General features: G+C 37.5%; 1 long non-coding RNA gene across 2 annotated transcripts; it reads left to right on the forward strand.

Moving 5' to 3' along the window:
• The first annotated feature begins 9639 nt into the window (after nt 1-9639).
• LOC116597851 lies at nt 9640-57418 on the forward strand. 2 transcript variants are annotated; one of them, XR_004288807.1, is made up of 4 exons: nt 9640-9946; nt 12892-13053; nt 55820-55950; nt 57378-57418. It is a non-coding gene; the product is annotated as an uncharacterized LOC116597851 (long non-coding RNA). The 2 variants fall into 2 exon arrangements; XR_004288808.1 differs by lacking the exon at nt 12892-13053 and having other exon boundaries at nt 9702-9946.
• The last annotated feature ends 14671 nt before the right edge of the window (nt 57419-72089 follow it).

A 72089-nucleotide genomic window follows, 5' to 3' on the forward strand; every position in this document is an offset into this window, starting at 1 on the left:
GCTGGGAGACAAGCTAGCCAGACAGCGCTCTCACCCTGGGAACTACTAATACTTTCATGTCTGAGAATTTACTAATGGGACATTTTAGGAGGGAAATGTGTGTGGATGAGAAGCTGTGAAGAAAGAGCTGGCCGCGGAGGGCCATTGTTTCTTTCATTCTTCAAGCAAGCTGATCTGTTTTGGGGTGTGTGTGTGTGTGTGTGTGTGTGTACATTTACACTATGAACTGCTGAAGGATAAAGAACATGTCTCTTCTTTTCTGTCCTGGATCTTGATACCATGTTAAGTACCCAATGGCTTTGTAATATGTGTTTGTGAGGGGATTGGTGTTCTAGTGAAAATATGTGAAGTTTGAGATGATGATGATGTTGATGATTTATTAAATAGACTTTAGGATCTGATCTAGCCCTATAGATTTTAATATTATGTTGACCTTTCTTACAAAGTTTAGGGGAACATTTTATTGCTAATCTTTTCTGCAGCTATCATGTGTCTTGTACTTAAGCAATAGAGTCTTAGATCATTCAGGAAGGAAAAGATCATTATGAAGGGATAAATTTGGGAACTTGATATCAAATATTCAGGTCTGCATGCTATATAAGAATTGTGAAACATTCTAATTAGGTGAAAACCATTATTTATATGGTTTCTTCTCATAACTAGACTGATAACCAGATTTGGTTATGCCACCTAGATGTATGTCTCACTAACATGGAATAATTAGACAATGTACACCAACAAAACTTTTCCCTTTACTCTTTAACTGAAAGCTAATTGTTCAGCTTAAGTCATGAGACATTGAGGGAGTCATTTAACACACCTGAATTTTGGTTTTTATTGTATAGAATAAGGGAGTTATGTTTTATGATCTCTAAGGCCATTTTTAGCTCTGAAAGGATTTGGCTCTGTGATTTTGTGTGTTTCTGAGTATGTCGTAAGTGAATGATACTACACTATTTACACCAGGGAAAGAATCTTCTTCAGCTATCTGAAATGGCTCTTTTTAGTCAGTTATTCTAGATTATATAACCTATTCATTTTCTTTATAGCTTTTACCACAGCCTATAATTATCTTGTTTATTTGTTTATTCTCCTGTTTGGGGTTTGCCTCTCCATGAGGCTGGAAACTCTCTTGTTCACATATTGATGCCCATTGCTTAGAAAAACTGAGTGCCTGCCACATGAGGAGTTCAAGAAATATTTGCTGAATGAATGAATGAGTACGTGAATTCAGCCCTGTCCCCATAGTACAGCCTCTTTACCCTTTAAAACAACTTTGCTTGGAGTTCAGTGGAATAAAGATGTGGTTGAAACTACCATTTATGTAAAATAATTACTTGAGGATATTATTGAATGTTTTGCTATATACACACACACACACACACACACACACACACATACATACCATCTACATTTTATTTATTTATGGCTTATCACTTTAGCTATTCAAAAGTGGGATTTTCATCGGTAAGTTGTTCGTGTGTTTTGTGTTTTTAGCAACTAAATTTAATTAGTCATTTTGTTCCTAAAATTTATTATTAATTAGCTGTCATACCTGAATACATGATAATGTCTAGGTACATTTTTGGATGATGTAAATAAATTTGCCTGTTGGGGGCATGCATTTTCATGTGCAAGAGGAATTTTTAGCACCACGAAATGTGAATGGTAGATTTTAGAATTCATCGTGGAAAGTAGTACATCTTGTAATCTACTAACAAGCTATTAGAACATCACCTGTTCTTCCATACTTCACTTATGTAATCTCTCATAACATGAAAACGTTGGAAAACCTTACCATTTATCCTCATGAACTGGCTGAATTACTCCTTGCTTCAACATATGTTCAAGTTAAGGTCAATGTGGGTGCTGTTTTCTGAGCTGTGAATTTGTGGCAAAGGTAGACCTTTCTTTGTGAGACATTATGGGCCTTACCTCCTAGGGCAGTGAATCCTTTCAAATGAGAAAAAAAAATGTCAATTATGTTAGGATACAGGATTCTAACAGCAATGACAATAGAGTTTATTACTACCCTTATAGGACTCTATAATCACTCTCTTTTAAACAGTTAAATGGAGCATTATCTTTCATTGTTTATACACAACATGAAATAGTTTTTCTCACAATGTTCATTTAATCTATGAACTAACATTTTTTCCTTATGGAAGATCTGTCAGATTTTGATAAAAATGTATTTATGACAGTTTATTGGAGACAAACATTTGCAGCCTCTGATTATGATTCGCCCCCTCAGTAGATCTGGGAACCATTCCCCACAAGTAGAGCTAAACCCATGTGGGTTTCATAAGCACACTTGAGATTAGAAATTCTTCAGGAGGTAAGAACAAACCCAGCTGATATTCTAAGGAACACAGATTTTGGTGGTATGGTCAGGAAAAAAGAGGGAAAATTATTTGCACTTTTTTTGCCTATAAGACCTTTGCTGTGCCTCAGCCACTGTGGGCAAACATGCTCATCAGTACATCCTTGCTGTGTAGCAGGAGTCAAACAAGAGACTTTCATCACAAACTTCAGCCAGTATCACACATGAGTGTATATGTATTCCCATGGACTTGGATTTTGACAATTCTGAAACGGCAACCCATTGCATATTAATTAAGTACAACTGGTTCTGAATTGTCTTTAGAAAGGTGCAAATTATGGCTTCAAAGTGACCCGATAGAGTGCAAATGAACGTTAGTACAACATTTCTAAAATAGAATCGTTTTAAATATACATATATAGATGTGAATTCTGAGTCCGTCTACTTCATTTTTTGGTCGGGAGTTTACTGCCTTAAAATGGGAAATAAATGTGTGAATGCTATCAAGGGTGTGAAATCCTCCATTTGTACAGACTGGAAACTTGGTAATAATTATGAATCTAGAAATAGCAGAAATTATACAAAAGTTTAGCAACATTTTAATTTTAAATGCAAGTATTTCAGGGGAAGAGTTTAAATCTGCTTGGAGAGCTTTTCTTGCAGTATTTGATACTAAAAAGTTAGGGATTTCCAACCAGCTTTTATAAATGCTAATTTTCTTGTAATTTTTAAACAGAAAATTGCCTTGACTAATCTCTTTTCTTTCAAAAGCTGCTTATTCTAAGTGTGTCTGAATCTGATAAACTCAGGAGCCCCGACTTAACCTAACCTAAATGAAACTTAACCTTTTCTCCCTTCTTACATGAGTGGACAATGGGTCTCAGCTGCACAGAGCATTAGAGAAGCTTGCCCAGTCTCTAGGCCAGCTGGAAGGCCAGGCTTCCCTGCTTTTCAGCCAAATAGATGCTGGCGCGGAGTTACCCTAGGGCAGAGGTTTAACACAGTTTGAATGAAGCTTGGATTTCGAAGTATCCATCCCTTTAGGTTGATGTCATTGGGAGTCCAAGACTCCTCTTTCATTAACTGGCCTCTCACATCGATGGCAATAGTGACACAAAACAGCCAACCACTAAAACAGTTGGTTGTCTTTTATTATTTGTAATTTTGTCTATTTGCATGAGAGCCTGGCAGCATATGGCCTGATGAATTAAAAAAAACAAAACCCTGTAAAGTCTCATCTACGGGCCAGAGCCTCCAGCTCATGGCACTAGCAGGGGCCAGTGGTGCTCCACCTGCCACTTGTCTGGAGGGTGGGGGCATAAACTGATGACCTACTAGGTTTCCGCCGCCAAATAGCACTCGGCTGATGCCATGATTTAATTCCTAACAGTACTGTCACAAATGGCTAGAAGTGGCAACACCCACTGTTTCAGTGGTAAATCCGATTGGCAAGCTACCTGCTCTTTGCCCTACCTAGTATTCTATGCTAATTATGTCCTATCAGGTTAACAGCAATAGAGGAGCAGAAATGCTTCTAATCCAATGCACACAAGTCAGTTTTGAGGAGGAGAACGTAGGGATGTAGGGATGCACGGTCACATTTTCATACCCTGCTAAAGGGATGAGCAGCAAACCAGGGGGAAAAAAAATCTTGGCAATGCATCTGTTTACTCTTTTTTACACACTTGGTCATTTCAAAGTCAAAAATTTATATAGATCTTATGTGTTGGTTTTTCTGAATTAGCCATTTTCTTCAGCTGTCAAGTTGTGTCAAAGGAATATATTTTATGGTTTCTTCTGAGAACTGAACATTTCTTTGCCTGAAACAAGGAAATTAAAATTATTTGGATTCCTACTTCAGAGTTAAACCAAATTGCAAACCTTATTGCTTCCTTAATATTGTATGTATGTGATCCTATAATGTCAGACAAGCCATATACACATAGAAACAATGTACAGACTTTCACTAATTTGTTATGAAGGTCAAAAAAAGTCTTCTTGAAAGCCAAAGTCCATTTGCTAACCCATTTTGATGTAGTTTAGAAATCCTTTATTTCTCCTGCATTTTAAGATTACTAAACACATGCGTACTAAAGATGTGTGAGTCAAAATTGCCAGCGATCAAAGAAAGGAAGAGGTAATTTGGGGGTAAAAGCTTCTATGATCTTATGAAGTGAGAAATTTTCTTGATAAGCCACAGCAGACACATTCAGCACTGTGAGGTTGAGTATAGAGAGAACAGTTGACAGCATAGGACACAAATCCCTGCTAAATGTTAAGCATTTCTTTCCCACTAAATCCTAAGAGTAACTGCGAAGTATTTTATGTTTATGATTTTATGTATTAGAAGCAGTAGAGCAAGGGCACTGACCAATCAGAATAGCAGCACTGGAGTAGACTCCCAGAAGTCTCTCTGCCTGGTGAGGTTTGACCCTTTGGTTCCCAAATTTGGGGGAGGTCCCCAGGATCCTGATGTAGGGGGGCAGGTATGGGGATTGGCAGGATTTGAGCAGTAGCCATTTACCAATATAGGAAAGTGCTTCAATTATTTATTAACTGTATCAACTCTGGTGGCTGAACATCCCATAGGTAGGTATTATTTTACAGATAAAGACACTGTGGCTTAGAGAGGTTAATTAATTTATTCCAAATCACACAGATGATAGGGGACAGAGCCAGAATTAAAATCCCTACCTGTCTCCAAAGACTGAATGTGTGCTTCTGTGTCATGCTGCTACTATAATGCTTCCTGGAAATTTTGCACTAAAGAGTTGAGTTAAATTTTTGCTGATATTCCATCTGAGTAATGTGGATAAAGATATCAGATATGCCCTAGCAAGTGATGAAGCTTGCCTGAGAGTGGAGAAATCTATTTTAAACTCAGTGGCCTCTAACATTAGATTGGTGTATGTTCCTATGTGCAATTGATGCTTGATAGTTTGTTAAATTAGAAGAAAACCTGTGTTGTTGTACCTTCATATAGAGAGGTGTGTAGGAAATACACCAGCCATTTTTTAGATAAGATACAATTCTAGGTAAGGGCAAGCTATTAAACTAAACTAAAAACATTACTTGTTTCCAATTGAGGTGATTTAGTTTAAACTGAGCTAAGTGAACAAGTTTTATTTCAATTCAAAATGAGTGTAAGTAACTAAAGCTTCAATTAAAAGGAATACTTTAAGGTTTAAAATTTTCATGTGTGGAAGTGAAATTTTTCCAGAGAGATAGCATCTATTAGGTACTATGTGGTAGTTGATTTCTTCCCAATGAAACAAAAACATTCTGCAAAGAAATCGGAAAGCGATGAGGGACGCCTGGGTGGCTCAGGGGGTTAAAGCTTCTGCTTTCGGGTAGGTCATAATCCCAGGGTCCTGGGATGGAGCCCTGCGTCGGGCTCTCTGCTTGGAGACTGCTTCCTCCTCTCTCTCTGCCTGCCTCTCTGCCTACTCATGATTTCTGTCTGTCGAATACATAAATAAAATCTTAAAAAAATAAAAAAAAAAGAAATTGGAAAGAGCTGAGATATTAAGCTTGGTCCCTTCTTTATGGGCCCAATTAAGGAAAGACTAGAGATACACCCAAATGTTTAGCCATATTCTATTTAGAAAAATAAGTTCAAGAACATTGATTTTACTGGATAAAATGTAGCTGGGAACATTCTCTAATATATGAACAGACTGTTCCAAATGTTCATTTGTAATTTGGTATCCAAATTTCCATATATAAAATTCAAATGGTAGTAGTTTTGTCCTCAGTCTAAGTAGTAAAATTTATTTTACCTATAATTTACCTATTTTTTATTTTACCTACAATGTTTTAGGCTCTACTTTCTATATATTGTTAATTAGAGAGGAAAAACATCCCGAGTACCAAGGTAATTTCCTGGAGCATACTTGCACCTGGACCTCCAATCTTGACATAAAGCAAGCAAACAAACCAAAACCCGAAATAGTTTAGACCACATCCTCCCATATTTTCTAAGGAGTAAGACAGAGGTTCATCAAGGAAAGGGCTGAAGGATGAGGTTATTTGCTTAGATTTGCAGTGGAGCATGGCAGTGGGAGATGGGGCTGTCTGAGTGGTAGAGTGTATTAAGCCCACACTCTTAGTTTCAGCTCAGGTTGTGACCTCAGGCTCTTGAGATTGAGTGCTGGTTGGGCTCAGGGAGGAAGGAATCTGCTTGGGACTCTTTCTCCCTCTCCTTTTGTCTCTCCCCCTACCTACATTCCTACCACACCACTCCTCCTATACCACTCCTCAGCCCCGAGTGCATGCAAGCTCTCTGTCTCTAAAAGAAATCTTTTTTTTTTTGTTAAAGATTTGCAGTGTAATTCTGGGAAAACACTTTGAAGACTGCTATAAATGTAAGCATTCCAAATTCCAGCGATTGGGATAGATTGGAGTACTTAAGAGTTTAAGAGCTGGGTAGGATTTCCAAGATCACCAAGTTAGGCATATCCTTCTAATTTGAATAAACTGAACGAAGCTCTTTTTCCTCCCTCTTTCTTTAATTCACAAACACAGGTTAGGTCTAAAGAATCTTTACAGCTTTGCCTGGCCCATTTATCTTCTTGGTATGGTCCAAGCTAGTTATATAGCAAGATTTACAGAATATTTGAAACCTACATGCTAAGAAATATTTATTTTTTGTTGCGACCTTCTTTCATTAATGCATCCTTTCTGTGAGTGGAGTCTGCTCATTGTGCAAATATTTCTCAAATTTCTGTCCTGTGCACTGTATAGTCTTAGCTGATGGGTAAATACAGAAGTAAATAAAATGGGGCTTCTTCTTTCAAGACAATTATTTTCTGGGGGTGCATGGGTGGCTCAGTTGGTTAAGCATCTGCCTCTTGATTTTGGCTCAGGTCGTGATCTCAGGGTCATGAGATCAAGCCCCATGTCAGCTCCCCACTGGGCATAGAACCTGCTTGGTATTCTCCCTCTTCCCTCCCTCTGCCTCTTTCCTCCCTAAAAAAAGATTATTTTCTAGGTTAGAACAAAAGATAAGAGTAAGTCAAATAGCAATTCAGGAGCTTAGTCAGGAAAGTAAATGAATGCTTCCACAATGAATTTTAGATGAGCAGGGCTGGAGTTCAGAGGAGGGAAGGAGTGCTGTAGCAGCATTGAGATAGACTGACCCATGACAGGGCAGGGTAACTGAGGCTGGCATGTAAAGTATTTGAGTGAGGAAAGTAGAACAGAAGCACAGAGCGTGGGACTCAGTACCAATGGATGATTTATTGGAAAGAGGACAGAGTCCAGGTTTAGTGTGTGATACCTACATTAAAGCCATAGTCATCCACTAATAAGCTGATAGGAGCAGTGATAACTTCTTATGGTGGAATGGCCCTGAATTTGTTGGGGGGAGGAGGGGAGGTAGTCAGGAGACAGAGGTTCATCTCTCCTACACTCCAGAAATAACGGTTTTGGAGGAGAAGTTAGACTTTTCCTGTCTTCATATGTCTTTTCCATTCTTCAGATGTGAAATAAGGGGTTTGCGTTGGGTGGTTTCCAAAATCCCATCCATCTCATTGTTTCTAAGGGATCAATTTTGATGAAAGGAGGATAGTGGGGTAGTTGCCGAACAAAGGGATGGGAGGAGTCTAAGGAAAGGGGGTTCTAAAGAGGACCGGAAGGGAGGGGGAGTGATTGGCAGCACACCAAGAAGTGGTGAACTAAGGAGAGGCAGGTGTGTCTAGAGAGGCATTTCTGGAGTTTGAAATGGCATCTGGGTCTGGCCTCAGCATTGGCACCACTCCGTCAGACTGCCTTCTGTTATAGTACCCTGTTCCCTAACACTTCTCTCTCCTGCACTTCCTTCAGGGTCCTTTCTCTGCCCTCTCCTTTCCCTCCCCAACAATGTAGTACCAGACAGTAAAGATCAGAGCACAGAAGAAATGGTTTATCTGCTTCCCGGAGACCGTGCTTTTCCCTTTTAGATTTGCATAGTTTGAATTGCTGTTGGTGGTGGTAACTGCAGCTCTGCTCCTTCGGTTTGCATGTCCAAGGCCCATAGCTTGAGCACTGTTTCCTTCAAAGCTTCCCAGTCGAACCTAGCAACTACATTTTCAAGTATCTCCAGCTCTGTGTGGGACAGAGGGAACGTTAGTTAGGAGCAGTGACCAAAAAGAGACCTAGTGAAGGTGCTTCTAGGGATCCCAAGGGAAAAAGACTGCTTATCAAAGGAGCAGTAGTAGCTATGGCCTGGGAGCTGGCCTCAGTACGCAAAGCAAAGCGTTTCTTTGTTTGCTAATTGCAGCCATATGTGGTAGTTCCATTAACAACTATTTGTTGAGATCTACCGTGTGCCAGATACTATTAAAGCTGCTGTAATTCTCTCTTAGGTCTAAGTCATTATGTTAAATGAAAATGGAGTGGATATACTTTCTTCAAAAGGGATTAGTATTTTAAAATCTCTTTCTATTTCACGAGTTAGCGTTTAGAACATTGACCATTGTGAAACTCTGTTAATATCCTTTTTTTTTTCTCCTTGTGCATGAGCTATATATGTTATTGAAAGCACCTTGATAGATTTTGTTAACACTTCTCTTTTAAGTGATCAATCTTTAAAATATTTCTGAAGAAGTATTACATGGATATGCTTGCCATTTATTTTTATTGTGAAAGAAATGGCTCCTGAAGTTAAAAATCATCTTGTTAATGTCTCCATCTCATCCCTGGTCAGGATCCTCTGTACTCCATCAATATGAACTAGCTGCTCTTCTCAGAACATACTGTATGATATTGTGCCTCTGGATCTTTGCATATGCTGGACTTCCAGTGGGGAATGCATTTCCTTGCATGGAAAATGCCCATGTGATGTTCTTACAGTTCAAAAATCTCCTTTGACCAATTCTTTCACCCCCAGTTAGATTGCCCATCTCCCCACTGGGGCCCAATATAGTGTATATTAACTTTTATTATCCTCTCACATGCTGGACACAGTTACTGGCTCAGTTTTCTTAACCCAGCCAGATTTTACGACCTCCAGGGCAGGGACTGTGTCTTATTTGTGGTTGTATTCTCAGGGCATGAAGAAGAGAAGCTTAATATACAGACATCTAATAATTTAGATGAGTGAATAAATGGATGAGTGGATGATCAAATAAACGACATAGGCGTGCATATCTTCACCCCCTAGGAACACACTGTGCTAGTATTGGGAGGAATGCAAAGAAATATGAGATGGATCCTGTCCTGAAGGTGCTTACAAGACACAGTAGTGATGTAGTCTAAGACATGCATGGAGTGGTTCCTGGATAATAGGTCTTAAAGGAAGAAGCCTTCCTTTCTCAAAAATACAGTCTATTACAAAAAGTTTTGGTAAGGTAGAAGAAATATTTTAAAAAAGCAGAACTCTGAGGTTAAAATTATGGTCAGAATGCTTCACTACTCCATGTGTGGAGGTAGTGGGAACACTAAGCCAACTAGTGTTAAACACTACCGTTGACTTCTCAGTTTTACTAATTGGTGGCTGACCTGAACTTAGCACATTCTGTGTTAGATTGCTCAACCTGTCTGCTCTGCAGAAAGCCGCCTCCTTAACCACTACTTGCTTTCTTTTTTCGAGTTAGTCTACACCCAAAGCCACCGTCAGATGTCACAGGGATGAGACTTCACAAGGTAAGTTAAAACAAAACAGGAACAAATCCTTTTCAAAACAGAATCTGGTGAAAGCACTGGCTCAAGAATGATAAGCACCACTTTGCAGGGTTCCCTAGTTTTGCGGTGTGGAAGGGACGTATAGCTACCTGGGTTTGGTGGAATTAAAGATGGTGTGAGTGAAGTGAGACACAGCCTGGGGTCCCAAGTGGCGTGTCTGAGAAGGAAGCAGGTTATGTTGTCTAGACAAGAGGAAATGCATTTTTTTTTTTTTTGATGGAAGATGATTGGAATTTTAAAAGTCAAATGATAGGACTAGAAAATATAACTGATGTTTTATTTCTTCTTTTGTTTCATTCTGAAAGTCTGTCTTTAAGTCCAAAGTGGAAATTTAAACTTATAAAGTGATCCACAGAGATAAAGGCCTGTTGCTCAGCAGGGATCCTCTTTTTCTTCCCACATCAAGAGTTGTAAATTTGGGATGGATTCAAGACCATGTCTAAGAGTATGTAGCTATTTTAAATGGGGGTTTGATACTCATTTAAAATGCTGTGTATGTTTCAATGTTTGAAATCATTTCTTTTTTCCATATCGTCGGTATTAGATTACTAAGGCATCCTTAAACCTTCTTTTTCATGAAAAAGGAACACAGACTTGGCAGGTTATTTGCGGTTTGTGTTCTTCAAGACCCTGTCTCCCATTGAGCTTCAGGGCTTTTGTGCTTTTTCCAGGTTGTTTCCACTTTTCCCCTTTCATCCCTCATACAATGTAAGGTAGATCAAGTGAGAAAGAAATCCAGAGGTTCTGTGTAAAGACTGGACAATGATAATTACAAAGGGTCCTTTCAGTGTTGATATTTACACATCTTACACATTTTTATTGCTATAAACTAGTTTATTATCATTACACTTGAAAGTCCGCATTTTGGCATATTTCAAAGACTATTTCCTACCAACCTAGACAATTATATCTTGTGTTGATACGTGTTGGGCCTTGTAGCAAGCTCTCCTGGCCAGGAGCTGTGTTATATTTGTGCTAATTTAAAGTCTCCAGTTCTGGCTCTGGTATCTATTACTACAGAGGCCAATGGACCTGAGATGGCACCAGAATTTCATTTTTATTCTCAACCTGAGATGATACTGTTGTTCACATAGTGAAACTATCCTATTTCTCACCAGTGGCTCTAATATCCGCACCTCTCTTTGGATTTGACGGACATGATAAGCTAAGGAGAAAAGTCTGCATGTGTATAGCTTTTCTGTACATATTTTCTCTTCTTCTAATACTCTTTAAGGTTATCAGCAGATTTTATAGAATAGCAAACTCAAATGCCTGGCAAACAGCTGTGTGGACTCTCTAGAGCCAGGCTGCCTGCATTTTAAATTCCTAACCCACTACTACCCAGTTATGAGACCTTACGCAAGTTACTTAACGGCCTTCTGCCTTAGTTTCCTCATCAATGGTTTCTATTACACTGGGTTGTTAAATGAGAAAATTCATGTGAAGTGTTAACAACAGCACAGCGTATGTCACATAGTAAGGACTCTTTACCTTCTTATCAAACAGAGATAAATAAGTGTTTAATTCAAACAGAAATTAGCAAGCGTTCAACTTCCCTAACAGATGGAGAAATGAAAATTAAAGTAACAAAAGATACCACTTTACACACATCAAATTATTAAAAGAAAATTGCACTTGGTATCAGGGAACCATTATACTTATAAACAGCTTGTAGAAATGTCAATTGTGACAACCTGTTCGGAAACCAATCTAGCAAGATCTGTGATGTTTATTGTGGCATTTTCTAAAGTGCCTACCATAGCCTACCACGCCCTACAGCATCCGGGCCCTGGGCGTGATATCTTGCTGATGCCTTTGCCTCCGTCCTAGTGCTCATTGCGCATCAGTCACAAGGGCATGGCCGCGTTGCCCTTTGTCTTCAGTCACACTGCACACGCTCTCCCTTCAGACCCTCCGTGCTCTTCTACTCTCAGTCACTCACTCTGTGCATGTGCTCTCCTTTCAGAGACCTGGTGCTGTTCGGTCTACTTGATCGCTCTTCTCCTAACCCTCCTTCTTGTTTACTCTCTCAAACCTTTCAGGTTGTCTGAGAGCAGTTCTCCCTACCTCTGCATTTAAAGTAATAAGTAATTTCCTGTAACCTTCTCTTTCCCTATTTAGCTTTAGAAAAATATCACATTATGTTACATAATAAAGCATTGTCCATCCCTTCTTCTAGAATGGATGTTCTGTGAGGGCGGGGATTTTGTTCACTGCTGTTGCTGGAGTCAAACCAGATGGTACTAGAGGGCCATCTGATAAAGACATGTTGCCTGAATGAACTTTTTGTAGTAGCAAATGAACATATAAACAAAAGGTAAGAGAATGGTGATGAATTGTGACATATCAATAACATGAAGTATTACCAACTCCTGAGAAGAATGAATTAGAGCTATATCGCGGAGGGGTTTCTAAAATGTATTAAGGAAGAAGTACAGGAACAGAAATGTGTATATAATACGGCCCCAAGCAGTGATCAAACCTTACACTTATACATGATTTCATGGGAATGGGTATAGAAACACACTCACCAGGTTGTAAATGTTGATTATCTAGGGAAGAGGGTACAGGATGATTGTTGAGCAGGATGTAGAAAGGGAGCCAGAAGGCTAAAAGTTGGAGGAAAGGCAAATAAAATGATTGCCAATATGGGATCCAGCTTCACACCAGCTTCAGTCACATCCTTCTCCACCGCCACTCCCACTGAGGCTTAGTGTCAGGCTCTGACACCAGGCGGCTGATTCACCCCAGTTCAGTACTCTCCTTTGGGAGTCAGTGTTGATGTTCTGGTAGAGGTTCCAGGAAGTGTACACAAGTCTTGCCCTTGCCTATCACTTGAAATCTTGCATTCTCTGAGAAAGCTATTTGTCTTTTACTGAGGACTTTACTTTTGTTTTTTATGCAAGGAGTCCTTGATGCTCTGTGGTTGTTACTTCTCACCTTTCGGGGGTTCTGAAGAAACACTGTGAAGTTGATTCCTGACTGCTTGGGCCTTTTCTATTCACTAGGGCCCATAAGGCTCCTGAGCCAGGGAAGTGTACCCGGGAGGATGACAGCATTGATTAATGGTCATGTGCTTTGCATACCTTTGCATACATGTAGGGAACTCTATGGAGCTCTCAGAAATTTTGGGAAAAAATAACAAATAGAAATGATAAACATTATTTATTTATTTATTTATTTATTTATTTATTTAAATGTTTTATTTATTTGACAGAGAGAAATCACAACTAGGCAGAGAGGCAGGCAGAGAGAGAGGAGGAAGCAGGCTTCGCGCCGAGCAGAGAGCCCGATGTGGGGCTTGATTCCAGGACCCTGGGATCAAGACCCGAGCTGAAGGCAGAGGCTTTAACCCACTGAGCCACCCAGGCGCCCCAGAAATGATAAACATTTTGAAAATAAAGCAGCATTACCTTAGAAATACAAGAAAGCAGAGGTAAAATATATGGTTTAAATCATTAACAGTACAATTGATGACCAGGAAAAAAAACCCATATTTTCAGGTAAGAATATATCCCCTTTATCATACGGTTCAGTCCTCTGAGCTTTATATTTATTAGTCTGATTGTATTTTCTACCAGCTCTAAGGATGGGATTGTGTCCCGTTTTTACTGACATTGGATGGCAGTTTACATTCATCCATTTGTCTTCACTTTAAATATAATAATTTAGGGATGCTGATTCTAAACTTAGGCTCCCTGAAGGCAAGATAACATTTCATAGTGACTGATTTTAGAAGACAAAATTGTTTTGCTACCATATAAGTGTGCCATTACTTCTATCTTTACAGAGTTTCTAGCTTATTACTGTCTAGATGAACATCAATAGTATAACTTGAGAAAGACATAAAAAATTATCCTAGTACAGAAAGAAACTGGGCCAACACGTGCCACAAGCCATTTTGGACATTTTTAAGTTAGTTCAAAAATTATTTTCCTGAGAGGAGAAAAAGATGTTTAAATTCTGAATTTGAGAAAAATTCCTAAGAATATTTATCTGAGACTTAGGTTTTCTTGAGCAGTTTCTTCCATCAACATATTTATAAAACGCAACTCTTTCTTTTTCTTAAAAAAAAAAAAAAAAGAAAGTACATAATATGAAGAAGAGACATGGGGGTGATAGACTAACATCATGTAAAAATTCTGGATTTCAAACATGCATGCTTAATAATCATCAACCAACAACAAATTGCAGTTATTAGTAATTGTTTTCTTTTACTACAAATGCTGGGACTTGATAGTCACTTGCTTAGGACAGAAGTCTCTTGATTGTGTGAACTAGCATAACTCAAAAGAAATATATTAATAAATCAGAAAATGGAAATACCCTTTTCACTTTTTTTTTTTTTTTAAGTTATGTTGGAGGAAATCAGTAGTATATAAAGGGCAGTAGGTCGGACTGCTGCTCTTTCTGTGGTCTCATGATTGATCTTTCACCTTTTGTTGCTTTAAGTTAACTCCTCTGAAAAGCTGTTTGTATAGGGGCGAGGAAGAAAGGGTTGGGGGGTTTTGTAGTGTCCTTTTCAAGGTTCATGAGCTAGACTTGAATAAGAAAGCCATGCTGAAAACCCATGCTATTAGAATTATGGGGGAAGTTTACATGTGTTGATTAGCCGAGAAGCTCACTTTCAGTATTATCATGCTACAGTCATTCCACTTGTGTTCTGATAAAAGTCAGTATAGATATTAGACATCAGCTCAATGACTCCTGACAAGACCTGTTTCTATAGAGCGAACCCTCTAGCACCCTAGGGTTTTGTTTCATTGTAAAGTCTAACATCTTTACCCTTTTTAAGATCTTGGAACCTAAAACAATTAAATAATGTACTTCAATCTTATTAGTAGAGAAAATAGTAGAGAAAATTAGTAGCAGAAAATGTATTGACTAACTACAGTGGCCTTTCATCCTGAACACCTAGCGTCACCCTGGAGAATCTTCACAGTAATTGAAATAAAAGCCTTAGCGAGCTCTTCCCTGTATTATAAATGTGTCTGCCAAGCAATATGCTCAGAAGCATATTAATGGACAGCTGTTTAAGATAATATTCTTTATAAATGTCATTGACCTATCTACTCCATATTTCTAGTCTCTTCTAAGAGTTATAATTTTATGTTCTCATGTTAAAACTACATGAATATAATTCATTTCCAATAAAATGTCACCAAAGAATAATAAACAGAATGTCTTTCTTTTAACTATACATATGTACTGATCTTATCTGCTACTCTAGAAACAATAGGAAGTGCTGAGAAATAAGTTGAGAAATAATTTCACTTGGAGAGCTCGTTAAATGTTTTAACATGATTCAGATATGAAAACCATGAAACTAAAAAAATAAAAATAGGCAGGTTACCAGGAACATAATGAGCAATATGTAAGTATTTTCACCTGTGAATATGGAGATCTTGAAAATAAGCATTTAAAAAATTCATAACTAAAATTTACTGAGTGTAGTAAACTTTTAATATTTTATTTTATGATCCACACATTATTTTTTTATAAAATTAATTTGCATAAATGTTTAATTTCTGTACCATCTCTTAATTCCATTCTCTTATATTTTCTTTCTGTATACCGACACATACACATACACACTTTTCTCTTCACTAAATACAAACATGGAATATTCTGGTGAAAATTGAAAGATTGAGGTCAGTATATAATTTCAGATAATGGCAGCTATAAACACTAGAATTTTCTTTAGAAAATACAAAGGAAGTATTCCTAAGAAGTGAAAAAATAATTACTTTGTGCAGGCTAATTTTACATGATTATGGAACATATGGATAAAATTATATACACCAAAATTATTCATAAGCTGTGACTTTGATGACGAATTTCTTCAGTGAATAACTTCATATAAAAATGAAGAGCAATTTGCTTTTGTGACAGTGAGACACATTCTTCCATTAGTGGCATCTATGTGAATAAAGACTTTGCAGATCCTCTGGGTTCCCTAACCAATAAAGTGGATCTCATTGTAGATCTATCTGAGCCTTGTCCCAGGCAGATGATGCTGCAAGAGTCAGCATGTTAAGTAGGCTTCATCTAGGACAGTGACGAGTCCCTAATGTGAGGAATAGAGCTTCTCTGGGCTTCAGCATAATGCTGTAACTTCTGGTTGCAGATTATACCTTCATTTACTTTTGTTTACTTTCAACTAGACAGGATGTCTGTAAGATTCATGAAGAATGAGCCCTGGCTCTTGGCCACGAGAAAGTTCAAATCCTTTCTTTTATTTTACTTTCTAGAGCTTTCCCCCACAATTTTTATGTATTGCTCTGTAACCAACAACCACAAGTTTATATTTGCTTTTTTTTTTCTTTTTCTGAACCCCCCCCCCAAGTAAATGTGTTAGAAATTGGAACAGATTGTCTGATTGTCACTTGCCCTGTGATTATTAGATAGTTTATTATATTTATTATTTTGAACGGTCTGTTTGTGCTGCTTTCCTTTTACTTAAGATATACATTGGTATCGGTTTCCACTGAGAGAAATCCGAAAGGAATTTTTGCTTTTACAAAAAAAAGAAAAAAGGCAAGAAACAAAAATAGCATTCAGCATTTTTTTTTTGCAGTGAGTGAGGCAGGATAGATAGAGGCGGTGTTTACCCCAGCTGCGAGAGAGACCCCACCAGCTTCTTCAGGAACCACACCCAACATCTCGGTGTCTGCCATAGCTTTGAACTGTGTCTGAGAGTATCTGACTTTATCTAGATTTGTTTTGTGGTTCCATCAGTAAGATGTGCCCTAAGAGAGGTTTTTTGGGGGGGGGTCTTGGAATGCTCAAAATCTGTTACCTATAAGTTAGTAGTAATTGCATCTTTGCCTTTTCTCCATTCTGGCTTATAAAATTTCATGGGCACACTCTACTTTCAGGTAGTGGGGGAATCTGTACTTAGTGAAGTTTATCCTTCGCTAACAGACTTATTATTGAGTGGACATGACTTCTAAGCCATTAAAAATAATATACTGTCTTGAACTGCATCTTCCAGATCCAGTATGAATTAGCCAAGCAGCTGGGCTGGGCAAGGGTGTTTCTGGCTCCAAGAGAGAGAACAGTCTTTCTTTCATGGAAATGCACATAACTTATGAAGTTGGAGGCAGAACCATGGACGGGGATAAGATTGTCCAGGAAGAGGGAAGATAAAGAAAAGAGTACAAAATAGCAGCCTGCTGATTCAAAATTTAAGCTGAGAAGGAAAGACTCAGAAACTGAAAAGGAATAGCCTGCACAGAGAGGATGAAGGGAGTCGTGAGAAGATTGGAGCCATCTGTAGTGTCGAGTGTTGCAACAAGCTTAGGAACGGGAGAGCAGGGAGAACAGACAAGCAAGCTCGGGGAAGCTGGTGCCTGAGACTTCACGGGGGCTTCCAGAGAGCAGTTTCAGAAGAGCTGAGAGGACTGGGAAGTGAAGCCACGGGCCACAAGCAACACCTGCAGAAATATCTGGTGATGGGGAGGAAGAAGTAGCGTGGATAGGCTGAGATAGAAGCCTGAGGGAAGAGGTGCATTGGATTTTTTTGTTCCTGGCAATAAAATTCCAATTCTGATAAAAATATGAGGATTTCATCTAGAAGGTCTCAGGGCTTTTGCTTTAATATAACAAAATAGAAGTGAACAAAATAGAAAAAGTTAATTTAAGTCACTTGACATAAATTATATTAAGCTTAAACACAAAATTTATTTATTTATGAACTCTAATGAGCTTAATTTAAGATACACTGACACTTATGAATATCAGTTAAAATGACAATGTTCACACTTTCTGTTTCTGTGAATACTTTGTATCAGTACTTTGTTGATGATACATGACAAATACAACGCTCTTAGTTCAACATTACATTAAAATGCATTTTGTCTTCAAAATTTGCTAGCATGTTTCAGGGGCGCCTGGATGGCACAGTTGGTTACAGCACTGACTCATGTTTGCAGCTCAGGTCATGATCTCAGGGTCATGATTATAGAGCCCCAAGCTGAACTCTGTGCTCAGTGTGGAGTCTGCTTAATATTCTCTCTCCTTCTCCCTCTGCCACTCCACCCTTGTGTGCGTGCACTCTCTTTTTCTCTCTCTCTCAAAATAAAGAAATAATTCCTTTTAAAAATATGCTAGCATGTGTCCTAGAAATATAAGAAAATACTTTCTCTATAATGGAGAGTTTCGAGTGCAACTTCTGAAAATAACATTGGCGGGGGGGGGGACAAAAGGCAACTTCTGTAAATTAAGATAAAAAATAGTCGTGTTAAATAAATATTAGGGACTAACAAAAAGGAACACATGTAAAAAGACACGAGAATGGTTAAGTTTTACATTCTCTTAAATAAATCTGTATTCCTACTGGTTCAGCCTGTATGGTGATGAGATGCTTCAAACTTGATATTGGCTGGATTTAAGCAACTTAAAAAAACAAAGTGTTTGGTCGGGAGCTTCTTCCTCCTAAACATCAACTTTTGGTTTTTCTTAAGGCAGTATCCTAGGTCCCCATCTCTCTTGGGAGTACTCCTTCCCTGTGTGGCTTCATTTGTTCCCAAGGTTTGGAGTATTGTCTACACACTAATGACTACCACGTCTGTATCTGCAGCAAACACTGCTGTGCCAAACTCATTGTCTGCTTTTTCCTCCTTGTCCTCCTGCATCTCCTCCTTTTTCTTCTCACAGCTTAATCAAGGAATAATAATTGGCAAGCAATAAATGGCTCATATTTAAAATGTATAATTTGGTAAGTTTTGACATATGTATTTGCCTATGAAACCAGCACCACAAATAAAATGGTGACTATAATGATCCCTCCCAAAACTTCCTCATGCCTTTCCCCCACCCCCTCACTAGTCCTCAGGTGACTAAATACCTGTTTTGTCATTGTGTATTGGTTTATGTATTCTAGAATCTTACACAAATGCAGTGATTTGGTATAAACAGTGGAATGATCCTTTAGCATTTGAAAGGTTTCAGGGCTATAGCTTTAAAATGACAAAGCACAAATAAGGTTACTTTAAAGAGCTATTTGAAATAAATTTTTCAATCTTTTTTTTTTAATCTGGCATTTTTTTTCACTCATATTGATTACTCTGATTCATCCATGTTGCTGCATTTACCAGTAGTTCATTGCTTTTTATTGCTCAACGGTAGTATTCCATTGTACTGGTTTTCCATTGTATGAATATCCATTTACCTACTGATGGGGTATTTGAGTTGTTCTAAATTTTGCCTGTTACAAATAAAACTGCTATACATATTTGCATAAGCCTTGGTATGGACATACGTTTTAACTGATCTTGGGTAAATACTGAGGGTTGGAATAGCTGGATCACATGGTAGATGTATGTTAAAAATTGGGGGAAGCAGCTGAACTGATTTCTAATGCAGTCATACCATTTTTTTTTTTTTTAAGATTTTACTTATTTATTTGACAGACAGAGATCACAAGTAGGCAGAGGCAGGCAGAGAGAGAGGAAGGGAAGCAGGCTCCCTCCTGAGCAGAGATGCTGAGAGAGATGGCGCAGGGCTCAATCCCAGGACCCTGGGATCATGGCCTGAGCTGAAGGCAGAGGCTTTAATCCACTGAGCCACCCAGGTGCCCTGCAGTTGTGCCATTTTTAATCCCACCACCAGGGTATGAGAGCTGTAGTTATTCCTTATACTTGTCAACACTTGGTGTGGTCAGTATTTTTATTTTAAATCTAATATGTGTGCACTGTTACCTCATTGTAGTTTTAATTTGTATATTCCTAGTAACATGATGTTGAATGTCTCTTCTGTGTTTATTTCCTACATGTATATCACTTTTGGTGAAGTATCTGTTTACATCTTTTGCTTATTTTTTAATTGGGTTGTATCTTACTGAGATACAAGTCCATTACTAGATATTTGATTTGCAAATACTTTTTCCCAGTCTGTGGCTTGTGTTTTCATTCTCAACGGCGTCTTTCAAAGAGCAGTTGCCTTTTATTTTGATACTTTTGGTGTCGTATTTTTAAAATATTTGTCTAAACCGGAGTCACAACAATTTTCTCCTATATTTGCTTCCAGAAGTTTTACAATGGTTTGTTCTACATTTAAGTGTAGGGTCTGTTTTGATTTTTTTTTTCCTTTTTGGTATAAGGTATTGATCAAAGTTCATTTTTCTGCATATGGATATCTAGTTTCTAGATATGCATGGAACCACTTTTTGAAAGACCATCCTTTCTCAATGAGATACCTTTTCACCTTTGTATAAACAAAACAAAACCCAAAAAACACTGTCTGTCCATGTGTAGTTCTATTTCTGTACTCTATTCTGTTTCATTGACCTATTTATTTTCATGCCAATATGACACTACTTTCATTAAGTAGTTTATATCCATATTGAAATCAGGTAGTGTTACTTTTATAACATTTTACCCCCAAAGTTGTTTTGGCTTTTCTAGGTCTTTTCATTTCCATATGAATTTTAGAATGACCTCAGTGAAACTCTGTGTATTTTGTGATTCTCTTTTTTTCTCATTCCTTTATTTTGATAATTCTTATTAGTTGCCATATCTTTCAGTCCACTGTCTTTTCTTTTGCAAAGACTAACCTCCTTTTCATACAATTCAGTGTATTTTTCATCACAGACATTGTAGTTTTCATCTCCAGAAGTTTTGTCTTTTATTATATCTTCCATATCTCTCCTTGAGTTTTTGAAAATATGGGGAAAAATTCTATAACAATCATTTTAATATTCTTGACTGCTAATTCTATCATCTGTATCATTTTTAGGTTAGTCATTTTTAGGTTAGTTTCATTGATTGGTTTCATTGATTGGTTTATTTATTTATTTATTTTCCTTATGATGGATGAGATTTTCCTGATGCTTTGCATGCCTGGTAATTTTTGAATTGATGCCAGGCATTGTAAATTTTATCTTGTTTACATGAGATATTTTTTTATTCCTATAAATAATTTTGAGCTTTATTTGGAAAATGTTTGATTCCTTTAAATCTTTAAAGATTTATTAGATGGGATCAGAGCACTGTTGAGGGCAATGACCATTACTATAGCAAGATACTTCTGAGTACTTACCTAATGCCCCATAAATCATTATTTTCCAGTCTGGCTGTTGTATACAGGACTATTCCCAGCCCATGTAAACTGTAAGTTAAATTACCTCTCAACCTTTAGGTGGTTCTTTCTCAGTGCTCAGGTAGTTTCTTCAAATGCATGTGATGGTCAGTGCTCTACTGAATAAAGGAATTCTCTGTAGATTTCCAGGATTCTCTCTCAGTGCTGCTGTCTTCAGTTTTTTGTCCTGTGAACTCTAGCCTTCTTGATTTTTCGGGACTCTTAACTTCATTTGCTCTACTCAGGGCATCTACCAGAGTTCCCTTCCCTGTGCCACCTTGTGGGAACTCTCTTGGGGATTTAAGTAAAATCATCTTAAGACTTATCTCATATATTCCCTGTATCCTAGGGATTACTCTCCTGTTGCCTGATATCAAGGGTCTTGAAAACAGTTCTTTTATGTATTTGTTAGGTTATTTTGTTTTATTTTGGTTGTATGTGGAAGCCTTCTCTAGCTAGTTTTTGGATCTCTCTCTTTGGTTGATTCACATTAAGTTTCATATTACACTTAATATATCCAAATGAGAACTCTACCTTCTATGAAAACCCTTCTTTTCCCATCTCAGTATATATCACCAACCACAAATTGCTCAAACTTAAAACCTAGAAGTCATTTCTTATTTCTCCTTCTTCATGACCAACACCCAGTCCTTCAGCAAGACATAGATTACACCTCCATATTATACCTTCAATCCATTCATTTCTCATCTCTGTGATCTCATTGCGGGTACAGTCATCTTTCATTGAGATTCTTGTAATAGTCTTCTAACTGATCTCCATGTTTCCTCTTTGCTTCTTCCTTTATCCCACCATAATTGTTCATTATATGGCATTGTTGTGATCTTTAAAAACTGTAAACTAAGTCAAATCACACTTTTAAAAATTCTTAAAGTCCTCATTATACATAAAATAAAAATCCAAGCTCCTTATAATGTCTTACATGATACAAAAGATTGACCAACTTTACCTTGAACTATTCACATCCTTCTTAACTATGACCCAGCTACACTAACATTTTTACTTTCTAGAAAACTTCAAACTCTTTTCCTACCTTAGAGCCTTGCCACCACGTGGAATGTTTTTTCCTTAGTTTTGTGGTATGACTGATGCTGTCTCATTTTTCATGTCTCAACTTAACTAATAATAACTCTGCAGACAAGCTTCCACTAACTTTTCTATTTAAGTACTTTGTTTTCTATCATACCCCACCTGTTATCTTCATGGAACTCGATCACCTTGCACTTATATTCTGTAATTATATACTATTAACATATTTATGTCTGTTTCTACTCGATTGTAAACTTTGGGATGTCTGAACCATATCTCTTTGCTCACTGCTGTATACCCACTACTTAACACTGCCTGTCACATAGCAGGTATTCAATATATTGCTGATCAATTAAAGAAAATGATTGAGTTGAAATCACATTTGTTGTGGTTTCCTGATGCTAGAAAAATTATTGTTGCTACTTTTTTACAAATTGCTAAATTCCCCCGATTAGAGAATAATCTCTTTAAGAGTTAGTACTTTGGGAAAAAATTATACTTTTTAGATTTTCATTTAGGTGATCATTTCCTTAGGATTGAAATCAGATGGTAGAGTAAATATGTGAATACTGTAAATATGTGAAAATGAGGAGGATATTCAGGGGAGAAAGAATGGGAGAGTGGAAGAAAGAGGAAAAAAGATTTTGGGACATAATACAAACATAAATTTTGTCATATTTACTCAGGTGAATTCTAATCATTGTATTATTTTTTTAAAGATTTTATTGATTTGTTTTAGAGGGAGAGCAAGCATGAGTAGTGGAAGGGACACAGGAAGCAAGAGAGAGAGAGAATCTCAAGAAGACTCTGCTGAGCATGGAGCCCATCACGGGGCTTGCTTTCATGACCCTGAAATCATGACCTGAGCTGAAATAAGAGTTGGGTGCTTAACCTCCTGAGACATCCAGGTGCCCCATTCTATTATTTCTATATATTTATATGTTCCAATGGCTGTATTATAGTTAATGTTTATATAATAGCTACTATATCTCATTTAATTTTCATAACCCATTGAAAAAGTTAGCTTTATTATTTCCATATTATAGATGGGAAATGAAGTTCAGAAGATTATACTCTTCCCTCAAAGTCATGAAACTAATACTTGCCTTCATAGTATGAGCTTTTCCTTGCTCAGTCCTAGTGCCAGACAGCCTGGAGTTCTTGAAGTCTTTTTCCAGATGTCTACAAAGAATCTTCAAAATATAGGTACTATGACAGACAAGAGACACAGCTTAGAGATCAGGCTGTTGTTTGTGTATGTTCAAGAGCACTGCTCTCATTCCAAGACAGCTCTCATATTAGAAGTGCTATTCTTATGTGTAAAAATTGTCAAGATTCTGTTACTTGCCAAATCTTCAGTAGCTAACATTAGCTAATTACAAGTCCCACACTCCTGTGATATTTAGAATTGCTAAAAGCACAATTATTAAGCTAACATCAGCCTTTGTGCTGAGTATTATTAACTTTTAATATCTGAAATTCTGTGTGGACCTTAGTTTGTCAAAGATTTTTATCTAAGTTTTTGGCCCTTTTTTCCTTTTCGTACACAACAGATCATACTGACTAGATTAGAAGTAACCAGGGTTTAATCTTTATTCACTCTGAGATACTTTGATGCCCAAGAAGCTTTCAAACAGCTACAGTTGGGTGGGCTGATCTTATTGCCAAGTTGAGGTTGGTATCTCTGTTGTATAAAATTGTAATTTCTATTTTCTCTCTTTCCTACCTTACTACATTGTCCATCAAGTTCTAGTTGCAGGGTGACCTACTTTATTTTCTTGTTTTCCCATGAAGTTTGATCCATTCATAAATATCTATGGAGTGAGTACCATGTGCCAGGTTTTTAGTGCTAGATACATGGGTAGTAAGCTAAAAGATAAAAATAATGTGTTTGTGGTTTATATTCTAGCAGGGAGATAAACATGAAACAAGACAAATAAGGAAGTGATGTAGCATGTTAGAGAGTGTTAATGTTAGAAAATATAGGAGGAAGTGGGAATTCAAGAGCCTGGAGTGGTTTGAGATGGGAAGAGCTGCAATTCTAAATAGGATAATCAGGGAAGGCATCACAGAAAAGATGACGAGAGGTAAGGGAAGGCGCCATGTAGGTGTCTGGGCAAGAGCTTTCCTGTAGAGGAAACAGCACGTGCTCTGAGGTCAGTGCATGCCAGGAATATTCCAGATGCAGCAAGGAGGTCAGAGGGGAGAGTAGAGTGAGCAAGTAGAAGGAACTGTAAGGTGAAGTTAAGAAAACACACACAAACACACACACACAGAATAATAGATGGTGTAGGCTTTATACAGCATTGTAAATACTTTGGCTTTTACTCTTGAAATAAGAGGCCATTGGGTTTTCACCAGAGAAGTGATATAATATGAATTTTAAAGGATCACTTTGGCCTCTGTGTTGAAAATAGACTCTAGGGGCCAAGGTTGAAGTAGTGAGACCACTTAAGAGGCTATTTTAGTGTTACAGACAAGATGAAGATGGCTGGAGCCTGGAAGGTGACAGAGAAAGTCATCAAACGCAGTGAGCTTCTGGGTATATTTTGAAGGTAGAGCTGACAGGATTTGCACTAGATTTGATATGGATATGAAAGAAAGGGCAAGGCAAGAATGACTCCAAGATTTTTTGTTTTGATCCCTAGCAAGGTGGATTTGCCATTAACAGAGGTGGGAAGATAGAAGAGCAGCTCTCAGAGGGGAGGCTCAGGAGTCCAGACATGTCAATGTGGAAATAACCCACCTGGATTTTTTTGTTGTTGTTGTCTTATTGTTTTGTTTTGTTTTTAAGGTTTTATTTATTTATTTGACACAGAGAGAGAAAGAGAGAGTGAGAGAGGGAGCACAAACAGAGAGTGGGAGACAGAGAAACAGGCTTCCTAATGAGCAGGGAGCCTGATGTGAGACTCGATCTCAGGACCCTGATCTCAGGGTCTGAGCCAAAGGCAGTTGCTTAAAGACTGACCCACCCAGGTGCACCTCACCTGGTTATTTAATAGGTCGTAAGTCAGCAGTTTCTCAGTTAGAATTTGGAACCAAGCGAGGGGTCCAGCCTGAATAGATTGTATTGAGAGCTGTGAGACTGAATGAGATCACATTAAAAAAATAAAAACATACATAGATAAGGTGTCTAAGCTCTGAGCTCTGGGGTGTTCCAACTTTGCAAAGTCATCTAAATAGATGAAGGGGAAGATTAGTGTTGACTTGAAAGCAAGGTGAAGAAAGGAGGAAGAGGTGATCACCCTTGTAAAATTTGGCTCATAGAGTCAATGAGAAGAAGCTGAACACTAACCAGTGCATGAGGCAATATGGGGGTTCTTCGTGGTCTTGGAAATAGTGGTTTGGGTAAAATGGTCAAGGCCAAAGCTTGAGTGAAGTCAGTTGAAGAGAAAATGACAAGAATATGCATATGGGCCCTTTGATTTTTATTTTTATTTTTTAAAGATTTTATTTATTTATTTGAGAGAGAGAGGGAGAGAGAGAGTAAGCGAGCGCAAGTGCATGAGTAGGGGGAGGAGCGTCAGGCAGAGGGAGAAGCAGGCTCCTGACTTGGGGCTCAATACCGGAATTCTGGAATCAAGACCTGAGGTTTAACCTACCAAGCTACCCAGGTGTCCCTGGGTCCTTCGATTTTTAAGCATTAGGGTCATTTAGAAGATTCTTATTCCTGACAACAATAGAATCCACGCAGATAGCTCTTTTCTGGAGTATTTTAGCTTATCCATCACTGCAAAGCAAATTTTGGGCTCTCTTTCTGTCTGATCATTGTGCATGACCTCTGTGCTGAATTAGCTGTTTTTCCCTTGAGGAAATTCCTCTTTCCCTGAAACTGTGGAGCTTTCTCTCAGTTTTCAGTGGCCACTCTTCCTTGCTCAAACAGAAGAAATAACCATTTGTGCCTTATAGAAAATTATATGCCAAATAAAAGAATAAGAATATCCATGTATTTCTGTATTAGTGGTATTTGTCTGGCCTTCTTTTGTGGATAGAACTGTTCTTCAGAATGGATAATGTCATTAGCAAATGACAGAAATTAATGCAAAATGGTTTCTACTCTAAGCTGGTATTCGTATATGTCCACAAGTTTCGGTGAGAAAAACTAATACATTTTTTCCAATCTTAAGTGCACATATTTGCGTGAGAAAAAAAAAAAGACTAGTCAAAAACTGACTCTCAAGTATTTCCTGTGTGTGTGTATGTGTGTGTGTGTAGGTGTACCTACATATATATGTGTATGTGTGTAAGTTTATTTTGAAATAATATGGAATTTACTGAAAAGTTATAAGTCCAGTACAAAGAACTTTTCTGAGAGTAAGTTGACACCATGTTGCAGCATCACCCCGAAACACCTTAGTGTGTAATTCAGATAAACAAGAATATTTTCCTGTATTACCATAGTACAACCATCAAAGTCAAGAAGTTAACACTGATATGTTACTACCATTTAGTCCACAGAACCTATTCAAGTCTCACCAGTCATCTCAGAGAATCCGATGTAGGGTCATGTGATATATTTAGAGGTAATACTTCCTAAAGTTCCTATCTGGAAGAGTTCTTTAGTGATTCCTTGATTTTTGTAACCTAGACACTGGTCACCTATTTTGTAGAGTGTTTTCCAGTTGAGTATGTTTGATGTTTCCTCAATATTAGATTTAGATTGTGCAGTTTTTTTTAAAAAATATTATTTTAGAGATAGAATGAGTGGGGCAGCGGGGAGGGTATGGAGAGAAGGAGTCTCAAGCAGACTCCCCACTGAGCTATGCCCAGCAGGGGCTTAATTCCAGGACCCTGTGATCAGGACCTGAGCTGAAGTCAAGAGTTGGATGCTTAACCGACTGAGCCACCCAGGCGCCCCTAGCTTATGCAATTTTGGTGTGAATATCACAGAAGGGATGCTCTGTTTTTGTACCCTGTTACAGGATATTGCATAGCCCAATGCTTCACATTATTTATCTCAATACTGGTAATGTAACTTTGGTCTGTTAGTTAAGGTTGTGTTTGTTAGTTTTCTCTGGTGTGAAGTTATTCATTTCCTTTCATAATTTAATCACTATTTATATGGAGATAATTAGAAACTATGCAAATATCTCATTCTTTACTGAACTCTCTCTTTCCCTAGCTTTAGCATGCATTTATGTTTGTTTTTTTAAGATTTTATTTATTTAGGGGTGCCTGGGTCCCTCAGTCATTAAGCATCTTCCTTTGGCTCAGGTCCTGGGATCAAGCCCCACATTGGGCTCCCCACTCAGTGGGAAGCCTGCATCTCCCTCTCCCACTCCCCCTGCTTATATTCCCTCTCACTGTGTCTCTCTCTGTCAAATAAATAAATAAAATCTTCTAAAAAAAAAAAGATTTTATTAATTTATTTGACAGAGCGAACAAGCACAAGCAGTGGGAGAGGTGGGGAGAGGGAGAACCAGACTCCCTGCACAGCAGGGAGCCAGAAGAGGGGCTTGATCCCAGGACCCTGGGATCATGACCTGAGCTGAAGGCAGTTGTTTAAACCACTGAGCCACCCAAATGCCCCTTGTTCATGTTTCTTTACTGAATTACTATAATGATGGTTGACAAATGGTGCTTTTCTAATTCTACCATTTATTCTGCCTTTATTAGCTGTAGTCTACCATAAGAAGAATCTTTGTTTTTCCTCATTTAATCATTTATCTGTTTTTATTACTATGAATTCATGGGTTCTTATTTTATTCAATGATTTATCATTTACTAATATGATTACTTATTTTGATGATTATTTTTTCCCAGATTTGGCCAGTGGGAGTCTAATCTGGTTTCTATGTATTTTTAGCATATTCATTTAATTCACTGAGGACTTTCCTACTTTCTGGCACAAGGAGGCACATCTTGTACTTTCTCTGTCCTGGCTCTGGAGTTAGCTTTTCTCTAAGCAGCTCTGCTTCCTTTTATAAAAGGTGGTATTTAGAAACAAACATCTGGGTGCTAGATGTGTTTATTCTTGCTGGAGTGTCGATTCTCCCAGGCTCTCCTAGTCAAGAGTATTAGGGAATATATGCATATATGTATTTATTATAATTATATATAATAAATTATTGTGTATTTACACTTATTTTGTATTTTCACAACTGTCAGTGACTGTTGAAAACCTTGAGTTTCATTGATACTCTAATTCTAGTCCAATAACATGAAGTTCATTTCAGTGTTCTTCCTTTCCACACAGAAATTGTACATATAGTGAGAAACCTGGCTCACCATACTAATATGATCTCCCCTGTATGTAAAATCTCCTACCTCCATAATCTCACTACCACTACCCCCTAAACAGTAACTTCTTTAACTTCTCCTCAGCCTCCAAATATGCTCCAGGCTGGTGACCACCATCTCCCTTCCTCCTAGTCAACCTCCTAGTACCTTCTGGGCTCCAACACCACAATACCGTGCACTGGACTGGGCCAATATGGTCCTCTCACTCTCCTATCAACTCCTACCTCACTAAGAAGGAAGGAAGGAGGCAAGGAGAGAAAGATTAAGTGTATTCAGGTATAGAATATATTCCATGACCTTTTAATGAACTGTTAACATTCATAATTCTGAGTGTTCTTCTTGAATCTACAAAGATGACAAATTTAAGAAGCTGATGCAGTTTTAACTCACATCGGTCTTATGATTACATTTTCCATAGTAAATTGTGTAAATGTAATCTCAGATACATTTATTCCTTCTCAGCTTCAAAGTCTTTTCTCAACTATTTTTATGAAATACTTGTATTTTCATATTTGTGAGAAAATAAACATTTTGTCCTTTTATCCCATGTAGTCTAATACTTTCGAGTGGAGGCACTTTTGGGAAGCCTTAGCAATTTCTGTATGAAGTTTATTATCTGAGAAGACAGTGACATATTCCTCAATTTTAGTAATTGTGGAAAAAATGCCACCATTTCCTCTGGCCCCAGTCGAGTCAAAAAAAGATTAATGTCTCTGTCCCTTGATAGATCAAAAGGAAAACCTGGGAATCAGTGTCATTTTGACTATGAACACTTACTTATTATAAGTAAATAATACTTATTTGACTATAAACACTTTGTATTTATTTATTCTTTGTAATTCCCTTTTTACTATTATTTCCAAGTGTAGGTAATCTGTTTGCTCTTTAAAAAATCAACAAATGTTAATTCCACATATAATACAAAGATGAATCCTATAACTTAGCAGAAAAATTTTTAAAGACAGGTATATAATTTTAAACATTTTAACTAAATTTATAATTTTTTATTAATGTCATATACAGTTAATATACTACATTATATATTTTTTTAAAGATTTTATTTGTCAGAGAGAGAGGGAAAGAGAGAGAGAGAGAGAGTATGTGTGTGCATATGCAGGGGGAGCAGCAGGCTCCCTGCTGAGCAGGGAGCACAATACAGCACTCAATCCCAGGACTTTGGGATCACGACTTGAGCCAAAGGCAGACCTTAAACAGACTGAGCCATCCAGATGTCCCTACATTATATGTTCTATATGCAAACATATATTAACATTATCTGTGCTATAGAAAATCAACATAAAGAGGTGAGGAAATAGTTTAAATAATGAATTTTAAAAGGAGGAGAGTTCAGGAGAGCCTAGCTTCTATTTGGAATTAGGTGATGGTAGGAGTCCAATGAGAATGCCAGTTCAGTTGAACAGAATGGATAAAAGCCACATTCTGGGAGATAGGTCAAAGTGGAAGAAATAAAGATCAAAGCTGGTCCAGATACTACTTAAGTTTCAGGTGACAGTTCCAACACCACTTTTTACAGGAAGCCTCACCCGAGCCCCCTGCTGGCCATTGCTTCCTTAGCAGCCTGCACTCTTTCTACCGGATCACTCACTAGATCTTTTGTTCTGTTTTTTCCTGTAAGTATAGAACAAAGACCATATCTTCACTCATAAACCTCGTAACACAGTGCTTGGCCTGTAACAGGTGTTTGGTAAATTAAATTTAGCTTGAAAACAATAGAAGAAGAGTTTGAGAGAGCAACATGGTCCTATATTCAACTACAATGAAATAACCCAGAAAAATGCTTGGTTAATTTCCTCCATTAAGATCTTCTAGATACAATGGAAGGAGAATGGATTAAAAAAAACTAAAGTTTCCTAATCAAGCAATGAAATTAAGCAAAACTTGAGACCCTGTCGGTGGTATTGTAATAGTGTTGTATGGTGACAGATGGTAGCTACACTTGTGGTCAGCATGGTATAATATCCAGACCTGTGGAATCACTATGTTGTACACCTGAAACTCATGTAACATTGTCTGTAACTATACTTAAGAAAGAACAGCTGAGACACTAATGCTAAATGTTGAGGTTATCATAAATGTTAAAAATGAAGTGGTATAGAGAAATGAATGAGAGAGCACTGGGGAATCAGATCATGTTGGTTTGAATTCATACTGTACTTATTAGACTTGTGATCTTGTGTTATAACTTGTGTACCCCACAGTTTCCTCATCTTTAAAATGGAGATCATAACAATCCAATGACAAGATTGTCATTAGGTGTGGGTATGTGCGTAACTTGTATATACAGTAAAATCTCAACAAACACAAGGTGTTCTTATGCCTACCTCAGTTTTCCAATCTTGGTTCTTCATTTGGTTTAAAATGATTGAATTTAGTACAAGAAAAAAAATCCTCCAAATGCTATTGATAACTAGTACACAGAAACTTTCATATTTTGGACTTCTTAGTAAAAGAGGCATGAGGTCCTAGAGGAAAAGAACGCTGTCTTGTCCTCCAGGTTATCTCATGTCTGGCACACACTCTACTACATATGGAATTTTGGCACCAAATAGATAATAAATATAAAAGAATTCACCTTTTTAAAAAAATCTTCTGGTCTCTTTTTCTGTAAGTGTGCTTTCATATGTAGAAAAATTAAGCCTGAATGCGAGAGAGCAGTTCCTGATGAAAAACTGAGATTAGTGTGGAGTTAAAAGTTTGAAGGACTTAAAATTGAAGTACTGAAATAAACCAGGTATCTGGTGGTTGGTAGGTCTGCATCAACATTGTTTGCCAACTCCAGGTTTGATCTGTTAGATAATCGTAGTGCAATTACCCTATCTACAATCTAACCTCACAATCTCACTTGAGTATTAGAGATAGCTCAGGTGTCACTTAAAAATTGGAAAACAAATTGATTTTGTATGTCTGCCCTGCCACCACCAAAAAGCAGTCCCACATGCCTTTCATTAGTAGAACTGTGTATATAATTTACACATAAAGCTATCATAGAGTTATCATCCTAGACAGTGTGCCTGGGGATAATGTGGGAATTACGCTCTTTTGTGTAACTGGGAAGGTCTCCAAGATGAGTGCCATTTCTTGGAACAGCAAAATTCTTTTCTCACATAAGCTACATGACAGAGGAGTGTTACACAGCTCACCCATGGATGCTGGCAGCCAAGTGATACCAAACAGAGTTCTGATTCTGCATTATGTAATTGGAAATCCCTGCAGTGCAATAACTTTTCAATGTGCACAATGATCTAAATTAATGTATCACTTCTACTCAGGGAGAACTAGGCTGCCAATGATTTCATTTTTTCCCCCTCTTAGTTGAGAAATACAATTTGTCTTAGAGAAAATTGTAATGGATGTTCCTGCATGTCTGTTTTGCAGAATGAAGATATGTTTTGGGCTGTCCTTTTTGTTTTTCTGCTTAATCCTTTGATATGTGTGAGCTTCATTCATTTCAGTGCTATTTGTGTGCTGGTGTGTGTGTGTGTCTGTGTGTTGGGGGGGGATGTGTGTATTTCTGCATTAATTCAGTGGGTGTGAGATACTATGAAGGTGCCGTGGTTATTGTATATGCTACTTTTATGTCTTAGGTATGGTTGCTTAGTGGCCAGACTATGGGAGATATTTATCCTATGGCAGTAGATAGTATTCTGGCAGATTCTCAAAATGATGCCATTGGCTATTTTAGAATTATTACTCCTGGATCTGTTTCCTACGATCCTTTCCCTTTCCTGAATGTGTTTGTCTTTCTTTCAGCTTCAGTTCAAAGGTATTACTGCTCTTTTATCTCATTTTTCATAAGCAATTGTTTACCCATGGTGTTTTGTGCTAAAAAGAGTATTTCAATGGAAATTACTTCCTTTGGTTCATTTTCAATACGTGTTTTACAGTAATACTTTGGCTTTCACCAAAGGGAGATGGTACTGATTATTTAGAAATGGGCATTTTGATAGTTCCCTTGTAGAACTCAAATGTCTGTAAAAATCCTTTACTCACCATTAGCCTTTACTTGGATTCTCTGGAGGATTTCAAAGAAAAATGGCTTTATATGAAAAATGTGACTTTGCAATTGGAGAAGAACGTATGTTTTCTGGGAAACCAAACTCTTCCTTTATCACTTATAAACACATCGAGCTCAGCTGCCCTAATCTAAGCTTTCACATTCTCTTTCTTGAACCCCAGCAACAGTCATGTATATGGTTCTCCACATCTGCTCTGACCCCCTCTAAACTGTTCACACACATAATTCATATTGGATCCTATCAACCTCCTCCTCTCCTCAAAACCAACCACGTACCCAGGCTTAAAATTCCTCAGTGGTTTTCCTTTGTTTCTTATCATGGCTTTCAGGGCCCAGCTCAGCCCCCAGCTTCGTGCCATCCACCCCATGCTTCTCCTACTCCGAAGTCAAGTCTCCCCCGTCTCCCTTCAGGCCCACAAAGGCCCAAGGTCCCTCCTACCCATACCCAGATCCTTAAACCTGCAGTGCAGTAGTTTATACTTCTCCTGTTAACTCTACTTTCTTTTGATATTAACTCAGTTTTCATTTCCTTAGGGAAGCTTTCCCATGGATGTAATTTGTAATTTCCCTTTTCCTTTAATGTCAGACTCCCACAAGCGCTAGATTTTTCTCCTTTACAGTACATTTTACGGTTGTAATTTTATATTCATTTTGTGGAGTGATTTGGATTAATATCTATCTTTCTTAAGACAGGAAGGCAGAAATTATTTTTGTGTGACTTTATATCCCAACACCAAATACAGTGCTTGGAATGTGACTGGGGACTCCAGAGCTTTTTTTTTTTTTTTTTAACTGAATGAAGAAATGAAGCCACATAGCAAGAATTTGGAATAAACATTTACTAAGTCTGTTGTGACGGTTTAAGACTAGAAAATATGACTGCTCGGTGAGTTGATCTTGGTTATCAAGTTCACTGGGTACACTGGAAAGCAGGATCGCTTAGATTTCATCTGAAAAGACTTTACAGGGCAAGGGCCCTAACTCATGCATGAAAGATGATGAATCTTGGGTGCATTCTTAGCTCCTTGATGTTTACAAATAGAGTTTGAAAAGCGGTCAGCATGTCTGAAATGCCTATGGGAGGAAATATATAATCATATTGTAACCAAAAAATGTTTATTGAGATATTACTAGGTGTCAGACAGTGTACTAAACTTTAAACCTTTGATAACTCATTTATATTCATAAGTCTTCCGAGGCTTTGGTACTATTATTATCTGCTTTTCACAAGTGAAGAAACTGAAACATCTAAGGAACGTACCCACATTCACAGAATTAGGAGGATTCGAGAGGTTCGTAAGAGTCAAAGACCCAACTTCTATGCTGCCTTATTAAAAATAACATTACTTTGTGAGATTAAAAGCAACATGGACGGGACTGGAAGAGATTATGCTGAGTGAAATAAGTCAAGCAGAGAGAGTCAATTATCATATGGTTTCACTTATTTGTGGAGCATAACAAATAGCATGGAGGACATGGGGACTTAGAGTGGAGAAGGGAGTTGGGGGAAATTGGAAGGGGAGGTGAACCATGAGAGACTATGGACTCTGAAAAACAATCTGAGGGTTTTGAAGGGACGGGGGGTGGGAGGTTGGGGTACCAGGTGGTGGGTATTATAGAGGGCACGGATTGCATGGAGCACGGGGTGTGGTGCAAAAATAATGAATACTGTTATGCTGGAAAAAAAAAAAAATAACATTACTAGTATCTGTTTTGTTGAGCAAGTAGAAGATGAACATTTTGTGTTTCGCCTAAGAAGTAGGAGTAGGAGATGAAAGCTTACCTTTGAAAATAAGTGCAGTGCCTGGGATGAAAACTTATCTTTAGGAATAAGTAGAGTGACTCAGTTAAGCATTCAACTCTTGGTTTTAGCTCAGGTCATGATCTTGGGGCCGAGAGATCCAGCTTGCTGAACAGTCTGCCTGACATTCTCTCTCTCCCTCTGCCCCTCCCCACTGCACTCTCTTTCTCAGTCATCAATCAGTCAGTCTTTTAAAAACAGTGAGTGCAGATGTTTTGCTCCTCTCCCAGTATGAATATCATCTGTATTACATTTTTTAAAAAATGAATAAAAAGGAAAATAGTAGCCTATTTTATTCTGTCTACTCACTTTTAACATTTTTTGTATTGTTTGAATGTGTACAATACAATCCCAATATTGTCCTTGGCTTTAAAATTCAGGTATTACTAATAATATGATGCCTTCCATTTATGTGCCATTTTACAGTTTATTACGTATTTTCACTTACATGCTGAATTTAATTCTCCCCAATACTGCCTAAAATAAGAATTATGATATCCATTTTAAAGATGTGAAGGTGAGGATTCAGCTCTCAAGCATAGAGCGGATGGCTAGATCAGGGCTGCACTCCCCATCTTCTGACCCCAAGATCAGCACACAGGCTCGTTATCACAGGGCCTCTCGGTTACCCCCAGATCACAGGATAATCTGCTTCTCTGACAAGGTTCCAACGACAGGACCTGTGTGCTAGTCAACATATGCTGAAACACTTGGTTGCATTGTGTTCTGTTTTGTTTCATTTCTCAGTAGAATTTAAAATTCATTAGACATGGTTTCTTTTACGAAAAAGAGAAAAACTGAAATGTTTTGTTTTTTATTAAAAAAGTTGACCCATCAAGTTAAACACACATGCACATTTACTTTCTGTATAATTTATATGTAAGTGTTAACCCACTGAGCCACCCAGGTGCCCCAACTTTATATGTGTTAGTCATTACTTTATAAGACTGCAATGGAAGTATGATTAGTGACATTTTCAATACAGCTCATTAGTATGATTTCTAGTAAAAAATGGTCTCAAACCGAGCTTGACACTATTCTCTTATTGTTAGCTGCTGGGAATCCGTGAATACAAAATGTTTAAATATATGGTAAAACAATTAAAATGGCATTTTTATGATAGGTCATATTGTCAAGGCACAAATGCTGACATTTTTAATGTCATGTTTATTGTCTTTCCTTTTCTGAAAGTCTGTTTTTGAAAAGCTTCCTTTTTAATCTTGCTCTGTTTACACCAAACGATTCAAAACACCTTCAGTGTAATATTAGCACAGGAAATTAGTGACAACAGGGTAGCCTCCCTGACCTGAAGACCTCCAAAAATTTTACTTTGAAGGCCTTGGAGGGTGCAGTGAAATTCTGCCAGCATATACCAAAGTGCAGGGCAGATAAACTGAGAACAGACTTCTTCGAGGTTGTATTTTTTTCTTATTTGAATTGCCAAGACTATAATATGATTTAGATTTCCCCTCAAGTTTTGATTCTTTTCTATAGTGTATTATACGGATAAGCCTCCACATCATCTCCCATGGTGGATAGGAAGACGGGAATTTTATGAGCCTGCAGAAATAGAATAAAGAAACATTTCAGGATTTTTTCATTAAAGCATCCCTAGATGTAAAATGACAAGGTCAGCCAGGAGTTCTATCAGTAGTTACAGCTGATTATCTAAAATCAAAATTACAGGACACGGTGTTCTTAAGTTCTGAGTTGAAAGTGCAAATGTTGCAATCGATGTGTGTTTCATTTTGCAAAACACTGCAGTTCCTTCTTAACCGTTTTGACCTCTACAAAGAAATTTCAGGAGAGACCAACCAACCAACCAACAAAAATGCTTTTGGACTCCTTCCTCAGCAGAACAATAAACTTTATTTTATATCTTACTTTCCACAACCGTGAAAGCCTTTGCTGTGTGAGGAAGGAGAAAACTCAGAGGCTGAGAAGACAGGAGGTATACCAGAGCAGTGAACAGGAGCTCAGAAGACCTGGCAAGGCATCTTACCAGGCCTCCCTTAGTAGTGAGTAGGCCTCCCACTTAACCAGCCTTGAAACCAGCACTTCACCGGCTGCATAGTTCACGATCCCCAGCCTCTCGAATTTCCCGAGTTATGACAGGGCCATGAGGTTTTCTAAGTGAGAGTTCTGTGAAGCCTTATTCCAGTGTCAGATGGTATCTTCATCATTTTTACCCTTTATACAAACTAACAGTTATTTTTTTGCATGTCCTAACATCAGAGTTGATGAGTTCTCAGTTGCAAAGTGAATGTCTCAGGAAGTACAAATCTGGAAAAACCAGATAACTGCACTTAAGTTTGGCCAAATCAGCAATGTTGTTATAGTGTATGTTCTTCATTGCCATCTTTGTTTTTACTTCCAGCCCTTTTTGGTGCTTTAGGTAGCAGAGTTTTTAAGAAGGGATATCCATATTACCTTGCTGAGGGTCAAGGTTAAGCTTTTATATAGGATGGTGGTGATTACTTGTTGGTCGTGGCTGGTTTCCTCCTTATGTCTCTTAGAAATTGTCAGTAGTATTTATGATTTTGCTGAGCACCAAACATGGACACCCAAATGCCTTGTAGTGGTCTGATTTGGCTGTGTTGTTATCATTATTAACATAAAATGTGAGGGTACCTGTGTGGCTCTGTCTGTTAAGTGTCTGCTTTCAGCTCAGGTCATGATCTCAGAGTCCTAGGATCGAGTCCTGTGTCTTTGATCAGTGAGTGGGAGTCTGCTTCTCCTTCGCCCTCTGCTGCTCCCCTGCTTGTGCTCTCTCTCTATCAAGTAAATAAATAAAATCAAACATAGAACATGGTGTGTTTTCTAACTTCTGAGAGTTAAGAACCCTAGGACCCAGTGTCATCGAGGGCTGGCAGTGGTGGTGGAATAACCCAGTAAGAAGAGGCATCTGATTTTGCTATCTTTTTGCTCTTAAAACTCAGCTGGCATCACAGCAAAGAACACACTTGGTCTACATTTCTTACCTACTCCACACATGGATCAAGAAGATCTTTTCTTCTTTTTTTTTTTCTTTTTTAAAGCTTAACGTGCTTTTTTAGTACATAATACATTCAAATGATTCAAAATCAGAAGGTATACAAAAACTCATGAAAAGTCATTTTGGCTTCCTGCCTGCATGCTTAATTCTCACACATCTTTTTCTGCCATGGACACGAACAAGGTAACCCTGTCACAGGTTTCTTGTGCATATGTACAGTGATAATTAATAATATATATTGTTTTTCTTAAACACACAGTTGTCAACATAATACACATGGTTTGGCACCCTTACTTTAATAGCTTACTTTTTCGGCAATACTCCCTCCTGTGTTTGGGTGTGTGAAACTTTGCCCTTGAAGGGTTAGGTTTCAGGATATACTCTGTAATTTTTGTCATTTTCCTCAGTGAAATCGGGGAAAGCAAAGTAACTGGTTCTTCCGGAAATTGATCAAAAAAGTAAAAGGAGGCATTCTGTTTTAAGAATGGGTCTTCCCGGGGCGCCTGGGTGGCTCAGTGGGTTAAGCCGCTGCCTTCGGCTCAGGTCATGATCTCAGGGTCCTGGGATCGAGTCCCGCATCAGGCTCTCTGCTCAGCAGGGAGCCTGCTTCCCTCTCTCTCTCTCTCTCTGCCTGCCTCTCCATCTACTTGTGATTTCTCTCTGTCAAATAAATAAATAAAATCTTTAAAAAAAAAAAAAAAAAGAATGGGTCTTCCCAGTTTATGATGTTTGAATCTCTTGGGTGCCCACTGAACATCTTTCCTGTTTCCCAAGAAAATGGTAACAGATATGTTTGTATCTCCTCTAACTCATCACAATGTAGGTGTAATGATCTGACATTCAAAAAAAAAAAAAATCAGAAAGATCTAGTCAAATGTTCCTGTAAGATATATGTAAGACAGGTCCTGGGCAAAATTTGATGTTCCCCATAGAGTTTGAATAACTAGGCATTGCCTGCCTTTCTCTGTTTTCTATAGGTATGAGATCTGTGAAAAGAAAGCATAAGGTTTTTCTGTCTAGGTCCTAATGTATCCAGCACATGAGCACATGTTTTCAGCAAAGCTTGGCATAACTTCCTTTCATGGAGGACAGAAAATGAAAGTTTAAACACAATTCATGAAATTCAGAATTGATAATCCTAACTAATATTGAAAGTATATTGTAATTAAGTAAATATTTTTACAATATTTAATCTGCTGGAAAAAAATCACATACTGGTAATGAATACTGTTTCAGATGGTTTTTAGTTATGTAAATTATTTCTCTCCTGACTGTGTAATTACATGATGGACTGGTTTCTAGGGTATCATATACTTAATGTGAGTTTCTAAAAATGCTTTAATCATATAATTGCTAGTTTATCAAGTAGAAAATATAGGTCTGAGAACACTATCATTATGTCATTATTCTCCACAAAAAGACTGTGAAACATGCTGAAGAGGCCATTATGAGGCAAATAACAGTTTTCTGTGGTGTCTAAATTTGCAAGGATTAAAAAAAAAAAAAGAAGAAGAAAAGGAATAGCAAAGAAAATGCCTCAAGGTAAAGGGTTTAAAACCTAACCAGGCAATTTATCTTGTGTCTCTATCTGAAAAATCAGTGCAGACAAAGGAAGTGAATAGGTAATACTTAGAACAGTGAAGCTAGTAGATTATCTCACTCCAGGAGGGACACTAATATTTAATAATTGATTCACTAAATTCCATGTAGATGTCTAAAGGAAATAAACCCAAGGCTTATTGTTTGCATTAGAATCTGGTTGTACTCTTCCATGCTTGTTCTTATTGGGTGTACTGTGGTCAAGTGTGAATGCAATAGATAATTATTTATATTCACTTGGTTTATACCCAGTAGGAACCCAGAAATGTAATCTGGAATGGCTAAGTGGTTAAATTCATATCTAATTGTATATAACTTGAAGATTAAAAAAAGAAAAATCTTTTTTTGACTCAATGGGTGTCATGGGCCAGAAAATCTATTTTCGGCAAAGACTAGTGAGGTCCAAGGTAAAACTGCTCCATTTGTGGGTTTGGTACAAGAAGACAAGGCCTGTAAAAAGTCCCTCTCTTTCTGTCAACGTGTATTTGTTAAACACACACCCACCCCTATACCTTTCCGGGCTCTCGCATTTAAAATGGTGACAGCTACAGCCCTGAGAGAGAAGAAAACCAAAGCCTGGATGTTAGCTCTATAGGTAGATGGGAAGGGATGAAGTGGCTCCTATGTTGTAACCTCAGAATCCGGTAATGATTCTGTTATTGTTGATTCTGCTATCGAATCTGGTTCATGATTAATATAGCCAGCTGATTTGTATTTTCATGCAATAAAATCAGTTTTTCTCCATAAAGGACAGGGTTTCAAGAAGGTTGTTGAAGCACATACATTTTGCTGTTGAATCCTTTGCTTTCCCCTCACCTGTTAAAAAGCAACTAAAAGTTGCTTTTAAAAAATGTGATTTTTTAAATAATAAGTTTTAAAAGATTGTAGTTTGATGAACTGATTGAAAATGGGTCAGGGGCACCTGGGGCGCCTTCGGCTCAGGTCATGAACTCAGGGTCTTGGGATCGAGCCCCACATCAGGCTCTCTGCTCGGCGGGGAGCCTGCTTCCCTTCCACTCTCTCTGCCTGCCTCTCTGCCTACTTGTGATCTCACTCTCTGTCCAATAAATAAATAAAATCTTAAAAAAAAAAAAAAAGAAAGAAAGAAAATGGGTTAATTCCTAACCATTCAGGTGTCTCAAGGAAACCTGACACTTGATGAGTTCTGTTGGTGACTGGTGTGCTTATGCTGGCAACAGGCTAGAAAAGCACTTTAGTCAGAATCTGCCCACCCAGAATGTGTCAGAACGTGTGGGTTTGAATCCCGTCTCTGCCACTTGCCTCTCTGTGACTTTGACCCTCTTACTTGGCCTCTCTGTGCTTCAGTTTCCCCATTCGTAGAATGGAGATGGTAATATTAAGTATGTCATAGAAGATTAAAGGCCAGTCTCTCTGCGGCCCTTATAATACAGTGGGGCATGTAGTCCACACTCAGTCAGTGTTCTTGGTTTTTTTCCTGATAACCCCTCCTGTTAGGACCTTCTTCGTAAGTCATTGCCCCTTTCAACAAAATAGTCAGTACTCAAAATACAACCAGAATTTGTTTAAAAAGTGTCCCTGCCATTCTGGGGTGCCTGGGTGGCTCAGTGACTTAAGGATCTGACTCTTGGTTTCAGCTCAGGTCATGACCTCACTGTCATGAAGCCCCGTGTTGGGCTCTGCACTGAGCTGGGTGCACAGCTTGCTTGGGATTCTCTCTCTCAAAAATAAATAAATAAAATTAAAAGCGTCCCTGCCACTTAACATCTGGGCAATCTTAATACATTTCTCTTTATTTCTGAGGCTAACTTTTCTCATTTGTTGGATTCTCTTTTCTTGAGAGGATCAAAAGACATATTAAATGAGAAAATGCTTTAAAAGCTACAAATCAGTAGAGCTTATAGTTAGATGTATGAACTACAGAAAGGTAAAAATATTATCCTTATTCATTTCTTTTTTTGAGCGGAAGTCATTTTCTCTATTTGAATAGAACTCTATTTTGGAAAACTGGAAAATCCAGAAAATCAGGAAGAAGAAAAAAAGCCTTTGTTTCTTTTCTTTTTGAAAAAGCCCTTGTTTCTTACACTCAAAGAGACATTAACATCTTAGTGTAGTGCATTTTATTATATTATTAAGTTATACCATAGAAATATGATTTGGTATTATCACATCTTTGATTTTTGCATATTGCTAGTGTACCATTAAAATGTAATTGAGGCCCTATTTCTTTTAAGTCACTACTGTCAATTTCTTTTTATAACATATATATGTAGTGTGTATGTACAATGCAAGTTTTTTTCCTGTTTTATATGCCTTGTAGAGTAATATATGTATGGCTTTTATATTGCACTTTGGGAGGTGAAGAATTTTAGATGCTAAAAACTTTCAAAAGAAGCCATATTTGGTTTTAATTTAATCACCAGATCAAGTACCTTTCTGCTCCACTGCATTATAAACAATCCAAATGTTCTGCCCTTCGGTGTATTTGTCTATACGCCTTAATTGCTGCAAAATTTGTTATGAAAATTTGAGGTCGAGGAAGGGAAGTTGATGCAATCCTGAGCTTTAAGAATGCAGAAATTTGAAATCTCCACGGACTAACAACCTGAAACCAATAATCAATAAAACTGATTTGTAAACTGATGTCGATTTTAAATCTATAGGTGGTCAAAATGGGTGTGGATGCACATGCTTTGAAATTTTAAGTTGGTTAAATCAGTTATCAAAACCGCATAGCATTTACAGCTATTTAAGGACAATTGTTAAAAAAACATATGTTGTATATTTTTTGCCAACCATTCTACTCTATTACCAACTAACTAACTACATAATATCCTATGAGAACTTAGAGAAAAAAAAAAATGAGGGGGGAAAAAAAAAAAAAACCAACCCAAACAATGTTTGGTAAGGTACAAAAACAAAATACAGAAGGAAAAAAAAAAAAACAAAAACAAAAAACCCCACCCCCAAACCCTCAAAGAAGCAGAACAGTAGACAAATAAAAACAAAAACAAAAACAAACCACACAGCTTAAAAGAGATGCTCAGTAGAAAGGAAAGCTGTAAAACCAGATTTGAGGCGGCAGCATCCACAGACATGCATATTAGCGGAGTTGAGTTAAATCTGTATGGTTCAGATGAGCTTACTCTGAATACATTTACTTTTTTTCATTGGCAAAATATCAGTTGCTCTGTGCCAGAACATCTAAGACTCCAGGCCAATAGAACCTTCCTGTACAATGGATGTCGGCTTTCAGTTTGGGAGTCAGAATGAATTGTATTTGAGCAAGTTACTCAAACTGAATTAGAATCTTCTTTTTCTTAAAGTGAAAATAATGAATAGTGCCTACACGATAGGGTGAAGATTTAATAATATATGTAAAGCTGAGGTTAATGGCTTGTATTTACCACTTAAATATAAACTTAGCACAGAACAAGTACTTTATAGAGTGGTAGCTGCTGTAATTATTACTACATCATCCTTATGTAACAGCCCCCTGTGCAAAAGTGAGACAGGTACCTGAACTAAATGGGCCACTGATTTGGTTTAATAAACCATTTCTTAGGTATACTCTTGTATGAGTCTGCTCAGACTAATTGCGCTAATAAATGACTCCCAGATCTGAGTGGCTTCACACAGCAAAAGTTTATTGCTCAAGTTCCAGCGCAGTGTGGATGGCATGGTCTGAGTAGAGCAGAAGATCTAATTCATGTAGCTATTTAAGGACATAATTCTTTTTGTCTAGTTCTGCGCCCCACCCCACCCTCCCCCCCTCAAGGGCTTTGGAATCCTTTCCTGGATCTCTGGCATTGGAACAGCTGCTAAGGGAAAAAAGAAAAATGGAAGGTGTTGTGGGCCAGCCCTGAAGGCTCTGTGCATTAGTTCTGCCCACAGTTCATCATCTGGAACTTTAAATACATTGCCCACCATAACTGATCTGGATGCTGGGAAACATAGTCTGACTGTTGGCCCAAAAGGGAAGGAAATAACTGTCACAGATTTCTTCCTGAGCTTTCCTTTACATGTCAACCAGGATAGAAAGTGGAAAGAAAAAATGGCTACTGTGCATTACCACATCATGCTCACAATATGAAGCAAAGGGTTCTTTGATTATATTTAGTGATAAATAATTCTAATCACTAACCCTTGTATTCAATTATAACATTTAATAAAGTTCTTTAATTTACAAAATGCTGTCATATCCTTTAGGTAAGGTGGCATAGTGAAAAGAGCATAGTCTTTGAAATAAAATAGGTTTGGGTTTAATTTGTGGCTCCCACACCCACCACATGTGTGAGCTGTGGCTGATTATTGTCTCTTTATGCCTTCATTTCTCATCAGAAAAGTGAAATCTGAAGAACCCTTACCCTGGGAATTTTGAGGTTTAAAAGAATTACAAGAGTAAAACACCAAGTCTAGTGCCATTCTTTTCTTTCTTTTCTTTCTTTCTTTCTTTCTCTCTTTCTTTCTTTCTTTTTTTTCTTTTTCTTTAGTAGTAATTATTGGAGCACCTGGGTGGCTCAGTGGGTAAGCGGCTGACTCTTAATTTTGGTTAGGGTCATGATCTAGGGTCCTGGGATCTAGCCCCTCTGTGCTTATAGGGAAATCTGCTTCAGGATTTTCTTTCTCCCTCTGCTCCTCCCTCTGCTTGCATGTGTACTCTCTTCCTCTCTCTCTCTCTCTCTCTCAAATAAAAAAATCTTTTAGAAAATATGTTAAAAAAATTTTTTTAATTAAATTGTGATTATCATCTGTCTGACTTATTCAACAATTTTGAGAAATTTTATTAGCTCCAAGAAACTTAGATTCACATAAAATAAATGATTTGTTAGAGTTTGGCCAGAACTAAACCTACTTTTCCTGATTTCAAATCCCATGATCTTTATTTTACCAAGAACATATATCAGAAATGTTTCAATTAACATGGTAGAAAAGAACCTCAAAAGCAAGCACCTAAAATCTTTATGGAAATTTATTTAACTGTAGCTTTAAAAATTAAAGCAAATCTAAAGAAAAGAACTAAAAATTTCAAATATTTACCCATCATTTAAAATTCTGTGTTCCACACTCCTTCCAGATTATAAATTAAGTTGTGTCTTCCCACTTAGACATACTTTCTGTCTCTTGGGAATGAAATGCATAGTGTGATTCTTTGTGGTTCAACTGTAAGTCAAACACAGCAGAGTTCTGGGATATCAAAATGGCCCAGCTGGAAGCTCCAGGCAGCTCTTAGTCAGTAACCCAATGTGGATGTGTATAGTCTTTCAAAGACTACTATTACTGGTATCACTATGGAAATTACATTATTTCTGAGTAGGCAGTATTTTTAAGGCCCAATGATTCTTAGTGTGGTTGGCAAGAGTTTTTGTTGTTGTTGTTGTTTTAGGAATCACAGCTGTAAACATGCATTTAATTTATTTTACACCCTGTTTTACACTTTTTTCTGCAAGCATTTTAAGTTATATTCACACCTATTAGTAAACTAATGCCTGCAAATCTTCTCATGCTTGTCCTTGTATTTATTTTGTATACATTTTTCTCACCCACTTCTAACTTAGCTTCACACTTTTTTTTTTTTTTTTTAAATACTAGAGCTTATTAGTTTTACTTCCTTTATACTCTGCCTGGATCACTTATTTCATGTCTAGTGAAATAGCCTGCTCTACAAAAAAGCAAAGTGGAAAACAACATTTCCATTTGAAATCATTGCTATATATTCTATACTATTATGAAATGGTAAAGATAAGAACAAAGAGCCCATTTCTGGCAAGTTAAGATCTCAGCTTAAAAAACACAAAACCATCTTGTCAGGAGGGAGGCAAACCATAAAAGACTCTTAATCTCAAAAAACAAACTGAGGTTGGTGGGGGAAGAGGGGTTGGGAGAGGGTGATTGGGTTTTGGACATTGGGGAGGGTATGTGCTATGGTGAGTGCTGTGAAGTTTGTAAGCCTGATGATTCACAGACCTGTACCCCTGGGGCTAATAATACATTATATCTTAATAAAAATAAATAAATAAATAAATAATACAAAAACAAAAACCAAGCATCAGCTTATCCAATAAAAGATTCACATTGTCAAATTTACATTTTAAGTCTTCTTTGCTGTCAGAGAAAATGGAAACCTATTTGTCAAAACAGGTATTTGGATATCCAAGCTGGTGCATGCCTATTAAAAATCAAAGGATCTTTTAAAAGCTGATCTCAGTCCTTTGAAATAAAAAGTTCTTGAATAAAAATAGCCTTCAGTCTTCCTTATTTAAATATACTATGTTCCATTAGACTGTGTACTTTTATCTGGGCAGAAACAAGTTTATCCAGCCCAAATATTAAATTAACCTGATGTAGATTAAAAATGAATTAAAGGTGCCACAAAGAAAAGGTATGCTATTATTTCTAAACCAAATGTTTAAAATAAGTGTGTTAGGGCCATTTATAAAACTTTATCTCTACCACACAAGCACAGGAAATTCGAGCTGTATATATTATGCAAAAGGGTTACTAGTAAAAATACTTACCAACCAGTATAGCACAGGAAACAACTAATCATAGCGGATACATATTATTTGCTGTATACTCTTCTGGGTGATACTGTTAGATCTCCATCAACATCAAAAAATTAGCAATACATTTGCCAGCAAGTTATCATATTTCTGTATTACCAAACCATAACTTAACAATTTTTTCAGTAAAATGACTAGTCTTATAAGTAAAATTTTATTCTATTTTTCCATTGTAATTAATACATTTTTCTTTAACAAAAATTATTGCCACATCTACTATTGGCGGATATAGTCGTAGTTCTTCTAGGGTGGCATAATTAACTGGGCCATTATTAGTCAGACAGACTTGGGGGAGAAGCAATCATAATGTGAGGTGCTATACAGATCTGGTTTAAGGATGTTTTCAAAGTATGAGATAGGACTAAAATGTACTGACTCCCATTCAGTTATATCTACAGAACACCTTGATTCTCAAGACTTCACACTTCCAGATTTATAAATTTCTTAGACATCAGATGCTGTAATTACATAAGCATTGCATATATAATGTATGTATTGGATTAAATTTATGTAATTTCTAATGTTAAATATCTTTTATATAATTTCTAATTTAATCTTATATAATTTCTAATATTTAATGTGATTCACAGTATAACATACATCTTATATATGTTATAGGAGTATATTATACACATAATTATATGCTTCTAATGTATGATTATAATGTATATTATAATTGTGTAAACATACATAGTTTACACAGACATATATACATAGGATTTGAATATTCTATATTACCTCTTTCTATTAAAGGAGAGACAATAGGGGAATGGTGTAGTGTAAGTAATGGAATGTTTCAGATCTTAGGTTTACTCTTACTAGCTATGCAACCTAAGAGCTTTATTTCTCTAAGTCTTCGTTTTTTAAACTTTAAATGGGGAACAATAGGGGAACAGTGTAGTGTAAGTAATGGAATGTTTCAGATCTTAGGTTTACTCTTACTAGCTATGCAACCTTAGAGCTTTATTTCTCTAAGTCTTCAGTTTTTAAACTTTAAATGGGAAAAATCATACCATGTTAGAATTGTGAGTCTGAGGTATATGGAAGACTTACTGGGGTAGCTGCTATTGGATAAGCATAAAACACATTGTCTGGTGAAGCAGAAGAGGAGGGAGGCTATAGATGAGAGCAGCAAGAAGCAGCTTTTAAGTGCTACTGTGTTTACTTACATTGTTTCAATTCCAGCGATCACACTGAACCATTTTATAATATATAACTGGAGTTTCAAAAACAGAGCTGGATTTAAAAATTTTAAAATAAGAAAAAATAATTTGATGATTTCAAACGAGTAGTGAGGGGCTGTTTCTTGAATCACTCAGGGCAGTGAGACTTAAGAGGATGTAAATGACCAACGTGAGAGAAGCTTTGCAAACACATCAATTGTAGTGTGTGTATTGCTTCTCAGCCTTTTGGCTAAGATCAAGTGCAATTGTAGTGTGTGGGTTGTGATTACAGAATTCTTACATGGTGGGAAAATGCTGATTTCAAATGACTCTTCAATTTTACAGAGTTCACAACAGGGTTAAGACTAATAAACGTAACATGAGAAGGTTGATGTAGAAAACCAAGCCACAAAGTCGAAGCTCCCCAAACATTATTTGGCTGAGCCCTTTGCAGTTAACAGAATTCTCCACAGGGCCTTCTCAGTCCTGCAGTCAGAACTCCCACCAGAAATGCTAGTGGAGATTCCTGGAAACAGAAACAAGCATCATTGTGAAAAGATTTCTGCTTACTTTGCTTCTCAAACTTGGAAGTGGGTTAGCATTTCTGGTTTGACCACCAGATGTTTAAGAAAGGAAAATAGTCTTCAAGAGTCTTAGCAAATATTCCAAGCATAAGCGACACTTAGTTTTTGTTTCATAAAGGATTAATATTTGTGCCAAGAGAAAACAAAAATATCTCTGTATCAGATTTCTCAAAAAAAAAGTTAATTCGGTAGACTTGGGAAAGGGAAAGAAAAAATGGATATAGCAATGTTTATATTGATTTTTATCATCATATTGAACGTGTCTAGAACATGTGGATTATTTAGGGTATCATTTTATCTAAATATGCTATATTTGCATGATTATTTTGTCAAAGAAATTCAGAACACTTGATATAAATTTAAAGCTCTATGTTTATATCAGAGTGCCAAACAGTTTAATTTTTTTAACATTGCTGTAAACAACATTCTGATGTCCTTCTGCATAAGGTTCTCAAGATATTGAAGAAATCCCAAGCCCTTTCTTTTCTTGCCTTACTCTTTAAGAGAAAGTATCATCTACTTACTTGCTGGTGGGATATTAGAACACTGCTGAGGGCGGTGACGTGTGTCACGTTCATAAAGGCAATGGCATAATCATGGCAAGTATTTAAAAGATATAAAAGGTGGATCCCCAATCCCATAAGGTCTATAAACATGTTGACATAATGGATAAACCAGCAGGTAAACCTTATGATACTGAGTGGAGGATGGAGAATGCTTTATATAAACAGTTATAAATCGACAGTTTTTGAGGCAAGTTCAGAAACAGATTTTCTGTGGGAATCAAGCTGAGGTAAAGTAGCAAGTAATTTTGTACTTACATGGCATTCATTGGCATGCACCCCCCTGTATATATCTTGCCTTCATTCTTTTTTTTTTTTTTCCTTGAGATTTTATTTATTTATTTGACAGAGAAAACGAGAGAGCACAAGCAGGGCAAAAAGAGCAGAGGGAGAGAGAGAGGGAGAATCAGGCTCCCCACTGAGCAGGGAGCCCTACACATGGGGCTTGATCCTAGGACCCCGGGATCATGACCCAAGTGGAAGGCAGAGGCTTTAACCCACTGAGCCACACAGGCACCCCTTGTCTTCATTCTTTAAAGATATTTTCACTAGATATAGAATTCCAGTGTCACCAATTATTTTCCCTTCAACTCATGAAGGAGGAAGGATGTCAGTATTCCTAGCCCTAGTGTCTCTGCTAAGATGTAGGCTGTCATTTGAATTGCAGGTTCCCCCACATGAAGTGAGGGCTTTCTCTCTTAATCCATCCCCACTTTCCAGCAGTTGTAGTTGTCCTAAAGTTTGTCCAGTGGTTTAAGTCTTCAGACCATGTCTTTCTATCTAAGTTCTAGCCATCCCATATATTATGCCCCTCATAGCAGCAGCCTGCATTTGGGTTAAAAACAAACAAGCAAACAAACAAAACAAAACCAAAAAACCTGTTTAAAAAAATAGGAAACATATCATGACATTTCCTTCATCTAAGTATCGAATTCTCTTCACTAACCATCTTACTTTTGTTCACTCTCCAGAGCCTTCAAGTAGTTTTATTTTTGTTGTTGTTGTTTTATGCAGATTTTTGTAGTTTTATCTATGGAAGGGTTTACCTGAGAGGAGCTTATTTAGTCATGACAGGAAATAGAATGTACACAGTTATGTGCATGCTGTATTTCTCAGACTAGACTAGATAAATGATTAAAATACAGTCATGGCAATAATTTTAAAGTAATTTCTAGCCACACCATTACCTACTCAGGGGGAATTTTAGCCCTCAATTTAGCCCTCAATTTTCTCCCAAATAATTTGGAAATCCTCAGGAGATGTTTCATTTACTCTCAGTAAATGGTATTTCATTTGCTTTTCTCTTTCTCTGGTTTGCTTAACTCTTATCCTTTGTGAGAATTTTGGTCCAATGTAAGTTAGAGGAAACAGTTCCCACATGATGCTACCCTCACTTCCAGCACAAACTATAAACTTAAACTTAGGGGTTTCCCTCAGGTTTGATAACTTACCAAGAACTTACTGAAAACTATTATGGTTATATCTTATGTAAGAGAGGGGAAAGATACAGTTAAAATCAGCCAAATGAAGAAGCCCACAGGACAGAATCTAGAAGAAGCACCAAACACAGAGCTCCCCAGTGTTGGGGAGATGCTGCTCCTAGTGTTCTCACAGAACACGTGGCTTGCTTCTAACCCCCACAAAAAGTATGATGATATGACATATTGTAACCTTCCCAATATTCTGGACTGTGAACTTCTTAGGGCAGAAATGGCTCCTATTTACCTTTGCGTGTCTGGCATCTTTCATAACATCTGATACAAAATAAGGGATCAGTAAATGATTGTTGATTGAATGCTATACTTTGAAATTTTGCTCCTCTGGAACTGACATACTGTTCTTAAAACATAGCTGTGCTGTCTTTTCTCTTTGTTTACTGAAAAGATTCTTAGTCCCTTGGCTAGGAGGGAGGGTTCCTACAAATCCCTAATATGCCCACTCAAGCTTGAATCCTGGACTGATCAGAGTTAATATCAGTCTGGGACATGTTAATTGACCAGAATTTATGCCACCACTGTACATTAAAAGATAAGAAAAAAAAAAAAAAGAAAGAAAACTGAAGCTGGACCTTCACAGAGAAACTTCATTTTCCTCTCAGAAGTAACAGGGCCACTCTAGTTCAAACATTGCAGAAGAGGTTCTCAGAATATAGTGCTTTACATCTCATGATCATATTATGTTCAAAATTACCGTGACATGAACATCCCTGTGTAAATCATATTTATTTTTGGCAAGTAAAGAAATATAAAATAATCCCAATATTCATTGGAATTCTTTATTTTTTCAAGTTCTTTGCCCATTTTTAATTTTTAAAAGCTTTTATTTTTTTATTTTTTAAAGATTTTATTTATTTATTTGATAGAAAGAGATACAGTGAGAGAGGGAACACAAACAGGGGGAGTGGGAAAGGGAGAAGCAAGCTTCCTGCTGAGCAGGGAGCCCGATGCAGGGCTCTATCCCAGAACCCTGGGATCATGACCTGAGCCAAAGGCAGACGCTTAATGACTGAGCCATTAAAAATTTTTATTTAAATTCCAGTTAGCTAACAGTGTAATATGAGTTTCAAGTGTACAATGTAGTGATTCAGTAATTCCGTACATCACCCTGTGCTCATCACTGGTACATTCCTTTTCTCTATCACCTATTTAACCCATCCCCCCATCCACCTCCCTCCTGGTAACCACCAGTTTGTTCTCTATAATTAAGAGTCTGTTTCTTGGTCTGCCTCTCTCTCTTTTCTCCCTTTGCTTATTTGGTTTGTTACTTAAATTCAACATATGAGTGAAATCGTATGGTATTTGTCTTTCCGTGAATGACTTATTTCCTTTAGCACTATACCCTCTAGCTCCATCCATGTAATTGCAAATAGCAGGATTTCATTCTTTTTTTTATGGCTGAATAATATTCCTGTGTGTGTGTGTGTGTGTGTGTGTGTGTGTACCACATCTTCTTTATCTATTCATTAATTGATGGACTTAATGGGCTGTTTCTATAATTTAGCTATTGTAGATAATGCTATGATAAACATTAGGGTGCATGTATCCATTTTGAATTAGTGTATTACTAATACCTAATAGTGCGATTGCTGGATCATAGTCTAGTTCTATTTTTAACTTTTCAGGGAAACACCATACCATTTTTCAGAGTGGCTGTACCAGTTTGCATTCCCACCAATAGTGCAAGAAGGTTTCTCTTTTTTCACATACTCACTGACTGACACCTATTTCTTCTTGTGTTGTTGATTTTCACACACAGACAGGTGTGAGGTGATATCTCATTTTGATTTACATTTTTCTGATGGTAAGTGATGTTGAACATCTTTTCATGTGTCTCTTGACCATATGTAAGTATTCATTGTAAAAATATCTATTCATATCTTCTGCTTATTTTTTTTAAAGATTTTATTTATTTATTTAACAGACAGAGATCACAAGTAGACAGAGAGGCAGGTGGGGGTGGGGGCGGGGAAGCAGGCTCCCTGCTGAGCAGAGAGCCTGATGTGGGGCTTGATCTCAGAACCCTGGGATCATGACCCGAGCCGAAGGCAGAGGCTTTGACCTGCTGAGCCACCCAGGTGCCCCTCTTCTGCATATTTTTTAATTGGATTATTTGTTTTGGGGGATGTTATTTTATAAATTCCTTATGTTTGAATACTAACCCTTTATCATAGGTTGTCTTTAGTTTTGTTGATTGTTTTCCCTTCGCTTGCAAAAGCTTTTTATTTTGATATAGTCCCAACAGTTTATTTTTTTATTTTGTTTCCCTTGCCTTAGGAGATGTATCTAGAACGTAGTTGCTATAGCTGATGTCAAAGAAGTCACTGCCTATATTCTCTTCCAGAATTATTATTGTTTCAGGTCTCATATTTAAGTCTTTAATCTGTTTTGAATTCATTTTTGTGTATCGTGGTCCATTTCATTCTTTTGTATGTTGCTCCCCAGTTTTCCCAGCACCATTTGTTGAGGAGACTTTTTCCCATTGGATATTCTTTCCTGCTTTGTCGAAGATTAATTGACCATGTAATTGGGGGTTCATTTCTGGGTTTTCAATTCTGTTCTGTTGATCTATGTATCTATTTTTGTGCCAGTACTGTACTGTTTTGGTGATTACAGCTTTGTAAAATAACTTGAAGTCTGGAATCATGATGTCTCCAGCTTTGTCTTTCTCTTTTCAAGATTGCTTTGGCTCTTCAGGGTCTTTTGTGATTCTATACAAATTTTAGAATGGCTTGTTCTAGATCTGTGAAAAATGCTATTGGTATTTTGAGAGACAAAATTTAGGTTCTTTGGGTGTAGGTTCTTTGGGTGGTATAGATATTTTAAAAATATTTATTCTTCCAATCCATGAGCATGGAAGGTCTTTCCATTTCTTTGTGTTGTCTTTAATCTCTTTCCCCGGTATTTTATAGTTTTCAGAGTATAGGTATTTCACCTCTTTGGTTAGATTTATTGTATCTTATTGGTTTTGGTGCAATTGTAAGTGGGACTGATTCCTTAATTTTCCTTTCTGCTGCTTCATTGTTGGTGTATAGAAATGCAACAGATTTCTGCATGTTGATTTTGTATCCTGCGACTTTACTGAATTTGCTTGTGAGTTCTAGTGGTTTTCTGGTGGAGTTTTTTTTGGATTTCTATGTAGAGTGTCATGTCATTTGTGAATAGTGAAAATTTGACTTCTTCCTTTCCAATTAGGATGCCTTTTATTTCCTTTTGTTGTCTGATTGCTGCGGCTAGGACTTCCAGTACTGTGTGGAATAAAAATAGAGTGGACATCTGTCCTATTCCTGACTTCAGGGGAAAAGCTCTCAGTTTCTCCTGATTGAGGATGATATTAACTGTGCGTTTTTTGTATGTGACTTTTTTTTTTTTTTAAGATTTTATTTATTCATTTGACAGACAGAGATCACAAGCAGGCAGAGAGAGTAGGGAAGCAGGCTCCCTGCTGAGCAGAGAGCCCAAGGCGGGGCTCGATCCCAGGACCCTGGGATCATGACCTGAGCCAAAGGCAGAGGCCTTAACTCACTGAGCCACCTAGGCGCCCCTTGTATATGACCTTTATTACATTGAGGTATCTTCCCTCTAAACCTACTTTGTTGAGAATTTTTATCATTGAATGGATGTTGTATTTTGTTCAGTGTTTTTTCTGCATCTATTGAAATGATCATATGGTTATCCTTTCTTTCATTAATGTAATGTATCTTGTTGATTGATTTGTGAATATTGAAACAACCTTGCAACCCAGGAATAAATCCCATTTGATTATGGCAAATGATATTTTTAATGTATTGTTGGATGTGGTTTACTATTTTGTTGGGAATTTTTGATATCTGTTTTCATCAGGGATATTGGGTCTTTATTTCTGTTTTCTAGTGGTGTCTTTATCTGGTTTTGGTATTAGGGTAATGCTGGCCTCATAGAATTACTTTGGAAATTTTCCTTTCTTTTTTATTTTTTGGAAAATTTTGAGGAGAATAGATATCAGTTCTTCTTTAAATGTTCTGTAGAATTTGCCTGTGGAGCCTTCTGATCCTGGAGTTTTGTTTGTTAGGAGATTTTTGATTACTGATTCAATTCCTTTGCTGGTTATTGATCTGTTCAAGTTTTGTATTTCTTCCTGTTTCAGTTTTGGTAACTTATACATTTCTTCTAGGTCGTCCAATTTGTTGACATACAGTTTTTCATATGATTCTTGCAATTAATTGCTTATATTTCTGTGATGTTGGTTGGGTTATTATTCTCTTATTTGTGACTATTTGGATCATTTCTCCTTTCTTTTTGGTATGTCTGGCTAGAGGTTTATCAACTTTACTAATTTTTTCAAAGAATCAGCTCCTGGTTTCATTGATCTGTTCTATTGTTTTTTTGTTTTGTTTTGTTTTGTTTTGTTAGTTTCTGTATCATTTATTTCTGCTCTAATCTTTATTATTTCCTTCCTTCTGCTGACTGTAGGTTTTACTTACTGTTCTTTTTCCAGCTCCTTTAAGTATAAGGTTAGGTTGTATATTTGAGATTTTTCTTGTTTCTTGAGTTAGGCCTGTATTGCTATATCCTTCCCTCTTAGGATGGCTTTTGCTACATCCTAAAGGTTTTGGACTGTTGTGTTTCATTTTCATTCATTTCCATGCTTTTTTAAAAAATTTCTTCTGTGATTTCCCAGTTGACTCATTCATTGTTTAGTAGCATATTGTTTAGCCCCCATGTACTTGTGGGTTTTCCAGGTTTTTTCTTGTGGTTAACTTTGAATTTCTTAGCATTGTGGTCAGAAAAGGTGCATGGTATGACTTTAATCCTTTTTTACTTGCTGAGGCCTGTTTTGTGTCCTAATATGTGATTTATTCTGGAGAATGTTCAATGTGAAAAGAATGTGTATTCTAGTGTATTAGGATGAAATGTTCTGAATATATCTGTTAAATCCATCTGGTCCAGTGTGTCACTCAAGACCACTGTTACCTCATATATATTCTCTTTAGGTGATTTGTCCATTGATGTTAATGTCATCTATGATTATCATGTTAGTATCAGATAGTTCTTTTATGTTTGTTATTAATTGTTTTATGTATTTGGGTACTCCTCTATTGCATGTTTGGGTACATAATAATAGAGCTGTTCTTTTTTTGTAGCATCAATTAGTTCATATTCTTGTTCTATAATCGCTGCCCATTTCACAGAGAAATGTTGGATCAAACTCTTGATGAGAAGTTATGTACATTTTGTCACATCCATGCTTTTAGTAGTGTTTTGGAAAGGAAATTTATTATTTATTCATTTATCATGTATTTTTAACTAGATTCTAGAGTATAAATGAGGGGCAATGAGAAATGAAGACAAAGTGATAAGAGTAAATTATGATGGACCCTTCAGTGACATGCTAATGAAAGTAGATTTTATTTGTAAGACATGGGGAATAATTGAAGGATTAAAAGAAACATTGAGAGCAAATATGAAACAGTAGAGGTCTGTTAGCTTTATATATAGCCTTCATGCTATGCCTGGATAGTGTTTTAAAACATAATGTCTAGCAAGAGTGATGCTGGGTTGAATACAAGGTAGTTTTGCTTTGTTTTTTAAGATTTTATTTATTTATTTGATATATATAGAGAGATCACAGGTAGGCAGAGAGGCAGGCAGAGAGAGAGAGAGCAGGGGAAGCAGGCTCCCCTCTGAGCAGAGAGCCCAATTTGGGGCTTCATCCCAGGACCCTGAGATCATGAGCTGAGCCGAAGGCAGAGACTCAACCCACTGAGCCCCCCAGGCACCCCACAAGGTGTTTTGTACCTATTGTGTCATACCTGGTACACTACCCACATTTATGTTTATTGCACAGCTCCTGTAGATGTTAGTATTTGCAATTATTGATCTAGAAGTATGACCTCAAACACTGTATAGAAACACTGTATTTTTACCTTAGAGAAATATTACCTGGTCTGACCAATCTGTAAGTTCATATAAAGTTTCATTAACATTAAGGCTAAATAATTATGGTTCTTCCAAATGAGGGGCTGATGGAGGGAGGCAAGTGGGGTCTGGCCTACATGGGTGATGGGTATTAAGAAGGGCACTTGTTATGATGAACACTGGGTGTTTTATGTAAGTGATGAATCACTGATTTCTACTCCTGAAACCGGTGTTGCACTGTATGTTAACTAACTAGAATTTAAATAAAAATTTGACAAGAAAAAAATAATCAAGGCTCTTCTCTATGCATGACTCCCCATCATCAGCACCACTTATTTCTGAAAAAATCTCCACGATGTCTCTTATGTCCAAGAAGGAAAAAAAAAAAAAGAAAGCCCACTCATTTCTTTAACCATCCTGCCAGCAAATCACTTGAGGTAGGGATTGCCTTGTAACCACTGCAGTTGAAGCCTTTCTGGGAAAGCAGCTTCTGGGCTCTCTACTGGCCTCAAGGGTGTCTACCACTGCTTGGCCAGTGCTCTGCAGGCTTCACCAGATGTGGCCACTCTCATTTAGACCAGTGATGGAGTGGCTTCTTTTTTCATATTAATTTCAAATTTTTATTTAGATGCCAGAGCCTATAATCTCAGAGCTTTACTGGAAAATACCAGCATTATCTCTGAATGTAATTTTTCATCCATATACGTTTCAAGACCTATCCTTAAGACTGTCTAGCAGCATGACACCAAGGCACCATATTATTTATCATTTTTTTCTCTTATTTTCCCTAGGTTCTTACAATCCCCAGCTCCCACATACTTCATATTTCCTCCTTCTGGTGAAAAAATACAAAAGCTCTAATGCATTTCAACTTGTCCAAATGGGCCCTCAGTGTGGAAGATGACTTTAGTTTCTCAAACAGGTAAGGGAAATCACTTTTGAAGTAGCAAGACACAGTACTAGATTAATATGACTTAGGGTAAGTAACAAACTGCATTTATTTTCATGTTTTTATAGTTTGAACATGTACCCATAATCACATCAATATAAATATATCCACAAGCACAATCTTTGTTGAACCTCTGTTTTAGAGATTCTGCTATTCCTCACCTCCTCTAGTAAGTTCTACCTAAACACTCCTTTCTTGCTAGCTTTGGTTTACTGATACCACAATGGTCAAGCTAACCTCTATTCCACTCTTAGTACCTCTACTATGTGAGAGTTAAAGAACCCATGACAGTCTTGCCTTCCATCTTCTCCAAACATGTCAAAACTCAATTCAGTACTTCTGTATGTGAATCTTTTCTTGCTTAATTATGTTTTGTTTTAATCACTGCCATTATATTGGTTCATCACTTTCTGAAAGATTTTTTTTTGTTTTGTTTTGTTTTGTTTTGTTTTTATGGAGAACTGTTGTCTTGAAAGATTTTAAAAAAGTATTCTTTTGGAGGGATAGGGAAAGAAATTCGTGGTCAACTAAATTTGGGTAGTTCTGCTCATTCTGTCCACATTTTTCAGTGCACTTGAGTGTATTAAATGTTCTAAGACATTTTCCAGTAAAGAAACTAATTTTGTATCCGGTGTTATTCATAAATGCTCCAATACTCATGTTACATTTGTTACATATTGCAGTTTTGTTAAAGTGCAAATTTCTTAATAAATAAATCTCCTCAATTTCTGTCATAACTCTCCTTAGTACCTGATTCAATACTGTGTATAATTTAGTTAAACTCACATATTATAAACTAGACACCATGTTAGGTCCTAAAGTTCAAAGATGGATAATTTTTGTAGGAATAACAAGTAGCTTTCAATGAATAGTATTTTGCTGATATTTAGCATTTATTTTATTATGGTAGACTTGGAGTTTGATTTTCAGTTCTAACTGCAACAGTTTACACTTTATTTCTCTGTCCCCATTTAAGGATCTGTTAATCTTTTTCTCCCATTGTTATGTATGAAAAGACTTTTAAAGATTTGAAAACCAAGGTGCAGTTATCAAATGTTACACAGGGATTTATAATTTTGAATAAGTAAAGTAAGTTTACTTATTCTTTGGAATCTAATATTAAGTTAGAAATAGAAAATTTCTAACAAGAGGAAATAAGGGATGGTGAAATAGTCAAACAAGGATTTAAAATAACATTCTTGAAACTCTGACTTCCTCAAAGCAGGAAGCAATAAGAGCTATAGGTAATGTCAGGAAGAGGTGAATGAAATATTTTGTTTCATTGCTGGTAAGCATGTCGGGGTGCTGTTGTGGTTATTGAAGGAGTTTGGGCTCAGTGGATGGTGCACATCAGTGCTAATTTCTTTCTTTGTTTCTTTTCTTTTTTTTTTTTTTCCTAGAGAGAAAGGATGGGGGCAGTGGGAGAGAATCTTCCAGACAGACTTCCGGCTGAGTGCAGAGCCCAGTTGCTGGGCTCAGTCCCACAACCCATGATATCATGACCTGAGCCAAAACCAAGAGTTGGACGCTCAACCGACTGAGCCATCCAGGTGCCCTACCAGTGCTAATTTCTAATACTCAGAAGATTAACAACTTCTGGACTCAGGAGGTAGACGGTTAGATTTCAAAAGGAGCCCTTATTACCTAGGAATTTGCAGTAGTGTTTGGAGTGTTTAACCTATTTGGAGCCACAAAATAAATAGTTCTTGGTTGTTTTCTAATTCAGTGAACACCTGTTGGCTCTCAGTTTGATGTCACCAATGTGTTAGGCTCCGTAAAGGTGTTGGTTGTCATAGTGGTTTAAAGTTAAACAATATATTCTGAAGAGAATATAATCTTTTGGGAGAGATGGGAAGCTTTATGATATATGGAAAGCTTAAAATATATGATATGATAAAGTATATAAAAATGTTAGCATTATGTGATTGAGGAAAACACAACAAAATGTTCAAAAACATCTTGAGGAGTGAATTGGGTTTGCTCTAATTCATTTAAGGGGATGATGAGCTCCTAGATAAAATGCTAAGACACCAAAAAACCCAAAAACAAAATAAGTAATAGTTTGAGGAGGTGAAGGAAAACAAATATTAAGGTTAAAATCTTGGCAAGTGAATGCACATGTTATGTCAAAGAGAAAAAGTTGAAGTAAAAACTACTTCTGGAGTCAGATGAGGGTCTTGTCATAAAATATGAACTCTGACCTTTTCATGAAGCAGAACCTTCCCACATTCTACAAAATGACAGCAGTCTTTGACATTAGCTTTAGAGAAAAAAATTGTGGTCTCCATGGCAAATCACAAGATATGTTAAGATTCTTACAACTCACCAACTTCTACATGCTTCTGCTAATACACCAAGAAGAAAATGATACTACTGAGAAAAATATGTAGAATGTATTTTTTGTAAATTTTAGTTCAAACAGAAACGGAACAGTTTGGGTTTACAGACAGAATTGAAAAAAAAAAAATGTCTTCCTGCTTTTGAAAGTCAGGAGTTTGGAGTAAAAAGATGAATAAGGGAAGTGAAACACTGACTTCACAAATAATGTTGAAGAACATAAATTTTTTGATACCATTCTTTGTGATGAAAAACACGTGGTTCCGTCAAGAGGAGGAAACATCTCATTGCAGCATGCGGGGCTGTCAAGATGATCTCGGATTGGAGAAGAGAATTTAAACTAAAATTTGAGAGCATTTTGGCATAAGAAGAGCAAAAGGAGGAAAGGTGCCAAATGCTTCTTGGGAGAAACTATTATCAGAGGGTCATATATCTATGCTCCGATTCCCAAAATAGAATCACTTACCAAAATAAGAAAAATATTTTAGAAGAATGCTACCACCTGGCTGTCCTCAAGGACTGGCCTGCTTGCAACTCTTGCTTGCTTTCTACTATGGTTTTAGTCCCACTGCTTATGGATACTAACATGGGCCTCTCGTGCCCTTCTTGGAGTCTCACTTAGACTTCTGCCCTTGTCCTGTGGAACCATGATGAAATTAGTTTCATTTCTTTGTCTTAGATCTGCCTTGTTCCAGCATCTTCCTTTCTCAAACAGTTTAAGTTTAGGCAGGTCCATGCCAGATTGTTCTTATACTTCTGAACCAAACACATTACATAGATTTGTATTCTAATATCAGAGAGGTTCTTAATTACAAGACCATATTTGTGATTTTGTGTTCTTGGTAGAGAACGTGGGTATGATTAATTTAAAACGGAGACCACTGGATATTTCTGTCTTTAAGGATAGTCCCTAATAATCTGCCAGTAGCTCATTACTGGGAACAGTGTAAAGAAGGTGTTTTCTGGCCTTTCCTAGGCAGTAAGGGGAATCCTTTGATCTGTGAAGGAAAGAGTATGGGGGATAGTAGAGGAGGAATAGGGGAGGAGAGAAGGAAGAGGAGATGGTTGTCTCCCTTTATTTTCCCCACTTTCCCTCATAAAGTTGACCACATGCCCAATATTTAGATCTGCCCTTTGTCCACTACTACTACCCATCCAGGCTTTCCTCTGGTCTGCTACTTAATCTCATTTCCACTCCAAATTGAAGTTTTCAAAAGGAACTATTAGTTTGCTGAGATCAGGTGTGTGTGTGTGTGTGTGTGTGTGTGTTTTAATAAAAGTGGCAAATTGGGAAAGATTTGTAAAATATTCTGTGTATTCATAAAGATATTTGTGGCACTGTATTTTAACCTAAATACAAGAACAAAGCTAAATTGTGTGTTTGTATTAAAATTGTTTCTTAAAACAAAAGATATGTAGGAATAGTGAAGTAAAATAATATTTCATTAATATTTTCAATAATTTTAAAAGCCAGAGTTTGGGACGCCTGGGTGGCTCAGTTGGTTAAGCAGCTGCCTTCGGCTCAGGTCATGATCCCAGCGTCCTGGGATCGAGTCCCACATCGGGCTCCTTGCTCGGCAGGGAGCCTGCTTCTCCCTCTGCCTCTGCCTTCCACTCTGTCTGCCTGTGCTCGCTCTCGCTCGCTCTCTCTCTGACAAATAAATAAATAAATAAATAATCTTTAAAAAAAAAAAATAAATAAAATAAAAGCCAGAGTTTACCAAAAGGCCCAGTATAATAAAATGGGAAGTACTTTTGCCTTCTCATATTTCTCCAGTTAAAAGTAATTTGCAGATACTGAGAAAACAAAAGCTTTTAAAAATTAAATCATGTCTTATCTCTAAAAAATGGGTATGAAGGATGCCGTAAGGGCGCCTGGGTGGCACAGTTGGTTGAGCGAATGCCTTCGACTCAGGTCATGATTCTGGACTTCCAGGATCGAGTCTCGCTTCAGGCTCCCAGCTCCTTGGGGAGTTTGCTTCTTCCTCTGACCTTCTCCTCTCTCGTGCTCTCTCTCACTCATTCTCTCTCAAATAAATAAATAAAAATCTTTAAAAAAAAAAAAAAAGAAAGATGTGTGTGTATGTTTTTATAATGTCTTGGTTTAGATTATGCTCAAGGCAATATTTCTGTTTATTCAATCTAACATTTGGTTTTGATATTTACTCTTCACTTCCTGAGACAGAGCAGTGTGGGTGAATCTGTTGATTGTTACATGTGAAATAATTTTCTTTTGGAACTGAGAGTTGTGATTTCTAGAAATCAAAGGTCTTAACACTATGTATTAACTTCAAAAGGGCACAGGAAAAGGGCTAGTCTTTAAGCCCAAGATTTATGTACAAAATATTACTAAATCAAATGTATCCATGAGCTTATAGATCATTCAAAAAAGGTAAGTGAAACCTGATTGTCCAATCAAGCAAGACCATCTTATCAGAGATATGGCAAAATAACACATTTGTTAATTGTGTTGTGATGTCATAATCACAGCCTAGAGATAAAAGAAAGTTTAAGACATTGCTTCGCAAACTTTAAGGGCATATCAATCAGCTGGGGCTCTTACTGAAATGCAAATTCTGCTTTAGCAGAATTCAGTGGGCCTTCTTCAATTCTGCATTTCTAAAGGCTTTCAGGAAATGCCTGTGCTCTTGGTCTTCGGATCACACCTCATAATGTGGATGAGAAGTTGGGGTAAATTTTCATGATTCCACTTCATTTTTCTATTCTTCCCTTTTCTCCAGCAGTGGGACAACCTGTTCATGTGCACAAGTCAGAGTGAATTATGGTACTAAAGGATAAGGTGAGGCAGTTTCTGTAACACTTCTCTGTAGATAAGTCAACTAGAAAGGAGTTATGTGTTCTTTCACATATTAGCTTGCTAAGATCACTCCTGGGCCATAACAGAAATGGTGGGATTATTGGTAACATATGTACTCCATGAGATTTTCTTTAGCTTTATGTGGTTTTGTTGATAGTTAAAGGTAGGAAAGTTGGGATTTTCTACTGAACTCTGTATTTAGCACTAATATGTCACTTAATTTGAAAAGAAAGAAAAGTATTACCTGGATTGAAAAAAATAAAATGCATAGGTTATACATAAATGATTCGACAGCATTGTAATTAAATGAATGCTTCCATTTCTTTTGGTAATTGGATAGTTTATCATTTTTTACAAATCAATGTGTGACTTCCTCAATGGCAAAGACTGTACTTTGTAAGCTGTGTGTTCTGGAGGGTGCGGGGCAGTTCTGGGTGCCCCTGAGCCTTCATCACATGCAGCTTTTTCTGCTCCTCACTCTGTATTCTCATGTTTTGTTTTGCAAACAAGATGCCTGAGTAGAAAGACTGTCATGCCCTGAAAGCTATAGTTCAGGGTGCACATGTGGTTCCGGTTTTCACTTCCTGAGGATCATTTGTTTTGAGGTGACTCTCATTCTGTTTACTTTTATAGAGAGCCTTGTCTAGCATTTGAAAAGAATTTTGACTAGAGCTGTTGTGTGATCCTCGGGGAACAAATTACGTCACTTTTCAGATTGTCAACATCTGCCAAATTATTGTTAAAATTTGGGGATGAGTTGATTATACTCTTCTGTCTTGTGTATGTTTGAAAATCTGCATAAGCAAAATCTGAAAGAAATAGGAACGCAGACAAGAGAAAATAATCTTTTCAAGGTTAAAGTTGTGTAAGAATAGAGAACCTAAAATGAACACAAAGACATGCATATATGTATGTCTTTAGAACTGTAAATTCAAAGTTTTACCAAAAGATTTGGTAGAACTGTAAATTCAAAATTTTACCGGGGCACCTGGGTGGCTCAGTGGGTTAAAGCCTCTGCCTTCAGCTCAGGTCATGATCCCAGGACCCTGGGATTGAGCCCTGCATAGGGCTCTTTGCTCAGCGGGGAGCCTGCTTCCTCCTCTCTCTGCCTGCCTCTCTGCCTACTTGTGATCTCTGTCTGTCAAATAAATTAAAAAAAATCTTAAAAAATTTTTTTTTTACCAAAAGATTTGTTTGTTAGTTTCCTAGAGACTAAAAAGGGTCAAGTTTTTAGAAGCTTATTACTATCTTGATCTACTCAACGAGGTTACAAAAGATCCAAGGTAAGAGGATATTTTAAAATGCTACAGTTGGGGTATGTGTAGGTGGCGGAGTAGGGGAGTAGGTTGAGCCTCGGACTCTTGGTTTTTGGCTTAGGTCCTGATCTCAGGCTTGTAAGATCGAACCCCGCATGGGTCTCCACACTGAATGGGGGAGTCTGCTTAAAGTTTCTCTCTCCTCGCCTTCTGCCCTTACCATTACCACCTCCAACCCTTGCCCCAGTCTCTTCCACTCTCTCTCTGAAATAAATAAATAAATCTTAAAAAAAAAAAAAAAGGCTACAGTGCCTAATGAGAGTTCCCTGCTGGTGATGAGGATAGAGAATAAGGCTTCAAGTTTGATGGTTACATGGGTCTGTTGGTTGTCTCATCAGTGCTCATGTACTGAACTTGATTTGTCATGTCAAATATTAGTTACTGAGAAAGACTACATGAGAGCCTAGACTGATCCGTATAAAACCAATACTACAGTTAGTGAAACAACTTGAAGGAAATCAGATCGGGAATTCATGCATTTGTTTGAGTAACAAACATTAACTGCAGGCATATTTTGTATAAGACATTATTCTAATAACTACAGGAAAAACAATTCATACTAGTTTTTCTTTTCCTGCAGTACCTTGCACTTTAGTTGAGAAGATTTGATTTATGTATTTGACTGTAACACAGAGAGTCTGTAGTAAGTTCTACTGGAAACACAAGTGAAGGTCTAATCAAGTTAGCAGGTAGGCAAAATTACTTTTGCCTAGGAAGGAATCCCTGTAGTTGATGAGTTAATAAGAGTCTTCATGTTAAAAAAAACTCTGGATAGGTCAGTGTGAAAATGTTATTTTCTGACTTGAAAATATCTTAGCCCTTTAGACTTTACTTATTTAGATAGACATTAATAAGCATAAGGTCAAAAGTGTGATTTAACATTTTAGTACCAGGTTATTTATTTTTTTTTTAAGATTTTATTTATTTATTTGACAGAGATCACAAGTAGGCAGAGAGACAGGCAGAGAGAGAGTGAGACAGGGAAGCAGGCTCCCCGCTGAACAAAGAGCCGGATGCAGGGCTTGATCCCAGGACCCTGGGCTCCATCCCAGGACCCTGGGATCATAACCTGAGCGGAAGACAAAGGCTTTAACCCACTGAGCCACCTAGGCTCCCCGTTACCAGGTTAGGTTATAACCTGTTGAATATACAAATAAAGTTATGACCAGAAGGTAGTATGATACAGATTTTGTGACCATTCAGGTGTATATTCATGTACATGTATATATATGTATTCAAATTTGGAAAATTTGGGGCAAGATGTACACCAAACTTTTTTTTTTTTTTTTAGTAAATTTTTATTTTTTATAAACATATATTTTTATCCCCAGGGGTACAGGTCTGTGAATCACCAGGTTTACACACTTCACAGCACTCACCAAAGCACATACCCTCCCCAATGTCCATAATTCCACCCCCTTCTCCCAACCTCCCTCCCCCCAGCAACCCTCAGTTTGTTTTGTGAGATTAAGAGTCACTTATGGTTTGTCTCCCTCCCAATCCCATCTTGTTTCATTTATTCTTCTCCTACCCACTTAAGCCCCCATGTTGCATCACCACTTCCTCATATCAGGGAGATCATATGATAGTTGTCTTTCTCTGCTTGACTTATTTCGCTAAGGATGATACGCTCTAGTTCCATCCATGTTGTCGCAAATGGCAAGATTTCATTTCTTTTGATGGCTGCATAGTATTCCATTGTGTATATATACCACATCTTCTTGATCCATTCAGCTGTTGATGGACATCTAGGTTCTTTCCATAGTTTGGCTATTGTGGACATTGCTGCTATAAACATTCGGGTGCACGTGCCCCTTTGGATCACTACGTTTATATCTTTAGGGTAAATACCCAGTAGTGCAATTGCTGGGTCATAGGGCAGTTCTATTTTCAACATTTTGAGGAACCTCCATGCTGTTTTCCAGAGTGGCTGCACCAGCTTGCATTCCCACCAACAGTGTAGGAGGGTTCCCCTTTCTCCGCATCCTCGCCAGCATCTGTCATTTCCTGACTTGTTGATTTTAGCCATTCTGACTGGTGTGAGGTGATATCTCATTGTGGTTTTGATTTGTATTTCCCTGATGCCGAGTGATATGGAGCACTTTTTCATGTGTCTGTTGGCCATCTGGATGTCTTCTTTGCAGAAATGTCTGTTCATGTCCTCTGCCCATTTCTTGATTGGATTATTTGTTCTTTGGGTGTTGCGTTTGCTAAGTTCTTTATAGATTCTGGACACTAGTCCTTTATCTGATATGTCGTTTGCAAATATCTTCTCCCATTCTGTCAGTTGTTTTTTGATTTTGTTAACTGTTTCCTTTGCTGTGCAAAAGCTTTTGATCTTGATGAAATCCCAATAGTTCATTTTTGCCCTTGCTTCCCTTGCCTTTGGCGATGTTCCTAGGAAGATATTGCTGCGGCTGAGGTCGAAGAGGTTGCTGCCTGTGTTCTCCTTAAGGATTTTGATGGATTCCTTTCGCACATTGAGGTCCTTCATCCATTTTGAGTCTATTTTTGTGTGTGGTGTAAGGAAATGGTCCAATTTCATTTTTCTGCATGTGGCTGACCAATTTTCCCAGCACCATTTATTGAAGAGGCTGTCTTTTTTCCATTGGACATTCTTTCCTGCTTTGTCAAAGATTAGTTGACCGTAGAGTTGAGGGTCTATTTCTGGGCTCTCTATTCTGTTCCATTGATCTATGTGTCTGTTTTTGTGCCAGTACCATGCTGTCTTGATGATGACAGCTTTGTAATAGAGCTTGAAGTCCGGAATTGTGATGCCACCAACGTTGGCTTTCTTTTTCAATATCCCTTTGGCTATTCGAGGTCTTTTCTGGTTCCATATAAATTTTAGAATTATTTGTTCCATTTCTTTGAAAAAGATGGATGGTACTTTGATAGGAATTGCATTAAATGTGTAGATTGCTTTAGGTAGCATAGGCATTTTCACAATATTTATTCTTCCAATCCAGGAGCATGGAACATTTTTCCATTTTTTTGTGTCTTCCTCAATTTCTTTCATGAGTACTTTATAGTTTTCTGAGTATAGATTCTGTGCCTCTTTGGTTAGGTTTATTCCTAGGTATCTTGTGGTTTTGGGTGCAATTGTAAATGGGATTGACTCCTTAATTTCTCTTTCTTCAGTCTTGCTGTTGGTGTAGAGAAATGCAACTGATTTCTGTGCATTGATTTTATATCCTGACACTTTACTGAATTCCTGTATAAGTTCTAGCAGTTTTGGAGTGGAGTCTTTTGGGTTTTCCATATACAGTATCATATCATCTGCGAAGAGTGATAATTTGACTTCTTCTCTGCCGGTTTGGATGCCTTTAATTTCCTTTTGTTGTCTGATTGCTGAGGCTAGGACCTCTAGTACTATGTTGAATAGCAGTGGTGATAATGGACATCCCTGCCGTGTTCTTGACCTTAGCGGAAAAGCTTTCAGTTTTTCTCCATTGAGAATGATATTTGCAGTGGGTTTTTCATAGATGGCTTTGATGATATTGAGGTATGTGCCCTCTATCCCTACACTTTGAAGAGTTTTGATCAGGAAGGGATGCTGTACTTTGTCAAATGCTTTTTCAGCATCTATTGAGAGTATCATATGGTTCTTGTTCTTTCTTTTATTGATGTGTTGTATCACATTGATTTGCGGATGTTGAACCAACCTTGCAGCCCTGGAATAAATCCCACTTGGTCGTGGTGAATTATCCTTTTAATGTACTGTTGAATCCTATTGGCTAGTATTTTGTTGATTTTTTTGCATCTGTGTTCATCAAGGATATTGGTCTATAGCTCTCTTTTTTGATGGGATCCTTGTCTGGTTTTGGGATCAAGGTGATGCTGGCCTCATAAAATGAGTTTGGAAGTTTTCCTTCCATTTCTATTTTTTGGAACAGTTTCCGGAGAATAGGAATTAGTTCTTCTTTAAATGTTTGGTAGAATTCCCCCGGGAAGCCGTCTGGCCCTGGGCTTTTGTTTGTTTGGAGATTTTTAATGACTGTTTCAAGCTCCTTACTGGTTATGGGTCTGTTTAGGCTTTCTATTTCTTCCTGGTTCAGTTGTGGTAGTTTATATGTTTCTCGGAATGCATCCATTTCTTCCAGATTGTCGAATTTATTGGCGTAGAGTTGCTCATAGTATGTTCTTAGAATAGTTTGTATTTCTTTGGTGTTAGTTGTGATCTCTCCTCTTTCATTCATGATTTTATTTATTTGGGTCCTTTCTCTTTTCTTTTTGATAAGTCTGGCCAGGGGCTTATCAATCTTATTAATTCTTTCAAAGACCAGCTCCTAGTTTCATTGATTAGTTTTATTGTTTTTTTTGGTTTCTATTCCATTGCTTTCTGCTCTGATCTTTATGATTTCTCTTCTCCTGCTGGGCTTAGGTTTTCTTTCTTGTTCTTTCTCCAGCTCCTTTAGGTGTAGGGTTAGGTTGTGTACCTGAGACCTTTCTTGTTTCTTGAGAAAGACTTGTACCGCTATATATTTTCCTCTCAGGACTGCCTTTGTTGTGTCCCACAGATTTTGAACCGTTGTATTTTCATTATCATTTGTTTCCATGATTTTTTTCAATTCTTCTTTAATTTCCCAGTTGACCCATTCATTCTTTAGAAGGATGCTGTTTAGTCTCCATGTATTTGGGTTCTTTCCAAACTTCCTCTTGTGGTTGAGTTCTAGCTTTAGAGCATTGTGGTCTGAAAATATGCAGGGAATGATCCCAATCTTTTGATACCGGTTGAGTCCTGATTCAGGACCGAGGATGTGATCTATTCTGGAGAATGTTCCATGTGCACTAGAGAAGAATGTGTATAAGAGGTACACCAAACTTTAAGAGTCATTAATTCTAGGGGATAGAGCTGTATGGGTAGAATAGGGAGAAAATTTTACTACATAGGTGAACTTTGGGAGATTTTTACTTTTTTTCCTTTTTGGTATTTTTCAAATTAAGAAGTTATAATTTCAGTTCTAATATAGAATCTTTAAAAAGGATCGATTCCATGTCTCTGTCTTTAGGTAAAATAATAAAATCATGTGTTGTCCATAACTGAGGAGAGGAGAGCTGGGCCTTTTTTTATTTTTGGTTTTAGATTTTCCTTTTATGTAAACAAAGCCACTGTGGTATGATTGCGTATTGTGGCTTATATCACAGTATTAGGAGGAAAATATACCAAAATTGAAACTGTGATTGTGTGAGACTAGAAAGGTTATGGGTGACCTGTTATGGACAACCTGTTTTCTTTTCCTTATATTCCAAATTTTCTATAATATTTTTTGATGTTTTGATTGATATTAATTAGCTCAAAGAATAAAATAAAAAGTTATCTAAAATGCATTAGCTTATATAATGACATGCATGTGCATTTTAATACCATTAAAGGATTAAATTTCAATGCATTTTGAATCTGTCACAAGAATAAGATTACAATTAGATATGTCTTCTTTCTAAAGTATAAATCAGTGAGATAATATCACTTATAAATTATACCATATGTGAGTCATTAACAAATTAACAATGGCCAGCTTCAAGGATGCTCTTGCTTTTGTAATACATGTTGCATTCATATTAAAACCATAACACACAAAGGAGGATATTTCACAAACATCTGCTCAAAGTGTCAGGATGTTTGGTTATTTTTTTCCCTAAAAGTCAATAGTCTAAGTAGGGTTGTAACATTTCAGATATCAAGATGTTTACAGGGAAATGTTCATCATGCATTTCCCCTCTTAGCTACATGGCAGCACCACATAGTGAAAAGGCCCCGGATGCTGGTTTTAGACCCAGGTCCACCACATGCAGACCACGGGGAGTGTCGTTGTTGGGTGTCACTTAAGCTCTCTCACTATTAGTCTATTTATTTGTTAAAAAAAAAAAAAAAAAAGGAAGGAAGGAATAAAAAGGAAAGAAGAGAAAAAAAATGATTCATTTCTTCCCCTGATGGGTAGATATCTGCTATATTTTGTCTAAGAATCCCCATGCCTTCAATCAGGTGGGTGGGGTTCTTAGAGTAAGGAGATGGCTGGTGGTCAGCAGGGCTGGTTTCATGGGCACGTGACCAGTGAAGTCGTACAGAGCTCCACGTTCAGCAGGGTCTCCCACTTGATTTCAGGTTCTATTGTCACCATTCTAAAATTCTTAGTTATTTTATCTTGATTTTGTTATTTATAAGTGAAGTTGGCTATGATAATGGAGAAGGACTGGGGTCTCCCAGCTGACTCCCTGCCACCCCAAGGTGGATCTTAGCTGCTGGTTCCTTTGCCCCCTGGACTCTGACTGGCCTCCCAGGTCCTCTTCCTTCTGCAGGGTTCTAGGGACAGGTGAGGAGAGGCTCTTGCCCATTCCATTGGTGAGAAGAGCTGGGCTTAGTGCATTGCATACAGGGGGGTGAGCCTATTATCCACTCCCTATCCAAGTAGCTAGTACAACCCATCTCTTTTGGGCTGGGGTGCTGAGCTTGTAAGAGTGAACGTGCCAGGTTCAGTACTCCTGTCTGCAACCGAGGCACCATGTCTGTGTTGGGTGGCTGGGAGAAGGTATACCTGGCAGCTGATGAGCTGTCCACATGTAGGTGTGTGCATGCTCCCTGTGGTGGGTGAGGCCCTGGCTCTAGCCAGATGTTTCCTCAGCCCAGAGGAGCTAACATTGAATAGCAAGTAAGCAAAAAAGAAGGATGAAGAAGGACAGAAGGGAGGGAGGGAGGGAAGAAAGGAAGGAAGGAAGGAAGGAGGGAGGGAGAGAGGGAAGAAAGTAAGGAGGGAGTAAAGGGGAGGGAGAGAGGCAGGAAAAAATTAAAAACAAAACCCGAGAGAGATCAACCATGAATGAAAAGTAAAGTCTTTTCTCTTTTAGTGTCTATGATGACATTTTATACCTGCTTTTTGAACCATGGACCCCACATTTTCATTTTGTGCCAGGCCCCACAGATTATTTAGTCTGTTCTGTGTGTCAGGGTGTGTAAGAGGTTGCTGAAAAGATTGGGTGAGGTAAGATACAGTGGGCACCTCACAAAGGGTCTGGTACATAGTAGGTCTTCACTAAGTAGAACATGTAGGAAGTAAACTGTGTGTCTTCAAAATATGAAAAGATTAGTAAGGAAATGCTGGAAGGGACAAATAATCCATGAGTGAGGAATCCTTCCATTTTGCTTTCCCTCCTCTTTCCCTATCTTCAGTATGGGTGGCTATTTCTAGAGTGTGGCTTGCTCCTTTGATAATAGAGATTTTGTTTTGAGAACTCATTCCACAAGTTTTTGATATCATTATTGGGAAAATGGTTTGCAATGCAAGAGGCCGTTTCTAGAGCCATGTGAGGCGGGATGATCAGCTAAACACATTTTGTGTGGTGCCCTTCCATCCAGTCACTGGGGCAGTACTTTGATATGGGTTAAAAGGTAGCCTGGGGGGATGTTAGGACAGGAAGCCCTTAGAGAACTTTTACCTCAGCCCTTCTCTCCCAGGCTGACTTGTTCTTGTTCTCCATATGTGTGTTTAACTTCAAGATGGAGCGTGGCAAGAGCAGCAGGCACCTGTTAAAGGTTGTAGACTCAGCCAGAGAAAAAAAATCATCATAGCCTCTGGGACAAGAAAATGCCCTGTTTGTTTTTGTGTCTTAAGAATAGTAGTTTATTGAAAAGGAGTTTACACAGCTCGCTGAGAACCATTTTCCAGAGAATTAAGTCTCTGTTTTCTCTTATCTCATTTTTACCTTTGCCACTAACCCATGAGCAATAAAACTCCAGAACCTTTTAAAGTCTTATGGCCAATAAAATAATTCAAGAATGTAATATGTTTGGTCTGGGGAAATCTATTTTTATCCATTACATGGTACATGGAGTGCCCTGTACTTTCTTCCAAGTAACTTTCGGAGGATATCTGGTAAAATAATTCAATATGACTAGCAGTTATTTTCTGGAGACTACTATTGTTTTGACATGGAGAGCATTGAAAACATATGGTCTTTCATGTCTCTTGCCTTGTGCTTTCCTGGAAAATGTTTATATTTGCTTGTGGTAAAATGCATTAAGTTTCATAATCCTGAACAACCTTCTGGTATGCAGATTCACTTTCAAGCCGTGCAACTGGGGAAACAGAAGTTTTTACAAAAAGATGAGATTTTCTTATGTAGCTGTGCATTTTGTACAACACAGGTGCCAAATTTTATTTTATTTTTTCTAATGTTCAAATTCCAAAGCAACTGCTAGGCTAGATTATCTTTAGTCTGCCTTCTTGATGGCTTGCATTCTTCCAGAATCAGTATAAGTTTGGCCAGAATTTGTCAGCCTGAAAGAGATGGCAAGGTCTGTACTCGTTTAACCTCAGAATGTGGTTTCTACACTGTTCATTGACCCTTGTGATGATGATGATAACTGTTTCCTGTGCATAGGGTGGAATGAGATGACTTGATTGAAGGCTTTTTCTTGACATAGGATGACTATAAAAAGTACATTTTCTTCATACGCTAAGATAAATCTACTGGGCATTATTGCTAATTCTGTTTCATTTATGTCCAGAATCAGTAATCTTTCTTTCTCCTTAGTGTTTGCCATATTTAAGTCAAGGAAGGAAGAGGTAGTTTTGGCTGTCCTCACTAACAATGGAAATCCAAAGCAAAATTTGAAGACATCTAAATATACATATTTAGAAAAGAGATGGTTTTCAGGTTTGCTGAAATTAAATCTTGATTAGAGATTGCACACTAGTTGTTCAAGATTTATATTTTGCTTTATTTTGTTATATGCATTATAATAATGCATATAACTATATGCCATCTGTTTTTTTTTTAAGATTTTATTCATTTATTTGACAGAGATCACAAGTAGGCAGAGGGGCAGGCAGAGAGAGAGGAGGAAGCAGGCTCCCCGATGAGCAGAGCCTGTTGCGGGGCTCGATCCCAGGACCCTGAGATCATGACCTGAGCCGAAGGCAGCGGCTTAACCCACTGAGCCACCCAGGTGCCCTATATGCCATCTTTTTAAGACTTATGCATACCTTTGCTTTCCTGACCTTTGTTTTCAGTTGATGGCAAGTCCAGTCTAAAACGTTGGTTGGTACTGAATTTGTAGTTGTGTCTCTTAGAGAAGTTCAGCATACCAAAGAAGAATTGGAAGGGATACTCTCTTGCCCCCAAATTTATGACAACACCAATTAAAATATCAGAGTAATTATAATGCCCAAAAGCTCATTTATAATCAGTGTGGTTTTCCAAAACATACAATTTTCCGGTACTTTGGGCCAATTTTCACAGAAAAATTATTTAATCTTTATTTGAGGTATTAGTTAAAGGAAAAACAGCTTGACTCTAAGCACTTGGAATTCATTCAAGACTCAAATTGTTAAAAGTGATTCAATCTGTTCACCGTCTTGGGTTTTTCAGAGATTATCCACCTGTAATAAATTGAAAAACCAGAGAAGACTATTGTTAGAACATTTTCCAGTTGGCCCATTAAGTACTTTATGGAGATTTCTTGTCTGAAAAAGATGGGCATGACATGCACTGTTTGTTCTATTTGTTTTGAGAAGATAATAATAGCAAAAAAACTCCAATCATCTTAAAGGTGTACAGATATTCCCATATGGACAGCACATGAATTTTCAAGATGAAGGCACTCTGAAAGGAATTTTGACTCTATGGAAGTTACTTGAGCA

This window comes from Mustela erminea, chromosome 8 (assembly GCF_009829155.1).
Source record: "Mustela erminea isolate mMusErm1 chromosome 8, mMusErm1.Pri, whole genome shotgun sequence".
Classification (NCBI taxonomy): domain Eukaryota; kingdom Metazoa; phylum Chordata; class Mammalia; order Carnivora; family Mustelidae; genus Mustela; species Mustela erminea.